A 56,879-nucleotide genomic window follows, 5' to 3' on the forward strand; every position below is an offset into this window, starting at 1 on the left:
TAACTAAAGAGCATATGGTCCCTGTTGACTTCCATAGTGGAAAAAGAAAATACAATGGAAAAGAAGGGCTGCTGTAAACTGTTATTCATTCATTCATTCAGTGTACTGTTAATATGAAGGAATTTCCAGCTGCACTTTATTTTACAGTGCATGTACTTTAGGTGAACTTAAAGTGTACGTATTTAAGAAAGTACTGGGTAATATAACTAAATAAGTTAAGGTTAGGTTTAGGGGTATGTTCGGGGTTTCTATCACCCAGTTATTGTAATTACTTTAATAAGTATCTAGTATGTACATGTGGAACACGGCTGTACATTTTCCGTATTGATTTTTGACAGGTGTTTTACCCATATTTTGAACTATGCATTGCATTAGTGTTTAGTGCTAAAGGAAATATCCGTAAATTTACTGGAAGATGTACTGGTCATTTTCTGCTTTAAATGTCAAACCAACTAATTGATTCACTTCTTCATATAATTCTCTGGCTTGACAGAATTTTTTTTTATCCTGAACCACAAAACCTTAAGTTGCTGGGGTATATTGTAGTGATAGCCAAAAATACATTGTATGGGTCAAAATGATTGATTTTTCTTTTATGGCAAAAAAATCATTAGGATATTAAATAAAGATCATGTTCTATTAACATATTTTGTAAATTTCCTATTGTAAAGTATATCAAAACTTAATTTTTGATTAGTAATATGCATTACTAAGAACTTAATTTGGACATCTTTAAAGGGGATTTTCTCCGTATTTAGATTCTTTTGATTATTAAATAGTTGCAAATCTAAAAAAACAAACAAAAAATACCCTTATGACTGGTTTTGTGGTCCAGGGTCACAAATAGATTTGGCATGCTGCTCATAACAGATGAGCACAGAGCGCTATACTAAACTTGACTACTTGACTAAAGAAAGAAAAATAAATAAATAATAAGAATATATGATACATGTGTTTAAAAATAAAGGCGGACTTGCTGGAGTGAGGTGAGCAGCTGCTTATGGTATAAATATGATTCAGTGGATCAAACAAACAAGCTCCTTCCAAACTTCATTACACAAATCTAATGTTCTTTAAGACACATACATACTGTAGATAGTATAGTGTCAAAATGTGCTTTGAAATCGCTTCCAAGTCACTGTTGGCCTTTGCTTGTAACCCTAGTAATTTATTACATACAAACACCGAAAGCACTGCAACCTTCTCTTTTGAACATTCAGAGGTCTCCTGGCATCTGTTGCAGCTGGTGTGGTATTGATTGGGCTGGTGTTTGTTTAGGCCGGGCTCTAGAGAAACCGTCCCGGTGGGGTGTCGTCACACTGGTGATTTGACAGCAGTTCTGAGCCCAGCAGCTCCCTTCACTTTGCAGCAAGTTTAGAGCGTTACACTAACCGGGATCATGTTACCGTAGTCCCTATGAGCTGCTCCAATCAAAGGCCTCATTACTAAATCCTCTAAGGCAGCCAAAAGCCCATCATGGGGTAAAGGGTTTAACAGCTTTCACTGAAGCTCGACTCCTCAGCAATGACTCATAATCTGTTTCGGTTGTTACTTTAAGCCAGATTCTTTTAACAAAGTGTACAAAACAATAATAGTCATTTTACTGGTCACTTTGTGGAAACAGGACACTTTATGGTTGCCAGTTAATGTAAAGAACTACACTTGTGTGAACTTAAGGTGAACTGACTTCATATGTTCACTTAAAATATCGACAACATTGGTCAAAACCGATGAAAAGTAAGTGAATAGAGCACTTGGTTTCATATTCTTAAATTCTGCATATGCATCCAGACATTTTAAGTGTCTGAATACCTTTTTTTTGTGGCCATTAGAGCAACAACACTAGTAAACATGTTGGTACAGTGTCAGTTCCTGGAACTCTGACACCTGCTAGAATGGAAATGAAGTCATCACTCTGTGCTGCATGAATATGAGGCTCTAATTGCCTGATATATTCAATAAATGCCACTCAGATCATTTCATTTCTCAGATCAGATCTGATTTTAGTGCTTTAAACTAAACGTCATGCAACATATGTTGAAAATGCTCATTGAGCTTTGGGACTTTGTTGACAGACTCGACAACTTGACTTTTATGTATTTTACGATGACACTAAAATACACCACAGTGGCCGTAGTAAAACCAGTCACAACTCTGTTATACGTCTATATTTTTTCCCATAAATGCATCAGAAAGTAAATCATATACTCTAGCTAAATTTTTAAGTTTTAAAATTGTTTTTATGCAAATGTATCAAAAAGTACCTCACTCAGATTTCGTTTTAGATTAGATTTAATCTTCTATCTATCTTTTTGGAAATATGTTTCTGGATTGTGCATTGAATTGAAATATTGTGCATGTGTGTATGTGTTTGGGGTCAGTACTTTTTTTTCTATTTTGGTGTCAGCATGTTTCTTTCTTTTAAAAAAAACTGTTATGTAGCAAGGATAAAGTGACAGTGAAGACTTTTGTAATATATTTAATTTTAAATTAAAGTTCTTTTAAAGTTTCTATTCCTCACAGTCCTGAAAAAAATCACTGTTTCTACAAACATATGAAGCAGCACAACTGTTTTTAACATTGATAATAATAATAAATGTTTCTTGATCAGCATATTAGAAGTATTTCTGAAGGATGACGTGACACTGACGACTGCAGTAATGATGCTGAAAATTCATTTTTGCATTTTCAAATATATTTAAATAGAAAACAAAATAGAAATTTGTTTAAAACTACAGAAACAATTTCTCCTGTATTTATGAATGTTTACATTAGTTAAATTTGTTATGTTTTTATTTTATTTTTAGTTTTATATTTTATACAAATTTTATACAGTATATGACATCTTATTAAATATTTGTTGTCACATTTAAGAGCTCCAGCAAATAACAATTTGTCATATAATGTGTAAAAATCTAAATCGATTATGACTTGTAACCATATACCATTAATTCACTCTGTCCAGTATCCCACAATGCTTTGAGGAGCAGATGCCATGAATTGAGGGCTGAGGAACCGATGGGCTCTGTGTTCCTGCCAGCGGCTCATGCAGCAGTACTGCTAATAAATCTTTGCTGTTATGGAAAATCACAATCTCACTGCCAACAACTTCTTATATCAGAAATCCACAGGCATGTTTGCGAAGGTTATTCCAGCTCTCACTTTAGCAAACCAACTGCTAGAATAAGTTATACAAGGTCAAAACAACAATATAAACAAAAGACAAAAATGTCCACCCATGATTTAAATGGGGAAACAGTTCAGTTCAGCATCACATTCATTAGTTAAAATCAGCACAATCAGCCACATTTAATCTTTTTAAACAGACGGTGATTAAAAAGCTCTTCATGGAACTGTAGTGAATGTTAAATTGGATAATCCTCATTTGAATTTTGGAATGTATGTTCTATTCAAAGATTCTGGCCCCTAAAGACACACGGTTAGTTCTCTTAAAAAATAAAAAAATAAAAAACATGTTCTGTTTACACAAACTACTTACAAACGAGTCCCCCAGAGTAAACCAGATGACATGTGAACTTCCCCGGCCACAGAAAGACGTCACCAAAATACAGTAACACTAGTACTACTAGTTATAGTACACGGCAGCTGTTACTGTGTTTAAAGCTGGCCATGTTTGAGTAAATGCAAAATGTAATCAGACATGCATGCAATTAGAAGGAGAATTCCTGATGAAGCAAGGAGAGCTAACTCTTGAGCTGTGAATCAAACTATAGGTGTTATAGAACAATACAGTTTAACACACAGCACCAGAGCATGACTCCACTGACACGGTTTCACCTCCAGCTCTTCTGAGATTTACTGAGATACATGAAACGGGCACCTTTAACTGTCATAATAGTGTACAAAAGAGTCAAAGCCATCAATTACTTTAATATGAAATCATTCAAACCAAGCCAAAAAAAGGCAGATCAAACAAAATTTCTGCACAATTTCTAAACAATCTATCATTTGTTTTTATCTTAATACTTTATACTGTATATACAAAAATAGAAAATAAGATTCTTATTGTAAAATTGTGTAAAACTATAATTCCTTTTAAAATAAGTAACATCTCTTTAAAAAAATGAATACACTTGCTCATGAGTAGGCCACGGTTAGTAAAATATACGTTTTTTTTTTTTTTTTTTTTTTGTGCCAAAATAGCACCTAGAGTAGGTTTTCACTTTTGGTGAGCATTATCTTAACATTTTTTCAGTTATTTTATGCAACATTTAAGAAACTAGTGGTTACAGAAGAATTGATTTTTTTGCATAACTATTTTTTTTTTCATGCTAACATTTGTCTAATTATTGATCCAGAAGATGAATGGAAACTAAATGGACAGCTGAACATTTATCTGTCCATATATACATTGTGTATTAAAGGAATAGTTCACCCCAAAATTAAAATTTGCTAAAAATGTACTCACTCTCAGGCCATCGAAGAAGTAGATGAGTTTGTTTCTTCATGGGAACAGATCTGGAGAAATTTAGTATAATTTGCTCACCAATAATTCCTCTGCAGTGAATGGGTGACGTCAGAATGAGAGTCCAAACAGCTGATAAAAACATCACAATGACCCACAATTAATCCAGTCAGGAAACATATCCATCAAGATGTTTTTAACTTCAAACTGCTGCTTCCAGCTAAAATACAAATCCTCTATCCATAATATTTATTATTTCCACTGTGAAAGTCATCTTGTTTGAATCAGATCAAGCAAAGATAAAAAAAAAAAAAATTAAGTTAAAAAGGTCTTGATGGATTTGTTTCTTATAAACACAAATCTTGTCACTTCAGAAGACATTAAATGATGGAGTCGTTGGATTACTTGTGGATTCTGATGGCATTCATTCACAGCAGAGGATCCATTGGTGAAGTGACATAATGCTTTTTTTTATTTATTTTTTTTAATCTGTAGTGTCCAAACTCGGGTTGGAAAAATTCAGCAAATTTTAGCTGCGGGGTGAACCAAGTGAACTCTGGCCTCCTGTTTGTGATAGCAAAGTGTTACTGTACCTGGCTTTGGAAATTTTATAAGCATTGATCTTGTACATTTTTAAAATATATTACCATATCAAATGAACAAGATAACGATAACCTACTGTATTATTACGTTTGAATTTCAAGGTTTTCTGCTGAGTTCATGTGGGCCTGCTCATGAGCTTTAACAGACTGAAAAACAAATCAAGCAAAGCAGAAGCAAACAGATCAAAACTACACATCAAAACCTTAAGAATTACAAAAAAGTTTGACTGGTTTGTCAGCACAAAAATTTGCTCTTTTCTGCAGTTCATACACTTTTGTGACAATAATTAAATATTTTTCCAAATCAGTTTTGTGTATGTCTCCCTTCTTTTATACATCTTGAGAGAAATCTTGAGAGTTGGCATCATTAAACAGCATTGGTTTATCCATATTTTCTTCTTAAAGGGATAGTTAACCAAAAAATCTAAATTATGTCATTAATAACTCATGTCGTTCCAAACCAATGAGACCTCAGTTTATCTTCGGAACAGAGTTTAAGATATTTTAGATTTAGTCCGAGAGCTCTCAGTCCCTCCATTGAAACTGTGTGTACGGTATACTGTCCATGTCCAGAAAGGTAAGAAAAACATCATCAAAGTAGTCCATGTGACATCAGAGGGTCAGTTAGAATTTTTTGAAGCATCGAAAATACATTTTGGTCCAAAAATAGCAAAAACTATGACTTTATTCAGCATTGTCTTCTCTTCGTGTCTGTTGTGAGAGTTCAAAACACAACAGTGTAGTGATATCCGGTAGGGCTGGGAATCGATTCCAACAATAATCGATTCCTCGATTCCGAGGCATTGGGAGTCGAGAGTCGATTTCAAAGGTTGGAATTATCCATGGGAGTCTCTACATCCGACAAAGGCTACACACATTTAAATTCACAAAAATAAACAGAAATAAAAAGAGTCAGTACTGATCAATTGAATTTTAGGATTAGCCTTCCGTTTCAGAAGCACAGTTCAGCAAATCTGATTGACAGATAAACCATAAGCTCTATCAGTCATAAATGTTCTGGTTATTTTGTTTCAGTGTACAGTTTGTTAATATTGTGCAAAGTATACAAAGTAAACTTCATCATTCAGCTGAACTGTACACATTTATTTTAGACACTTCATGTCTTATTTAATTCATGCGACAAACGCATGTCCCTGCTGAGCTGGCTAATTTCATGGGCAAAGCTGAAAAAACTAACATTTTCGTATCGTCATTTTTTTTTTAAATAAATAAAAAAAAAAAAAATAAATAAAAAATTGGAAAAGAATCGAAAACAACAGTGAGGAATCGATTCTTGGAATTCAAAAATTGTGGAATCGAATAGCCTTAATATCCGGTTCGCAAACGAATCATTCAATGTAACCGGATCTTTTTGAACCAGTTCACCAAATCGAACTGAATTGTTTGAAACGGCTTGCGTCTCCAATACGCATTAATCCATAAATGACTTAAGCTGTTTTAATGTGGCTGACACTCCCTCGGAGTTCAAAAAACCAATATCCCGGAGTATTTCATTTACTCAAACAGTACTCTGACTGAACTGCTGTGAAGAGAGAACTGAAGATGAACACCGAGCCGAGCCGAGCCAGATAACGAACAAAAGAATGAGTCGTTCTCGAGTCAAGAACCGGTTGCATTGGTTTTCGGATCACCAGTACTTCTTTCGGACAGTTCGATTCAATAAAAAGGTTGAAGAAAACGGTTCACCGGTTCTTTTGCGCTCATCCTAATGGCGTCATTGGCAATGATTGCCCTTGATTCAAGCCTTCGGTTTACCCGCGCTCATAAAATTAGCACAGAATCAGTTCAGAATCAATCACCAAAAGAACCAGTTCAGTTCAGACGCTCTGTGTGTCAGTCTGCTTCACACTGAATCACACATGCGCAGTATCATCAGCTCCTCGGTTCACGAATCGGATGCGTCTGACAGAAACGGTTCTTGACTCGAGAACGACTCAGTCTTTTGTTCGTTATATGGCTCAGCTCTGTGTTCATCTTCAGTTCTCTCTTCACAGCAGTTCAGTCAGTGTACTGTTTGAGTAAATGAATTACTCCGGGATATTGGTTTGTTTGAACTCAGAGGGAGTGTCAGCCACATTAAAAAAGTTAACAGCTTAAGTCATTTGTGGATTAATGCTTATTGGAGACGTGAACCGTTTAAAACGATTCAGTTCGATTTGGTGAACTGGTTCAAAAAGATCCGGTTACATCGAATGATTCGTTCGTGAACCGGATATCACAAACTGCTTTGTTATGAACTCTCTCACAACAGACTCGGAAGAGAAGACAATGCTGAATAAAGTCATAGTTTTTGCTATTTTTGGACCAAAATGTATTTTCGATGCTTCAAAAAATTCTAACTGACCCTCTGATGTCACATGGACTACTTTGATGATGTTTTTCTTACCTTTCTGGACATGGACAGTATACCGTACACACAGTTTCAATGGAGGGACAGAAAGCTCTCGGACTAAATCTAAAATACCTTAAACAGTGTTCCAAAGATAAACGGAGGTCTCACGGGTTTGGAACGACATGAGGGTGAGTTATTAATGACATAATTTAGATTTTTGGGTGAACTATCCCTTTAATATTCTACTGTTATGAGAACATACAATCTTATCTCTTATTAATATTAACTTAAAAGAACAATTTGGTCTCGTGGCTGCTTTATTACTCTGCTTGAGCGTGAACTTCTACTTCTGTGGTCAACAAATCTGCATCAGCATTTGCAAATAGACCAGCTTCTAAATCTGAATCTGCACCTTCATCCACGTCTACATCTACATGTGCTCGTGTGCCTGTCATGCCTGCATTTTCATTGGCTGTAGCCTCGACAGATATGACATCGTCATAGTCCTCCTGTTTCTCTGTCTCCACTTCATAGGTGTCCTGATCTGATGATACCACAAAGGAAAAGGTCAGCACCATTTCCATAAAGGCACACACACACACACACACATACAGTGAGGTGTAAATTTGAGTGATGTACCAAGAATGTTCTCGGGTCTCTTGGGAAGGAGAGGTATGTCGAGGTCTTCATCATGGTGGGTTTGAGAAGGAGAGATTTCTTTGGCTTGTCCCTCAATGTCATCATATTCTGTCCCAGAAGAATCCCTCTTTCTGTCATCTTCATCCTCCTCTCCTGCACCAAACATGATTTATTCTTTCATGAATATATATATATATATATATATATATATATATATATATATATATATATATATATATATATATATATATATGATTTTATTTATCTTTATTTATATATGAATCTTTGGTTGTAAAAATCACATACTTATTTTACATGATATTTTAGTTTATCAAACATAAAATAAAAAAACAATAAATAAATAAATAAATAAATAAATAAATAAATAAAAATCATCCGTTTTTGTTGATTAAAATTTGTCGAGATTAACAGAATTATTTTATGGTTTACTTTTACTTTGTATAGTATTAGTTTATTTATTTGGATGGATAAATGTGCAGGCAGTCAGTCAACAAAACTAAACTCAACAGATTAAGTAATAGATGGATTGACTGACATACATTGTGTTGAAATGAAAGAAACTGACAATTAAAAATTACCTGCTGTTATAAGACTAATATTTGAATATCTCACCTGACTTGTCCATGAGAGAATCCACATCCTGGTAGTCATCATTATCTAAAAACAATGCCTTTTCTTCAGAAAAACCTAAAAAAAAAAAAAAAAAATACAAAAATTATATGTGTATATATATATATATATATATATATATATATATATATATATATATATATATATATATATACGCCTGCCTGACACATAAATAATAATAATAACATTTTGAAATTAAGGAAAGCATTTGCTTATGTCTTGATATTTACAATGTTCAAAGTAATAATAATTAAATTGTACAGTATACCTTTGTCCTCTGTATCCATCTTATCCATTTCATTCACATCCGGGTTGACGTCTTTGCCATTTTTACTTCTGTAATATCTTACTGCAAAAACAGAAACAGTAGAAAATTACGCTTCTATTAATTCTACCGGTTATTATTTGATGTGTAGTGTGTGTAGTGAGACAAGGAGTGGGAAACACTGCCACCAACAGGTTAAAAACACGAAGACCCTTCAAATATCGCTGTGTAACTTCATTATGAAAAAATAATGTTTATTTGTAAATCAGAACAATGTCTTTCTGCATGGTCCAAGTGATACTCACAGGCTAAAAGTAGTCGTTTCCGATTTCTCCACATTAAAAACAAAATCAGCAACCCCAGCACAGCTCCTAACAGACCCAATATCAGACCCACTGAAGAATTACCTCCTTTTGGAGTATAACCTGCAGTTTGGGGAGTATAACCTGCAGTTTTTGTAGTATAACCTTCAGTATTTGGAGTAATTCCTGCAGTTTTAATGAAACAGTTTCACAGGTTAGAATGTTCATGGATCTTTATTAAAGTAAACTCACAGCTACTTAACTTCATGCAAGAAGGCAAGCAGCAGCAAAACAATTCCCAGAACAATAAAAAATGATTTTCTTATATTAAAGTGTATGGCATCTGTGTTTTTTTTATACCTTACCACAATTGATTTCAGCAGGTCCATGAGTGCATTTATCGTTTTTAAGATGGTGCATGCACTGAAAAATGTTGTAATGGGTTTCTGGGCAATCAATTTTCACCTTTATTTCTTTTTCTATTATCTGTTCTTCCAGCAATTCTCGACTATCGTTGCACTTAAGCACATCACAAAACTTCTTGTTATCATTCGTGGTCAGTTTTCCACAGACATATTCCCATCGCCCTTGATACTTGATCACAAGCTTCCCACCACACTTCTCAGTAGAGCTGAATTCAACACTATCTGCAATACAAATATAACTTCGGTCACTGAAAGTAAAGCACAGCTTATGACTAATGTGATATATGACTAATATGACTAATCTTTTTAATATTTCACAAAGTGCATCTATCTGCGAACATGAACTAGGAGGACACATGCATATGAGCAAACATGAAATGGACTAACATCCACAAAAACTTATGAAATGTTTAAAATTTCAACATCTATTCATTATTTAACTACAGTAACAGTCTTAATTACAGTCCAGAAATACATGTATGACTCACCTTTGCAGGCCACAGAGAGGATGTTCTTACAGCTGTCTTTTCTAGAGCCACACTGCCACACCGATGTCTCTATGCCTGTGCAGCTGAAATGCCAGGTATTTTTTTCTCTGGACTCTGTGGTCCAGCTGTAGAGTGCCTTACCACAATTGAGGCTGTCACATAACTTGTTGGACATCCCAGCATCCCACCGGGAAGCACAAACATGCTCTTTATCTATGAGCACCTCGCCTGTGCAGTTGTCTGAGAGCATCATTTTTGGAGGTTTACCTGGAGAGGAGTGAAATCAGACAATCAGATATTTCTGTAATGTGAGTCAAGTATTACTCTTTGTGCAGGGTTGAGAAAAATTCATCATTTAAGAACTGACTCCTGTTTGTTTCACTTCAGGATATTATAAGAGAATGACTGAACTGCAACCAAGGATATTAAAATAAATGATTAAAATGCTGCCATGTTGTTAGGGTCAATTTTAACATTCTGGGAAAAGACGTGTTTTTCTATTAATGTTTCTGTAAAAATAATAAGTTAATTTAGAGTTAATTTATTAAATAAAAATATTTATTTATATGATTTTTTATTTAATTATTTATTGTTTTATTATATTAGTTCCAAAAACTAGTAAAGCTTCTTGATATGTCTCCATATAAATGTATAATTAATTTGCAACAAATAAATAAGTGTTTCTCCACTATTTACTCCACTACTCAACTTGTTATTAAACTATATGTGTATGTGGGATTTTAGTTGCCCTGAGGTGCATTTTTACAAAAATTTATGGTTTAATAGAGTACAAGTTAAACAATGAGAATAATAAATATTGTCTTGGCAACTGACTGAAATAATAAAAAAAAGTGTTAGGGATGCTAACAAAAGGAAGAAAGAGATCATTCCTACGGTCACACTGGATGTTTAACTGCTGTTGATTCTGAGCGGGCTGATCATTGCTCTCGCATTCCCAAATATTCTTCTTCCCTGAGCATTTATAGGTCTTGTTCCACCACTCGTTTGTGTTTGTGTCTTTAGGGATGCTTGATATGAAATTTCCACACTGTAGATACTCGCACAGCTTTTGTCCTTCCTCTCTGCCCCATCCACTTGTGCTGACTGGAGTGGGTGTTTTCCTATCACGCAGAGCATATACTGGACCACTGCATTCGCCTTCCTTATTATAGAGGAGCAATCGTTTCCATTCTGTTACATAAAGAGCAGAAATATCAAAAACCTTGTATCACATGTGCAGGAGCAGAGGTCAAAGGTAAGAGGACTTGCAGAAACTACACACTTCATCTAGAGAATGTGGTAAAAATTCCCCTACGCATCTGACAACTACTTTAAAAAAAAGTTTAATTATATATAGGTGACTTGTCTGACTGCAATGGAGAACCTAACCAACCTTCTTGGCAAAGATGACATTATTACATAATTTATCTCTAAAATAATTGGTTCTTCATGTGCTAATCATGAAAACCCAAAGGCAAAGCACATTTGACTTATGATTACTTCAGGTTGTTACTCAAGTCATGGGCTGTTATGATTATTATCACATTCAGATAGACATCTAGTCACCTTGTTCATATGCATCTGTTATGACAACATGCTAACTAACTTTGGCTAAAGTGTTCGTACCTTTTGTTTTCAAAGGGATACAAAAAAAACAGTGAGTACCTGTGCATTTCAGATAGCCAACGATACATTCTTTCTCTGAAACCTCTTTGAGGTCACATTTGGAAACAGAGTTGGCATTATCCAGACATTTAATTCTTGATAGTCCTGTAGATTTAGATTCTTCTTGTGAAATCCAATCATGTTGGTCATTTATGCTCTTGCCACAAAATAGTTCCTTGCAGATTAAATTTTTAAGATTTGTATCAAGACTGTCTTTACAGATGGGTGTCCACTTCCCAGTGTAAAACAGTGACGCTTTTCCAGCGCATTTGTCTCTTGGATCATCCAGTCTAGCTTTGATGCTGTCTGTGAAGAGTGTGTCAAATAAATGTTTAATTTAATTTCTTTTTTTTCTAAAGCAATATTCAAACAACAAGGAGTTGCACCAAAGTGCTATACAGACATTAATAAAACATTTTGGTAAGGGAAAAATCACATTATAAAACAACAACACAAAACCACAAAAGCAATAAGACTCAACCTTCTACACTCGCAAAGGCTATAGAGAGGAAGTGGATTTTTAAGCGACTTTTAAATATGCCTAATGTAGGAGCAGATCTGAGATTAAGTGGTAGGTTGTTCCATAATTTAGGGGTAGCTACAGCAAAGGCCCTTTCACCCCAATTTCTTAAATTTCGTCCTCGGAACAAGCAAAGCCCCTTTGTCTGCAGACCTTAAACATCTAAGTGGCTTATAGACCTGAAGGAGCTCAGATAAATATTATGGAGCTAATCCATTTAGCAAAAATTAAAAGTTTAAAATCAACTCTGGCTTGAATGGGTAACCAACTCAAAGAGGCCAAAATGGGAGAGATGTGATCGTACCCTGGTGATAAAAAAATCTTTTTAATACAGTATTTGGCATACTTTTGCAATTTGCAAACTGAAGTAAAAAGACATTTTGAAGAAATGTTGTATTACATCACCAATGGATCCTCTGCATGAATGGGTGAATGGGTGCTATGGATTATTGTGATGTTTTTATCAGTTGTTTTTATCAGTTCTCATTCTGACGGCACCCATTCTCTGCAGAGGATCCAATGGTGAGCAAGTGATTTTTATGAAGAAACAAACTCATCTACATCTTTGAGGGCCTGAGGGTGAGTACATTTTCAGCAAATTTTAATTTTTGTTGGAACTATTCCCATTTTAGTCTTGGGTTTGACAATATGTCACACTTATAATTCTGTAGAAAGGGTAAAGAGCATCTTTTGACAAGCAGTCTTAAACTAAACAACAGTTGACATATGAAATATTAATGTGCTCTGTACTGTCGAAAAACTTTCACACACAGTTTAGTTTCATAGAGAGTACGTGTTATTTCTTAAAAATATAATTATATTTTCAGAATTACATCATTTAAAAACAAATCATAGTCTGTGGAGTAAAAGGCCCCCAGTTGGCAATGAGCAATTACTGTATTTATTCTGTTCTGAACATCAAATCCTTTATTTTTCCATCAGATGTATTCTAACTAGCTGGTTGATTTAAAATATTTGCATTTTATATTAAAAAATGACCTCAAGTTTTGCCTCTGGTAGCTAGTTATCTAGCCAGTTAGCATCAGCTAACAAAATAGTTTCAAATAGTTTCTTTAATTTTGTAATTCATTATTATTGATTATTTAAGCAAAAACTGTCTGATTTTGCTGTAATTGTTTATAGCAAATTGCTTTGTCAGATATGGGGGGCCTTTTGCCCCATAGATGTGGTAAAACAGCCTCTTGGTACAAAATTAATTTTTTGTTAAAAATCTATAATAACATATGAAAACTCTCTATATTTTTCATACTTTGTTTATAATTGATAGCATGGTCACTAAAATGATGAACACTTTTCTGAACACATTAAATTTTTTGTTCCACAGAAAGGAATTGCACAGTCCTTGGTTTCCCCCACTCTTCTCTACATGTTCACAATGTGCTGTAATTTGTTAAATCAATAATGTAAAATTTTAAATATGCAAATAATAACACTATCCTAAGGATATAAGCATTCAAAGTTTGCAGTTCGTCATTTCCGCCAAAACGGCTCAACGACTTTTTTGACGTCACATTGTACTTCTGATCAATCAAATGCTCTCTAGAATCCGAAGCGCCCGCCCCTGCACTACAGATAGACTGTGAAGCACCGGCTGAAATCGGTCACTTGTTCACAGTGTAGTATTTCCAGTACAGTGAATGGCTCCTAGTGCACAATGTAGGTAATAGAGAACGATTTAAACAGTGTAAATATTCTTTCGATTGGGGCAAATGAGGTCTGGTTTCACATTATTTCATGCAAACCGCGGTAGCACACACAGTCTGATCTGGACTTTGGCTCCGATCCAGAGACGTGATCGCTCGGAGCGGATCATATCCGCAAGTCTGCATATATAACAAACCTTTACAACTATACAGCCTCAGCATTATTATGAACACTATTTTGTTTTACTAAGAGTTTCATATTGAATCTAGGGGGTAATCTATTAGTCGTCATATATAAAGCAGAGTCAAGATTTTTGCAGATATAAACCAAAGCTATTGGCTATTTTAAAAAGGGGCGGGGCTGCTCTATATGTCCTGCCCTCTCTTCCTGTTTCAGTTGAAATTATGTCACCACATACAGTTATGCTGTGTGTTTCAAGGCACTTCAGGGGACCTTTAATTCAAACCCAAACTAAAGTATGTGTAAAACATGGAACAGAACACATTCTAAGCCTGAACAATTTTGACTGTGACAAGCCCAAAGTTCTGATAAATAAAGCAGGAGTTAACGTGAAGTTTTGGTCTTGAATGAAGCGACTGTTTACATTACCTCTGCATATCACGTGGGCTAGGGATTTGCAGGTGGGGTTTTTGTTTGGAATAAAATTGCACATGGTCATATTTTGTACATTTTCTGAGCAGTACACACTACTGTAAGTGGCAGGTAGATTATTTATCTGAAGTGGTAACTGGGCTTGAATTGGATTTCCACAGCCCAGGTTCCCACAGATCATTTTGGAGTCTTCATCTGTTCTCCAAGTGTTGCTGCAAACCCCTCCACACTTGCCATCTCCACAGACCTTCACCATTCCCCAGCATTTTTCTCCAAACGAGTTTTGAAGTGCCACTCGAGGCTCCTCTGTCTTTGACCCTACATGTGACATCAGTAAGAATACAAGCATTTTACACACAGAACTGTTAAAGCTACACTATGTAACTTTTGGCCTTCTAGAAAAATAAAACTACATGCATCTTAGCAGAAGATAATACGTTTTCAGGAAATTGGGGTTATATACTACTCAAAAAATTAAAAAACAAACAAAAAATAATTCACTACCCTCAATGCCATTGAAGAACGTTTATACACACAATTTAATTCAATTCATTTAAAATTAATCTATTTAGTTTTTAGAACACAATTTAAGTGGTTTAGGTTTGTAAAACTAAATTTTTATATGGGACCAAATTTTTTATATACTGGTATATTAATTTAATGAGGTTTATTTAATTTTCTTATGTTTAAACAATCTATTGCATTTATCATGATGCACAATGCATATATACAAATTAGAAAAGTACTGACTTTGCAATTGCAATTACTCAATGAGTGCCCACAGCCTAAGCACAGACAACACTCTTTCACACAATGATAACAACAAAATTCAAAATCATTACAGAAACTCCTCTAAATGTCCAACATTACTGAATATTAAACATTTACTCTTCTAATGCAGTCCCTTGCTAAGCATTCTGGGAACTAAAGATCCACTACCCAGTTAGTTATGTCAACAAAATTGATTTATGTGGTTTTAATACAAATTAATTATGCAAAATTCAAGTATAAATATATTAGGTAGAGTAATTAAATTAAGTTGGCACAAAATTTCCAAAAATCATGTTATTTAGTTTATATCATTTAAAATAATTAAACCTAAAAAAAAATTATACTTTTATAAGAGTAAGTTAAAAACAATAAGGCAATTCTGGTGACACATGTACTGTACCTGAACATGTGACTTTGGCATCTTTGGTGTTTTGCTCCGGTTCAAAGGAGAGCAGAGTTCCACACTGCATTGCTTTGCATGTGTCATTGGCTTTTTTCTTATTCTCTTCCTCTGGTTTTGCAGACAGCCAGACAGTCTTACCATCAAATTGCTTGATGAGCACTTTTCCCTTGCATGGAGAATCGCCTTCAAAGAACTTCAGTTCTTCCTCTGAGAACAAATAAAATGGATTTGTGGTTACTGCATGTTGCACAGGCAATATAATCAGAGTAACACCTTAGACTTTTTACTAAATAAGCAAAACTAAAAACTACTGGAATCATGGAAAGCATGTTAAAAATTATGTAAAAAAAAAAAAAGCTTAACATCAAACATAACTAAACATCCAAACATGATTGGTATTATATTACATTACAGGTTAAACTTTTGGAACAATTAAGATGTTTTAGAAATAAGTTTATTATGCTCAAAGATGTGTTTATTATAAAATACAGTACAACAATAATATTGTGAAATATTTGTTATTGCAATTTAAAATAGCTTTCCTACTTGAATATATTTTAAAATGTAATTTATTCCTTTAATTTTTTATTTTTTTATTATTTAAAAAAAACAGCACAAATGTTTTTAAGATTAATATCAAGAAGAAGAAGAAGAAGAAGAAGAAGAAGAAGAAATGTTTCTTGAGGAGAAAATCATCTTATTAGAATGATCTCTGAAGGATCACGTGACACTGAAGACCGGAGTAATGATGTTGAAATTTCAGCTATGCCACTATAGAAATAAATTACATATTCAAATAGAAAACACTTATTTACTTTATCAAATAAATGTAACCTCAATAAGAGACTTCTTTAAAAAAAAAACATAATGAAATTTTTAGTATTCCAAACTTTTGAGCAGTATGACTGGTGTGTATTATATTGTCTTACTTTGGCAAATGATTTCTATATTTTTCTCGGATTGAAGTGGTGTCCTCAAGCCAGTATTCTCGAAACACTCATGGAGCTTTGCTGAAGAGATTCCACACCGGACATCCCACAGCCATTGCAGTGTCTTTTCCCCTTCAGTGAAAAGTTGTCTATTTATTTTTGAGGATGCACCACAGTTTAGATGTTGACACACCATGTCTGAATTCATAGTGTTCCTTTCAGAGATAATGGGCCTCCATGAGCCTTCCCATTTCACCTCTACACGTCCAGAACAGCGACCCAGACCGTCACTCAAACGCACATCCAAGCTGCCTGCCGTTTATAGTAAAAAAAAAAAAAAAAGATTGATATGACATAGAGTTTATCAGTTATGGGTGATTCTGGTTGTCCTAGATTCTGAGTTCACTATAATTACCTGCAAAGCCGTCTTAGTTACCTGAACATATAACTTTGGTTCCCGTGCATGTTTTTTTCTCATGAATTGCCAGACAATGCCACAGTGACCGTTCATCGCCCTGACAAACAACATTACTCAGAAAACCATTAGAAGTTTTGGAGCCCTGTTCCACGAGCACTATCTCACCACAGCCAAGCTCTCGACAGACCACCGCCCCCATCTTTTTACGGGACTGAATTAAATCCTGATCACTGTAGCACACTTCATAGTTACTACCATTCACATCAATGGAAACATCTCCAAAACACTCTGCTGTGAAATTGTGGAGTTTCACGCGGTCTGTGAACACAGCAAATGTAATTGTTACAATGCCTTATAAAAAAGGAAAAAAAAAATCTAATACATTGTATTAAAAAATGTGTAGTTATAATTAAAGTTTTATAAGATAAGAATAAATATGTTAAACTAGACGTAAAAAACAAAAAACAAAAAAAGAATTCTGCAAATATTCTGTGACAGAAGGATGTCTTTTTTATTAAATAAATAAATTGTAAAAATAAATGTCATTATTATTACTATTAAACATCATTTTCAAATGAAGTTGTCTGTATTGTATATCTACGCATAAAAAGCACTTGATTTTGGTCATGTGATGCATTATTAAAAAAAATTATATTTTTAAATAAGGTTTGTTTAATAATCAATTTATGTTCTATACCACAATACATGTACATAAATATAATAAATATATAAAATAAATATAGATACTCCAGGAATTATTTTCACATTAGTTTAACTTTGAACTTGTGATTTCAACACACAATGTAATAATAATACTGTAATAATAATAATAATAATAATAATAATGCTAAATTTCAACACACATTAAAACATATTCATTTAACTTGAGATAGAGATAACCTAGTTATTATTAACATATGAAATCTTTTAATAATAATTACTTATATTTACTGATGTAATATTATTTAAAGCAAGAAACTCAGCATCACCTGAGCAGGTCAGTATGTCAGTTCCTTTTGTAAAGTTTCCAGTAGAACCACAGTTCAGTTGCGGACAGATGACTTCAGGCTTCACATTTGCTGACTGAACAGGATTCCATGATTTTTGTTTCACAGTTTTCTCTTGCACCAACCCAGAGCAAGCATTGCTGCCATCTCGTAGACTGAACCTCGTGTGATCTGTGTAATACAAGTATTTCTGTGTAAATGTGCATTTTACCTCTCACACCAAACATGGAAATACTGAGAAGTATTGTATCACCCAGGAGCGGTTTCAGCACCATTTCATTTACCCCAATCAGAACAACATACTCCATAGAGCTGTTTAATAATAGTATACACTCACTGCTGCAGATCACACTGGCTCGCTCCGGGCAGGCTGACCACTCCATACACTGCCAAGAGAACTTCTCATTGCCAACACAATTAAGCAATACATTTCGTTCGCTCTGTTGTTCTTTGAACATTCCAGGCTTGGGAATGTAATGAACATCTCCACAACCAAGCTCCTGACATATCTTGTTTGCTAAATAAATATACACAACAACAAAGAAAATTAATGCATAAAGTTTCAGCATCACTGTGAATACTAAAGCTTTTCTCAAATAATCTACTGTCAAAAAATAATTTACAAATGTAAAAATGACATCAAAAGTGTAGAAGAAACCATTATTAAATGACATGAAATCAAAATTAGTGTTCTGTGGATAGTAGTCTGTCTTACTCTGTGTATGTGTGTGTGTATGTGTGTGTGTGTGCGTGTGTGTGTGACACTACAAGTCAAGATTCACTTTTAAATACTTAAATAATTATAATTCATTTACTTCAATTGCATCAATCCACTAAACGACCAGTTGATTAAAAGTCATTGCAAAGATGGCTCTGAAAAGTGCTGTTATTTGCTTTGACATTACTTAGTTTTTTGTTGTTGTTGTTTTGTAATATAATTACATTTAGACATTCTCTCTCATAATTTGGTCAATAAAGAAAAAACAGCAAATAAAATAAACGTCTTGTTTTTGTCCACTTACCCCAGTTATCCTTACAGACCCCAATGATGCCGCTGGGTGTTGAGAACTCCACCACACCAGCACATACATCACGCTGTCCATTCAGATTCAAACTCAGTTTAACTTCTCCTGTGGTAAAAAGCTTGGCATCAACAATGTGTAGATTCATATCTGAACTTAGATGACAGGAATACAAACATAAAACATTTATATTTTTTATATATATATACTTAAAGGGATACTACCTACCCGAGCATTCAACAGCAACAAAACTACTACTATCACACTTTTCATTGTTACTGATGCCAACATAAGGGCATTTCCAAAGGCTCTCTTCTTTAGATGTGCATTTCACTTGATCCATCCAGTATTGTTGGGGCAGAGGTGGATCTTTGAGGGTCATGTCTACATCAGAGCGTGTATGATTCCCACACCCTATTGATTTACACACAACCTCTCCATTTTCCTTACTCCACCCGTAATGACACACCAAGCCCCACTGCTTCTTATCGCCATGATACACCTCCAGCCGGCCTTTACAAGGGCTGTCAGATCCGCGCAAAGCCACATTGAGACCTGCAAGAAATGTAAATTAATTAAATTGAATAAAATGAAATGAAATTTTAAATATATATATATATATATATATATATATATATTTATCTTATTTTGAAAGAGCAACACTTCTTTAGAATGTACTTTAAGGGGTACAGTACATCTTGAATTTAGGTTTTCATAAACAAAAACATACAACGACATATAAAGAGTACAGAAGTTATATTTGTAAATTAAAATATATAATATAATATTATGAGGGTCAAGGTGCCTCTTTTAACCTTATATGGTCATTGGAAAAATGTGGCTCTGAGTTCTGAGAACAGATGAGCCACATACTCTGCAGAAAGTATGTGTCTCTTATCTGCCCGTGGTTTTCAGCTCTGAAACTCTGGCAGGTTGCATGTTTATGCAGATTCTGAGATAACCCCGCTTCACATAAGCTTGAGTACGTTAACCACAGGTATAACTGTGCCTTTCCACACAGGGTTATGAAGAACATACGCTTGACACACAAACCACAGCGTGATCTTGGTTTTGGTCTCTTCGTGTCTAGAACATTAATTGAAAATTAATACACTGATCATCTAAATCTGAAGATGGAATCTTTACTCATGTAATGTGTTTTAAAATGCATGAATATTTATTTAATCTTACCTTTTTCGTTCCACCAGGTAGATTAAATAAATAAATAAATATTATATCACAAAGATGCGTTATCATGTACTAACATATATATTAATCATTGTAGCTGTTTTCATTTAGAATTAATGCAATTGGCTTTGATATTTCAGTATTGAATTTGTTAATTTATACTTAGAAAAGACAAGGAAAAAAAAGAAAAAAGAAAGATGTATTTATATGTTTTAGTATGTATGCGTATGTATAACCAAAACTAGATTTATTTATTTAGTTTTATTTATTTATAATATTTATAAAATATTACAGAATTATTATTTGCATTACAACACACATTACAACAATAAACATACATAAAATTAATAACAATTTTAATTTTTTAATTTTTATTTCTCTGTGCAACATACAGCATAATGTCCAAAACAAAGGTTATTTAAATAACTTAAGAAGTTTTAAGGCAGTCTAGTTGTAAAAACAGTCCCATCAGTAAGCACATTTAAATGATGACTTTTGGAAAGTTTTACTACCTATATATTATTATTTTTATTATTATAGTAAAAGTATAGTGTATATGTATTTGATTTCCTCTAAATAAAGTTACAATGTAAAAAAGTAACAATGTTAAACAATGGATAGTTTTATTATTTGTGAGAAATTTGCCATTTTATCGCAATGATTATGCCATAGATGGCCATATTTATTTATTTTTGATACACTAGATGCTCTGTTGAATATCTTAAACCAAGCTGGAGAACATCATCATCATCATCATCATCATCATCATCATCAGGTTTTAAATAATATCAGCTTCATATGTCTACACAGCTGTTTCTCCTCTTTTTATTCTTTTTTTTTTTGACAAAATATAAATTAAATAATGATACATAATGAAAAATGTTGCACTGAATTACAAAATATAAGCATTTTCATTAGCTGTCTCGTATTACTTTTGGTCACACATGTATGCCAAATAAATTATTTCCATCTAATGCCCAATTAACAGCAAAAGTTTACCATGAGCATGAAAACAGGGTCAGAATATGGAATTTGTTTTATTTATTAAATACAATTTCACTTGCCTTGAATAGTTGATATTTGGAAATACAGGAGCAGGAACCACATGATCGCAGAAAGAAGGACAGAGGAGAGGGACAGGGCAAATGCTGTACCTGCTTTTAAGGGCTCTGGGATATTACATCATTTTTTAATACAACTTCCTGTTCACTTTCTTCACCTGAGACCATTCATCCGCATTTCACTTGATTAAAAAATGCTTTGCATTTAATTTAAGCAATTATTTATTGATAATCTTGTCACGTCCAGATTTAAGGTGAGACACTACAGGCAAAAAAAAATTAAAAAAAAATAAAATAAAAAGGAATAAATTAGATTCTGGGGTTTTGGCTTTCAACTGCATTTTCTTATTATATATGTATATATATATATTTGCATCTGTATTCAGTTATAATACATACATACACCAAACATTACAGTTTTATTTCTATCTGTATCTTGGAGATTTTTGCAGAGGGTTTGTTCATATATTTGCCCGATTGTATTACAAAGAAATTGTTATACACACACACACACACACACACACACACACATATATATATATATATATATATATATATATATATTCTTGTTTGTTGACAGTATCTTCTGATTTATGGAGTGATATCCAAAATACCCTTTGTAGGAATTTTTGACTTTTGAATTTTTGAATTTTTGAAAGCCCTATCCTGGCGGTAATAGTTTCTCGTGGGAACGTCAGTGATATTCACAATTTACAGGGGGTAGTAAGTGATTTAATTGCCTTACGAGTCCAGGATGTCGGGTTTTTTCTCTCACCACCCCCGTAAAAAAATTACCTACATCTTTTTTGACAAACACCGAGATCGTAAGGTAATTTAATTGCCGTCCGAATCCACATCTCTGAGTTTACAAGAAGAAATCGATTCTAAATTCCGTGCTTAAACCCTTTTTAGCACTCCCGAGTACCGAAAGGTATACGTTAACTGATGAACTTCGGTGTAGCTATTTGCATACATATTTATTTATGAAATGCTGAAAAGTATTTAAAAGAACAATTGCTACTTCATAACTGCTCTGCGACTGGGAGCAAAAAAAGAAGAAAAGCACGCAAACATTCGAAATGGGTCTTTATTATGGCAACAGCAGGTATGGCATACAGTTTTAAAATGTGTATTATAGACGGATATATAGGCTACATAACTATCGCGTCATTTAAACAGGAGATTTAAATAATCAAATAATTAATAGGATTAGCCTATATGTTATAGGCTAATATATGCTTGGAATAAGAATACATTTTACATAAGTATTTTTAAAATGTATTTTACACAATAATAATAATACATTTTGTAAATAATATTTATTAATGTCATTAATTTATTTGAGCAGCGCGTTCCCAGGTTCATTACAAGACCTCACTCCTCCTCTGTGTAAAGATCGCCATCTGAATCCACGAGTTATCACTGAGGTGATATGTAAATTTATTTTTACTGACGTCCACTTGAAGTTAGCAAAATTAAATATGAATTTTGAGCCTGAACATATTTAATTATATAATACCTAATTTGCATAGCCTATTTATACATGACATTTCAGAAAACTTAGAGTACAATTTTTTTTATGTAATCAATCAACTGGGGAATTATATTTATTAGTAACTTTTTTATCCTATTCAGCTGGGGTGTCTTGCCTTTAAAAAAAAATTGGCACTGGTCACGTGTGTTTACATACTTGTGGATAATTGATGACAAATTTTTAACTTCTGGGTGAACTTTTAGGTTAAAGGGTTAGTTCACCCCCAAATTTTAATTTGTCGATGTTTTACTCACCCTCGAAGCATCCTTATTCTTTCAGACAAATCCAATCAGAGTTGTATTAAAAATGGTCCTTGCTCTTCTAAGCCTTGGAATGGGGAAGCTGTTGTTTGTTGTCGATGGTTCAGAAAACGTATAATAAAGTGTGTGCATCTTTAATAAAGTGTCCCTCACATGACTCCAGGGGGTGAATTAAGGCCCACTGTAGCGAATTCATGTGTTTTTGTAAGATAAATATCCAGATTTCAAACGATTTTCAAGGATTTATCAATCTGGACTTTTTAAAAGATAAAAGACGGGATTGTTTAAACCGACATATTTAGTTTCAGTTTGATTAATCAATACAAATGTGCTCTGATTTCGCAGTTGCAGAGATAGAGCCTTCATGTAATCTCACTCCACAATAATTCATGTTTCAAGACATGAGTCCCTCTTCCTCTCTTTAACTTAGCCTATATTAAGGCATTATGATAACTTGAATACAGCCATACTACATTCAAAATCAGATATGTTATAACTTATCACACTAAAAACTTGTCACTCATGAATCATAACATCTGTCTGCTGAGCCCTCATGAGTCGTGATAAGTGCGGTCTGTGCAGCTGTCGAGTTTACACCAGCACCTGCACAGTGTGTGTGTGAAGTTATGTTGTGATGACTGATATGATGCAGTAATGGCATAGTTGGGCATGTTTGCTAAACAATTAGCCTATGCAATTTATATTTTTGAAAACCGCGAAACCTTACGGTAGCCCAGTAGTGCACAACACAACAACATTAAAAAAGCAAACATAAGCTCACAACACAACGGCATTAAGCCACCACACAAAGACATTAAGGCACAACACAGTGACATTCTCACAACACAACGACATCAAGCCACAAAACAACGAAATTAAGCCACAACACAATGACATTAAGCCACAACACAAAAAAATTCTCACGACACAACGGAAATGCTCCCGACCACTGAGGCAGTGTTGTAAACTAAACACAGCTATTTCCACTAGAAATTGTCAGTATAATTAATTAATATATGTAACTTAAAACTTAATCGATTTTTAAATGAAAAACATGTTTTTATTGAATGTTTTGATGTCCTGATAAACTTAAAGGGTGAGTTCATCGAAAACTGAAAATTATGTCATTAATAACTCACCCTCATGTCGTTCCAAACCAGTAAGACCTTAGTTCATCTTCGGAACAGAGTTTAAGATATTTTAGATTTAGTCCGAGAGCTCTCAGTCCCTCCATTGAAACTGTGTGAACGGTATACTGTCCATGTCCAGAAAGGTAAGAAAAACATCATCAAAGTAGTCCATGTGACATTAGAGGGTCGGGTCAGTTAGGATTTTTTGAAGCATCGAAAATACATTTTGGTCCTAAAATAGCAAAAACTACGACTTTATTCAGCATTGTCTTCTCTTCCGTGTCTGTTGTGAGCGAGTTCAAAACAAAGCAGTTTGTGATATCTGGTTCGCGAACGAATCATTCGATGTAACCGGATCTTTCTGAACCAGTTCACCAAATCTAACTGAATTGTTTTAAACGGTTCGCGTCTCCAATACGCATTAATCCACAAATGACTTAAGCTGTTAACTTTTTTAATGTGGCTGACACTCCACTGACATATCCTGGAGTAATTCATTTACTCAAACAGTACACTGACTGAACTGCTGTGAAGAGAGAACTGAAGATGAACACCGAGCCGAGCCAGATAATGAACGAAAGATTGACTCTTTCACGAGTCAAAAACAAGTTGCATCACTGTTCGGATCACCAGTAGTACTTCTTTCGGACAATTCGATTCAATAAACCGGTTGAAGAAAACTGTTCACTGGTTCTTTTGCGCTCATCCTAATGGCGTCATTTGCGATGACTGCCCTTGATTCAAGCCTTTGGTTTACTCGCGCTCATAACGCACAGAATCGGTTCAGAATCAATCACCAAAAGAATCAGTTCGGTTCAGACGCTCTGTGTGTCATTCTGCTTCACGCTGAATCACACATGCGCAGTATCAGCTCCTCGGTTCTCGAATCGGACACGTCTGACAGAAACTGTTCTTGACTCGAGAACGAGTCAGTCTTTTGTTTGTTGGCTCGGCTCAGTGTTCATCTTCAGTTCTCTCTTCACAGCAGTTCAGTCAGTGTACTGTTTGAGTAAATGAATTACTCCAGGATATTGGTTTGTTTGAACTCAGTGTTGTGGATATTCTACTAATATTACAAACATGTGGGTCATTTTTGAATGGCTTATTCTGCAGTGGGTATAAACAATCTGGTCCCATTGATTTGGAAGCATGTTTCTTCTCCCCATTAAGACTGATTTCATTGAGTTTTCATGGTGTTTAAATCTCTGTTTGCCATGTGTTGTTCATATAGGAATTTACTTTAATAATGTATTTAATAATTTACTTACATTTATTAAACTACAAAACATTTAAATTTGTATAAGTTTGTAGAAAATAAGCAAAACATTTTTAAAGTACTTCAAGGTTGTGGATTTCAAAACTTGACCAATACACATTTGAGTCAAAATGATTTTCAAGTGCACCACAATGCAGTATACGATTATATACAAAAATAAAGTTTATAAAGACATTTTTACATTTTTTTACTATATTATGCATTTTATCTGATGGCGCTGCCCTGCTGGCGACATGGAGGAGGGCTCCTGCTGCAAATTGTTTGTCTACTCGTACTACTCGTTATGTCTCCGTTTATGTTCCCGTTTTACGTCGGTGTCCAGTGGGCACACTGTGCAAGATATACGGTGACAGTGACTCGTGCTCTAAACTGTTTACGTTATATATGCGACATGAGACAGAGGGGAATGGAGCGGATAGCATTGGCGTGGCTAATCCTGTCTGGCCAGTTCATCCAGTGTTTTGCGGATGGGATTATCAACCAGCTAACGTACAGCAGAACCGAGCTGCTGGCACTGCAAGACGGCGGAGTTCTACCATCGGCAGGACTACTCAACGACGTGCCCAGGGAGCTATATCGGCATCACGGCGCAGGCCATCGTCGCGATGGGAAGGCGAGGAAGAGGGGCAAGAGAGGCGGCGTGAGACAGCGCACTCGGAGGGCTAGTAAGTTACCGCTGCCTCAGATACTGCTTTGTAACTCCCGCTCCCTGAGAAATAAGCTGGATGAACTGCGTTTACTGGCCAGGGGTTGCTATGAATACCGTGAGTCAGGCCTAATGATTTTCACTGAGACTTGGTTTAGTAAAGATGTACCAGACAATTTCGTACAGGTAGACGGGTTTTCTCATGTACGCCTGGACAGAGACGCAAACTCGGGCAAAGTAGGGGGAGGAGGAGTATGTATTTATATCAAAGACAGTTGGTGCTCAAACATTGCAATAAGAGACACTATATGCAACCCGGACTTGGAGCTACTGTGTGTTACTTTACGTCCACACTACCTGCCAAGAGAATTTAGCAACATTTTTGTGTGCGCTGTCTATGTCCCACCAAGTGGGAATGCCAACAGAGCAGCAAATCAAATTGCTGACTGTGTCCATCGTCACCTACAAAACAAACCTGACGCCCCAATACTGATACTAGGGGATTTTAACCACAGCAGCCTGAACAAGAGTCTACCTGGTTTCTATCAATATGTGAAATGCAACACCAGGAAAAATAACATTCTTGACAAGTGCTATGGTAATGTCAGGGATGCTTATACAGCCAGAGCCAAACCTCCCCTTGCCAACTCTGACCACAATGCAATTCATCTGCTACCTTCATATCGGTCAGTCTTTAAGTCCAGCAAACCAGAAATCCGAACTGTAAAGGTGTGGTCGGACGATAAGATTGAGGAACTGAAAGGATGTTTTCTCTTGACAGACTGGGACGTCTTTTTCAAGGAGGCGGACATTGACAGGGCAACAGAATCCACAACTGCCTACATCTCCTTTTGTGTTGACTCTATCATTCCACAGAAAACTGTTAAGATATATCCGAACAATAAACCTTACATAACAAAAGATATTAAGGAGTGTATTAAGTGGAAAAAGTCTGCCTTTAAACTTAGTGATATAGATGGAGTCAAAACAGCTCAAAAAGAGCTAAATAAACATATGAGAGCAGCTAGGCTGCAGCACAAGGAGCGGGCAGAACAGGACTTGTCCATGTTCAACTCCAAGAAACTGTGGGACTCAATTAGAGGAATGACAAACATGGAGGCTAAAAGGAAGCCCCTGTTTGCTCAGGATGAGAGTTTAAAAGCAAATGCACTGAACCAATTTTATATGCGTTTTGAATCTGATAACAATAGGGACTGCTGTGATGTTTTAGATAATGTAAATTGTACTGTGAAGGACAGGATTTTTATAGATCCACATGCGGTAACCAAGGTTTTTAAATCAATGCACCTGAAAAAAGCAACGGGGCCAGATAATATGTCCACTTTTCTTTTAAAGACATTTGCAGAGGAATTGTCTCCGGTATGGCACCAGCTGTTCCAACTTTCTATTGATAAACATGTTGTACCTGAGATCTGGAAAAAGTCCACTATAATTCCAGTCCCAAAAAAGGCATGTCCTCAGGAGGACAACGATTATAGACCTGTTGCATTAACTTCGAATGTCTTCAAGGGCCTGGAACGACTTATGTTAAATGTACTTCGCTCAGAGGTGGAGCCAGTATTAGACAAATATCAGTTTGCATATACAAAGAAACGAAGTACAAGTGATGCCATATCAACTATAATGCACCTTACATTGAAGCACCTTGAATTCCCAGGTGCATATGCTAGACTGCTCCTTATTGATTTTAGCTCTGCTTTTAACACAATTCAGCCACATATTCTCCTAAGAAAATTAGCCCTTCTGAATGTAAATCCATTTTTAATCAGGTGGTACCACTCATTCCTTACTAAGAGGCCACAGCAGGTGAAGTTTAATTCCTCCTTATCAAATACAGAAATATGTAGTACTGGTGCCCCTCAGGGATGTGTCAGTTCACCATTTTTGTTTATTCTGTATACAAATGACTGTGTTAGTTCTGAGCCTAATCAATATGTGGTGAAGTTTTCGGATGATACAGCTGTTCTTAGTCTGCTCACTAAGAACTCTGACTCATCCATTCACAGAGATGCGGTGGACAGGTTTGTGGACTGGTGCGACAATCATAAATTACAGATTAACACCTGTAAGACTGTAGAAATGCTCTTTGATCCCAAATCAATTGGTGACCGAAGCCCTGTGACGATACATGGCAATAACATTACTCAACAAAATTCATGCAAGTACCTAGGCATTCACATTGATAGTGACCTGAGCTGGCAGACACAAGTAGCCACGGTCTGCGCCAGAATCCACCAGCGCCTCCATTTTTTACGCAGACTGCGGTTGTTTGGTGTCAGTAAAAACATAATGTTAATTTTCTATAGGGCAGCAATAGAGTCTATCTTACGGTATGGTATCACCAGTTGGTTTGGTAATCTGAGTGTCAAACTTAAATCACAGATTCTCTACCTGGTCAGAGTAGCGGGCAGGATTATGGGTCACCCCCCCCTTAACCCTCAGGAACTGTTCAACGAGGCTGTCCTTACTCAGGCAAAAAACATTCTAAATGACAGTTCCCATGTTTTGTGCAGCGAATACTCGCAGATGCCCTCAGGGAGAAGATACAGGGTCTCCTTATGTAAATACAACCGGTTCAAACATTCTTTTGTCCCAGTGTCAGTTAAGCTCATTAATGAGCAAATGTAGGGAGGTTTTTACCAGAACTGTAACATGTACCAGCATCTTTTTAAATTCGTACCAGTATTTTTAATATGTATAGCATTTGTAGTGTGTTCGAATGTGTATCAGTACTGTATTGTGCACCGCACTTTAACATGCACCAGCACTTTATTGTGCATTGCACTTTAAATGTGTAATTGTAATTGCAATGTACTTCAAGTATTGAAGCTCTGATCCTCTTGCACTTTGGTCCCCATCTGGTTGCCAGTTATGTACCCTCCCCTTTGTTGGATGTTTTATGTTTTATGTAGTCTATATGTTTTATGTCTGCCTATGCAGCAGTACCCTGTCTCTAAACCAAATTTCTCCCAAGGGAGACGAATAAATGAACTTGAACTTGAACTTGAATCTACTAAATGTATAATTTTTGGGGCAAATAAATAAATAAATACAGAGATTAAGAATGTTTATATTTCAGTTCAAGTGAGCATAAAAAAAACATTCAGCTTTCGTTTTGTTATTAAAAACATTTTTTGAATGATTGAGTAAACGATTAAGAATGACACAGAATAATCATCATACATTTTATTATTGCACAACAGATACATTTTGGCAAAGTTATTAAACGACACATTTTAAGGACTCTTATGTCAAATAAGAATATTATAAGACTGCTTAATTGTTGTAGGCTCATTTGGAGCATAGCCTACCTCAGGTAAATCATTACGACAATCACTAACCATGACACAATCAGAGCCGGATTATCCATAAGGGCACTTGGGCCATTGCCCAGGGGCACCAACCATTTACAACAACTATGGGGGCACCACATGATACAAGCTTTAAAAATATATTAAAAGACCATACTTAACTCGTTTATGAACAGTAACTTAACAACAATAATAATAATAATAAATTATAAATAAATAAAGATTACATGACCACTATCAGTCCCCCCCTTTCCGTCCCTAATCTGTCACATGTTGTGGAGTTGGTCCACAACATGTACGCGCAAATGTGTAATTTTTTTTTAACGGCTACAGAAAGTGAATCAAAATGGACAGACGTCAATTAAGTGGTTTTGCAAAAAGGAAGTTAAAGAAAGACAAGGACGCTAGACGTTAAGCTACAATTCAAAATGTTCCAGGGATCGAAAGTTTTTTTTTTAAACGAGTGAAGAATGAGTTCAGGACGACAATGACACAGAAGCGATTGACTGCACTCTCCCTGTTTACCATTGAAGTTAAAGTTAAAACATTACCGTCTACAGCCGCGAGAGGGTGCTCTATGCTGCTCTGTGCTCCTGTAGTCTACCACTGAAAACATAGAGCGCCCTCTCGCAGCTTTAGACGGTAATGTTTTCTCTTGGTTCATGGTTCTAAATAAATGCGACTTATAGTCCAGTGCGACTTATATATGTTTTTTTTTTTTCTTTGTCATGGCGTATTTTTGGACTGATGTGACTTATACTTAGGTGCGACTTATAGTCTGAAAAAAACCGGTAGTTGGACAAGTTAATAAATTACATTTGAGAAATCACCTTAATTATGACTGAAAGGGGGATGGGGGGTTGAGGTATAGTGCCCAGGGGCACCCCACTGTCTTAATACGGCCCTGGACACAATCTATAAATTATTTTACATAGTAATAAAAACAACAATAAACTAAGCCTAATGTTATTCTACACTAAAACATTTTGAAAATCGTTTATGTTTCAGTTTCAACGCACTAATATTTTCAGAGTCGCTTTAACGCAAAACAGGAAACTCATGAATATTCATGTATGCTCCGCCCAGCGTCACCGAAAATCTCAGAAACCGAATATTTCAGAACACCGTACATCCCCGCGCTAAATGATTCTGTGAAACGTCTATAAAACCCCTAGTGCAAACTAACAAATAATTAATCATAAATTTATTATTCAACAATTGTAACTAACCGCCGAAGACCACCACAGTGGGATCGATGGCACAGGAGAGCAAGTCTGGTTAGGTAAGTCTGAAATAGACAACATAAACAGGTTAAGGGTGGCCTCCGTGGCCCCGAGGAGATGGTAGATGGTCTCCATAGCCATGACAGGGCAGGCAGTGAGTTCCTGGATGGCCTCCGTGGCCACGACAGGATAAGTCGAGCGCTCAGAGAGTTTGGCTGAGATGTGACGAGGCTCTGGAAGTTCCTTAGAGACGTGGAGAGTTGACTTAGAGACGTGGAGAGGCTCTGGTAGTTCAGCAGAGACGTGGAGAGGCTCTGGTAGTTCAGCAGAGACGTGGAGAGGCTCTGGTAGATCCGTGGTGTTTTGACTGGAATCAGGAAGATCAACGGTGATTTGACTCTGCTCATGGAGATCATTGGTGACCTGACTTTGCTCATGAAGATCATTGGTGACTTGCCTTTGCCCATGAAGATAGTCGGTGACTTGACTTTGCCCATGAAGAACACTGGTGACTTGACTTGACTCCTGAGGTCTAACTGTGGTAGTGCTTAACTCATGAGTGTTAACGGTGACCTGACCCGACTCTGGAGGGTCAACGGGAACCTGACCCGACTCTGGAGGGTCAACGGGAACCTGACCCGACTCTGGAGGGTCACCTGTGGCTGTCATCTTGTGCAGAGTCACTGGACCGGTGGCCATCTTGTGCCTTGGCCCTGGGCCGGCGGCCATCTTGTGCAGTGGTGCTGGGCTGGTGACCACCTTGTGCTGTGGCACTGGGCTAGCGGCCATATTGTGCAGTGGTGCTGGGCTAGCGGCCATATTGTGCAGTGGCGCTGGGCTAGCGGCCATATTGTGCAGTGGTGCTGGGCTGGTGACCACATTGTGCAGTGGTGCTGGGCTGGCGACCACATTATGCAGTGGCACTGGGCTGGCGGCCATCTTGCACAGTGGCGCTGGGCTGGCGACCACCTTGTGCTGTGGCGCTGGGCTGGCGGCCATCTTGTGCAGTGGTGCTGGGCTGGCGACCACATTGTGCAGTGGCGCTGGGCTGGCGGTCCTCCTGTCTGTAGACCCCGGTCTAGAGTCGGCCATCCCACCTGGAGAGACAGGTGTGGCTGGGGTATCCCACTGAGACCGATGTTACAGGTACAGTATGAACCCCCAAAAATCAAAGACCTCCAGCTCATTCATTTCACTCTCCGGCACGGGGTTGTCCAAACAGATGTTAAAAAAGTCTTTCAATGCCGCATCATTATATCCCAAACCCACTGCCAAGTTCCAGAACTCTTGTGCCACACCACCCACCTCATTCCCTGTTTGACGGAGGGTGGTTAATTTAAGGAATTTCTCCTCCGCTCCTCCATGCTGGCTGCGGAACGGACACAAATTCCCACACCGCTGGATCTGATCTAGATGGAGTCCTTCTGTTACGATCGGACACTGGAGACGAGAGATCCAAGAGCAGTGTTTATTGGGTAATCCAAAAATCAAAATCCAAAACAAGCAGGGGGTCAACACCATGAAATCAGTCAGGAACAAAACAAACAGGAAACAAGGAACGCGAGGAAACTGGGTGACAGAAAATAAGGACTCCATGACACAGGCAGAAAACAGACCGGTTAATATAGACAGGATAATGACGATGAAAGTGAAGACAGCTGAGTGCAATTAACAGGTGTGCAATTACCGTGATGAAGGGAAAAGGCTTTGTGGGAAATGTATAGTGACTGTGGTGAGGTGCCTATGCAGAAGTGAGACCACTAGTGGACACCCAGGGAAACACAGACCAGACACCGTGACATAATCTTTTTAAACAGACTGTGATAAAAAAAGATCTTCATGGAACTGTAGTGAATGTTAAATAAATCCTGGATAATCCTCATTTGAATTTTGGAATGTTCTATTCAAAGATTCTGGCCCCTAAAGACACACGGTTAGTTTTCTTAAAAAAATAAAATAAAACATGTTCTGTTTACACAAACCACAAACGAGTCCCCCAGAGTAAAGCAGATGACATGTGAACTTCCCCGGCCACAGAAAGACGTCACCAAAATACAGTAACACTAGTACTACTAGTTATAGTACACGGCAGCTGTTACTGTGTTTAAAGCTGGGCATGTGTGACTAAATGCCAAATGTAATCAGACATGTTTGCAATTAGAAGGAGAATTCCTGATGAAGCAAGGAAAGCAAACTCTTGTGCTGTGAATCAAACTATAGGTGTTATAGAACAATACAGTTTAACACACAGCACCAGAGCATGACTCCACTGACACGGTTTCACCTCCAGCTCTTCTGAGATTTACTGAGATACATGAAACTGACACATTTAAATTACATAATCATGTACAAAAGAGTCAAAGCCATCAATTACTTTAATATGAAATCATTCAAAACAAGCCAAAAAAAGGCAGATCAAACAAAATCTCTGCACAATTTCTAAACAATCTATTATTTGAGTTTATCTTTCAAAATACTGTATAAACAAAAATAGAAAATACGATTCTATTGTAAAATTGTGTACAACTATAATTACTTTTAAAATAAGTAACATCTCCTTAAAAAATGTATACACATGCTCATGAGTAGGCCACGGTTAGTAAAATATGTTTTTTTTTTTTTTTGCCAAAACAGCACCTACAGTAGGTCTTCACTTTTGGTGAGAATTATCTTTACATTTTTCAGGTAACTGTAACAGTGGTTAAAGATGTATTAATCCAGAAGAGGAATGGAACTAAATGGACAGTTGAACATTTATCTGTCCATATATACATTGTGTATTAAAGGAATAGTTCACCCCAAAATAAAAATTTGCTGAAAATGTACTCAAATACCATGCCATCCAAGATGTAGATGGGTTTGTTTCTTAATGGGAATAGATCTGGAGAAATTTAGCATCACTTGCTCACCAATAATTCCTCAGTGAATGGGTGCTGTCAGAATGAGAGTCCAAACAGCTGATTAAAACATCACAATGACCCACAATTAATCCACATGACTCATATCCAGAAACATATCCATCAAGATGTTTTGAACTTCAAACTGCTGCTTTTAGCTTAAATAAACGTTCTCTATCCATAATATTTATTATTTCCAGTATGTCATCTAGTTTGAATCAGAAGAAAAATATGCACAGATCAAGCACAGATGAAAAAAAAGAAAAAGGTTCAAATATGTTAGTGGATTATGCACTTGTATTTTTGTCTGAAGCAATGTTTGAAGTTAAAAATGTCTTCACGGATTTGTTTTTTATAAACACAAATCGACATTCATTGAATATAAACACAAATCGACATTAATTGATGGAGTTGAGTGGATTACTTGTGGATTCTGATGGCATTCGTTCACAGCAGAGGATCCATTGGTGAAGTGACATAATGCTATTTGTTTATTTTTTATTTTTTTAATCTGTAGTAACCAAACTCTATTTGGAAAAATTCAGCAAATTTTAGTTGTTGGGTGAACCAAGTGATCTCTGGCCTCGTGTTTGTGATAACATTGTGTTACCTGGTCTTGAAAATTTTAAAAGCATCAATCTTGTAAATTTTTAAAAGATATTACCTTATCAAATAAACAAGATAAAAAACAAAAACAAAAAATACAAGCAAAGCAGGAACAAACAGATCAAAACTACACATCAAAACCTTAAGAACTACAAAAAGTTTGACTGGTTTATCAGTACAAAAATTAGCTTTTCTTCAGTTTATACACTCTTGTGACGATAATTAAATATTTTGTTGTTCCAAATCAGGTTTGTGTTTGCGTCGCTTCTTTTATACATCTTGAGAGAAATCTTGAGAGATAGCATCATTATTAAACAGCATTTGTTTATCCATATTTTCTTCCAAATATTCCACTGTCATAAGAACATACAATCTTATCTCTTATTAATATTAACTTAAAATAACAATTTGGTCTCATGGCTGCTTTATTACTCTGCTTGAGCGTGAACTTCTACCTCTGTGGTCAACATATCCGTATCAGCTTTTGCAAATAGACCAGCATCTAAATCTGAATCTGCACCTTCATCCATGTCTACATCTACATGTGCTCGTGTGCCTGTCATGCCTGCATTTTCATTGGCTGCAGCATTGACAGGTATGACATCATCATAGTCCTCCTGTTTCTCTGTCTCCACTTCATAGGTGTCCTGATCTGATGATACCACAAAGGAAAAGGTCAGCACCATTTCCGTAAAGGCACACACACACACACACACATACAGTGAAGTGTAAATTTGAGTGATGTACCAAAAATGTTCTCGGGTCTCTTGGGAAGGAGAGGGATGTCGAGGTCTTCATCATGGTGGGTCTGAGAAGGAGAGATTCCATTGGCTTGTCCCTCAATGTCATCATATTCTGTCCCAGAAGAATCCCTTTTTCTGTCATCTTCATCCTCCTCTCCTGTTGGAAAAACATGATGTTGGAATCTTCCATTTATGTCAAAAATGTTAGAAAAAGTTGTGTCTGCTCAATTGAGCTCCATCCTGCATAAAAATTATCTGTATGAAGAATCTCAATCAGGTTTCAGGCCCCACCATAGCACAGAAACTGCACTTGTTAAAATTACAAATGACCAAGGCTCAGATCAAGGCTGCATCTAATTGCTTGTTTTGCTTGATCTTAGTGCTGCGTTCGACACCATAGATCATGACATACTCATAGATAGATTACAAATCTATACAGTTATTCAAGGGCAGGCTCTAAGATGGTTTAGATCGCTACCATTTTGTTCATTTAAATGGGGAACCATCTGATTTATCACCAGTAAAATATGGAGTGCCACAAGGATCTGTCCTAGGTCCTGTTCTATTTTCAATATACATGTTGCCCCTTGGTAATATTATTAGAAAATTCTGGATTAGTTTCCACTGTTATGCTGGTGATACTCAACTATATATCTCAACAAGACCAGATAAAACTTCTACATTATCTAAGCTAACAGAGTGTGTTAAAAATGTAAAAGATTGGATGACCAATAATTTTCTCCTATTAATTTCGGATAAGAGAGAGATATTACTTATTGAACCAAATTAAATAAATAAATACAGTACACAGAATCTAGTAGACTACAGTTTGCAAATAGATTGATGTACTTGATGTTCTTTTGAAAACCATTTTTCCCATGTTACAAAAACAGCATTTTTCCATCTTAGAAACATTGCCAAGCTACGAAATATGTTACCTGTTTCTGATGCAGAAAAGCTAGTTCATGCATTTATGGCCTCTAGACTGGACTATTGTAATGCACTTCTTGGTGGTTGGCCTGCTTCTTCAATAAACAAGCTACAGGTAGTCAAAATGCAGCGGCTAGAGTCCTTAACAGGTCAAGAAAATATGATCATATTACCCCAATTTTACAGTCTCTGCACTGGCTACCTATTAAATTCTGTATCAGTTACAAATTATCATTACTTACCTATAAGGCTCTTAATGGTTTAGCTCCTGCATACCTAACTAGCCTTATACCATGCTACAATTCATCACGCTCCCTAAGGTCACAAAACGCTGGACTTTTGGTAGTTTCTAGGATAGCAAAGTCCACTAAAGGAGGTAGAGCTTTTTTCGCAATTGGCTCCCAAACTCTGGAAAAGCCTTCCTGATAATGTTCGGGGTTCAGATACACTCTCTCTTTTTAAATCTAGATTAAAAATGCATCTTTTTCGCCAAGCATTTGAATAATGCATCTCATAAATTGTGACTGCAGTTCTTATTCGCATTCTTATTCTTTAGCTTGGGTTAAACGAATTAATTTTACTTTGTTGGAACAGCAGCTACGCTAATGATGTCTTTATTTGTTTCTCTGTTTTGCCACAGGATTTACGTGGTTACTAGGATTTACACAAGCTCCAGTCTGGATCCAGAAAACCTGAGAAGAGATGATACCAACCCCTCAGAGGACCCCAGATGATGCTAACCCTGAAACAGCTTACAGAACTAAAAAAAATTGCTTCTTACTATGCAATCACATCATAATTGCTGTTACTAGTGTTCACTGTCTGGTTGACTATGTCTTGTATTAATATTTCTAAACATTCCTGTCATTTGCACATAAACTTTCAGTCAGCACTTATAAGATACTACTAAATATTGTAGAAACTTAATTTTCTGTAAAGTTGCTTTGCGATGATTTGTATCATAAAAAGTGCTATACAAATAAACTTGAATTGAATTTATTCTTACATGAATAGATATACATTTATTTTAATTTATTCATACATTATATATTCACTTCCACCGTAGAGTCTGAATGTGCCCTTTTAATTGTTTCCATCAATTTTATGCGATATTCCAGTTTTGCGCAGAATTTAATTTGAATCTTTGCATGGAAACATCACTTATACATATTTTACATGACATTTTAGTTTGTCAAACATAAAAAAGAATCAGCAGTTTTGTTGATTAAAATTTGTTGAGATGAACATACTTATTTTATAGTTTACTTTGTAGAGGATTAGTATAGTTTATTTATTTGGATCGACAAATGTGCAGTTAGTCAGGCAACAGACTAAAATGAACAGACTAAGTAAAAGATGGATTGACTGACATACATTGTGTTGAAAGGAATGAAACTGACAATTAAAAATTACCTGCTGTTATAAGACTAATATTTGAATATCTCACCTGACTTGTCCATGAGAGAATCCACATCCTGGTAGTCATCATTATCTGAAAACGATGCCTTTTCTTCAGAAAAACCTGAAAAAATGAAAAATTTAATATATATATATATATATATATATATATATATAATTCTATCTATCTATGTGAATGATTTTGTCTATCGACTTATTAGATACAAAAGTAAAATAAATAAATAATAATAAAAACAATAACATTTTGCAATTAAGGAAAGCATTAGCTTATGTCTTGATATAGTATACCTTTGTCCTCTGTATCCATCTTATCCATTTCATTCACATCTGGGTTGACGTCTTTGCCCTTTTTATTTCTGTAATATCTTACTGCAAAAACAGAAACAGGTAGAAAAGTATGCTTCTACGACTTGGGTGTCCTTGAGCAAGGCATCGAACCCCCAACTGCTCCCCGGGTGCCGCAGCATAAATGGCTGCCCACTGCTCCGGGTGTGTGTTCACAGTGTGTGTGTGTGTGTGTGTGTGTGTGTGTGTGTGTTCACTGCTCTGTGCACTTTGGATGGGTTAAATACAGAGCACGAATTCTGAGTATGGGTCACCATACTTGGATGAATGTCACTTCACTTCTATTAATTCTACCGGTTATTATTTGATGTGAAGTGTGTGTAGTGTGACAAGGAGTGGGAAACACTGCCACCAACAGGTTAAAAAGATGAAGGTCCTTCAAATATTGTTGTAAATTCATTATGTAAAAATAATGTTTATCTTTATGTTTTAATATTTATGATTTATCTGTTAAATTATGTCTTTCCGGTGCAAGTGATACTCACAGGCTAAAAGTAGACGTTTCCGATTCCTCCACATTAAAAACAAAATCAGCAACCCCAGCACAGCTCCTAACAGACCCAATATCAGACCTACTGAAGAATTACTTCCTTTTGGAGTATAACCTGCAGTTTTAATGAAACAGGTTTCACAGGTTAGAATGTTAATGAAACTTTGTTAAAGTAAACTCACAGCTACTTAACTTAAAACAAATCACAGAACAATAAAAAATATTTTCCTATATTAAAGTGTCAATGGCATCTCTTTTTTTTTACCTTCACATTTGATTTCAGCAGGTCCATGACTGCATTTATCATTTTTGAGATGGTACATGCACTGAAAAATGTTGTAATGGGTTTCTGGGCAATCAATTTTGACCTTTATTTCTTTTGTTATGTGCTTTTCATCCAGCAGTTCTCGTCTATCATTGCACTTAAGCACATCACAAAACTTCTTGCTATCATTCGGAGTCAGTTTTCCACAGACATATTCCCATCGCCCTTGATACTTGATCACAAGCTTCCCACCACACTTCTCAGTAGAGCTGAATTCAACACTATCTGCAATACAAATACAACTTCTGTCATTGAAAGTAAAGCACAGCTTAGTATATGACTAATGTGATATATGACTAATATGACTAATCATATGACTATATGACTAATCTTTTAAATATTTCATAACGTGCATCTATCTGCAAACATGAACAAGGTGGACACATGAAATGGTCTAACAGCCACAAAACTTATAGGACATTTAAAAGGAAAACTGAACTACATTTCAACATCTATTCATTATTTAACTACAGTAACAGTCTTAATTACAGTCCAGAAATACATGTATGACTCACCTTTGCAGGCCACAGAGAGGATGTTCTTACAGCTGTCTTTTCTAGAGCCACACTGCCACACCGATGTCTCTATGCCTGTGCAGCTGAAATGCCAGGTATTTTTTTCTCTGGACTCTGTGGTCCAGCTGTAGAGTGCCTTACCACAATTGAGGCTGTCACATAACTTGTTGGACATCCCATCATCCCACCAGGATGCACAAACATGCTCTTTATCTATGAGCACCTCGCCTGTGCAATTGTTTGAGAGCATAATTTTTGGAGGTTTACCTGGAGAGGAGTGAAATCAGACAATCAGATATTTCTGTAATGTGAGTCAAGTATTACTCTTTGTGCAGGGTTGAGAAAAATTCATCATTTAAGAACGGACTCCTGTTTGTTTCTCTTCAGGATATTATAAGAGAATGACTGAACTGCAACCAAGGATATTAAAATAAATGGGTAAAATGCTGCCATGTTGTAAGGGTAAATTTTAAACACTTTGAGAACATTCTGGGAAAATATATGCTTTTCTATTAATGTTTCTATAAAAATTAGTTAATTTAGAGTTAATTTATTAGTTTTTTTTCTGTTTAATTATTTATTGTTTTATTATATTAGTTTAAAAAAATAGTAACGTTTCTTGATATGTCTCCATATAACTGTATAATTAATTTGCAACAAATATGTAAGTGTTTCTCCATTTACCCCTTTACTGTCACCCCGTCCCATATATGGGACGCCTATGTTTACTTCACTAAATCTTGATCTAATCATGACAAACTATATATTGTTGGAAAGGTCTAAGACTCCTACACTGTAAAAAGTGTTTTTTTTTACTTGTAAATAAAAATAGCATCAGTTAAGTAAATTTTACAAACAAATACTATTTTGTCTTTTTACTTCAAAATATCATGTTTAATTCAATAAGCTACTTGAGGTTTCATTTTTATTTATTTTACTTAAGTAAATTCAAATGGAACTGCCTAGGTAGAAATAAAAGTTAAAACTCATAAGTATATTTTACTTGGAAACGTTTGTTATGTTTACAAGTATTCTTTAAGTAAATATCAAAGTTAAGATCCCATATTTCCCATCAAGCAATGGGGCATGAATAATTACAAATGTACACTGTTTTATGGTTGTTTTTGTTGTTAGTTGTTTATTTTAGTTGTCAGTTGTTGTTTGTTTTGGTAACATACTGTTTTGTGACACCTGGAGTTTATTTTCTATTCAAAATGACCCATTGATACTCAAACACTATTCACTGATTGTTACCGTCATTGTGTGTGGTGTACCAAGTATTGAGGTCTCTGTGTTCATTTGGCCATTCGTTTTATTGAGTGGGCATATTATCTTAAAATGATAACAGCCTGTCTACATGCTCACTTGCATGTTTGCAAGTGAACCAAATGCTTTAATAGCATGGAGATTTACCAGTATTACCTTGTTAAAGTAAATTGCATGAACTTGCAGATTATATTAAATTCAATGGTTAAGTTTTACTTAAAATATATGAGTGCTAAATTTGCAAAAGAAAAATACATTTGTACACTTTTTTTCAGTATAAGCATTAGGCTACACAATGTAAAATTTACAAACAAAGAGTCAACAAAATTTACTGGGAATTTCCAAGTAAACTTAACTTAAAAATGTCTAATTCAAACTACTAATAATTATGTTTAGGCTTTTACTTAGCAAATGTTTGTAAATTTACTAGAATTTTCTGAGTGAAAAAACTTAGCAAGCTTTTTTCAAGTAAATCCTACTCCACATTTTTTACAGTGTATTTTATAGGAGATATTTTACCAATCTTTTTGGTAAAAATTATGTAGGAAAAGTAATAGATTAATTTATGGCAAGAGTGAACCCAAAAAACCTACATCATAACAGGAGTCCTGACCTTTGTCAAAAAAGTCTTCTTTGTTGCCTTTTTCTCTATCACACTTTAGAAATCATCAGAAATTATATGTCACTTGAAAACATAAAATTTCAAAATTCATCCTTTGAAACCCATTTTAAATTCAAACATTGCATTACCATGAAAAATCATGTATTTCAGTCATGAATAATAAAAATTTAGGTTTGTATCAGGCACATTCAAGTCTATCTCAAAAATGTGAGTGACAGTTAAGGGGTTAAACTATATGTGTATGTGGGATTTTAGGTTTTTAAAAAAAAATTTTTTAGCTTTTTTTGTTTGTTTTGTTTTGTGTGTGTGGTTTAATAGAGTACAAGTTAAACAATGAAAATGAGAAATATTGTCTTGGCAACTGACTGAAATAATTAAAAAATGTTTTATGAAATATAAAGAAAATATTAAAATAAAAACTAATTCAAAAGATGAATAAAAACTGTAATTGTATTAATGATTCAGAATTAAATTTGCAATGCCCTTTTTTAATCTATATATCTATTCTGTTAATCTACTTTAATTCGAGTTGACAGTGTTAGGGATGCTAACAAAAGGAAGAAAGAGATCATTCCTACGGTCACACTGGATGTTTAACTGATGCTGATTCTGGGCGGGCTGATCATTGCTCTCGCATTCCCAAATATTCTCCTTCCCTGAGCAATTATAGGTCTTGTTCCACCACTCGTTTGTGTTTGTGTTTGGGTTTTTAGGGATGCTTGATGTGAAATTTCCACACTGTAGATACTCGCACAGCTTTTGTCCTTCCTCGTTGCCCCATCCACTTATGCTGACTGGAGTGGGTGTTTTCCTATCACGCAGAGCATATACTGGACCACTGCATTCGCCTTCCTTATTATAGAGGAGCAATCGTTTCCATTCTGTTACATAAAGGGCAGATATATCAAAAACCTTGTATCACATGTGCAGGAGCAGAGGTCAAAGGTCAGAGGACTTGCAGAAACTACACTCAGAGAGTGTGGTAAAAATTCCCCTACGCATCTAAAACAAAAAAAAAGTTAAATTATCTACAGGTGACTTATTCTGACTGCAACGGAGAACCAAACCTTCTTGGCAAGGATGACATTATTATATCATTTATCTCTAATAATTGGTTCTTCATGTGCAAATCAGGAAAACTCATAGGCAATGAACATTTGATTTATGATTACTTCAGGTTGTTACTCAAGTCATGGGTTGTTATGGTTATTATTACATTCAGATAGACATCTAGTCACCTTGTTCATGTGCATCTGTAATGGAAATACGTTAACTAACTTTGGCTAAAGTGTTGGTACTTTTTGTTCTCAAAAGGATACAGACCAGACTGCAAGAAAGAGAAAACTTAGTTGGGATCACAAAAATTTCCATCGCAAGAAAAATGTGATCAAGTCTGCACAAAATTAAAAAAGGTGAGTACCTGTGCAATTTAGATAGCCAACAATACATTCTTTCTCTGAAACCTCTTTGAGGTCACATTTGGAAACAGAGTTGGCATTATCCAGACATTTAATTCTTGATAGTCCTGTAGATTTAGATTCTTGTGAAATCCAATCATGTTGGTCATTTATGCTCTTGCCACAAAATAGTTCCTTGCAGATCAAATTTTTAAGATTTGTATCAAGACTGTCTTTACAGATGAGTGTCCATTTCCCAGCGTAAAACAGTGATGCTTTTCCAGCGCATTTGTCTCTTGGATCTTCCAGTCTAGCTTTGATGCTGTCTGTGAAGAATATATCAAATAAATGTTCATTAAATGGAATTTTAAACTGTGTTTAAGGAATAGTTCACCTCAGAATGAAAATTTGCTTAGAATCTATTCACACTCATAACTATTACTTTACTAATATATGTTAATTAAAATCAATTTAATTTAAATGATAACTATGTAAAAGTGAACTACTTTTTAATTAATTCAAAGCAGGCTTTTTAGAAATACAGAAATAAAAGTCCTCTGAATATTTTTGCAGTAGTATACTTTATTTCAATAGACTAAAAATCTTTTTAAATATAAGTAGTATTTGGCATACCTTTTGCAATTTGCAAACTGAAGTAAAAATAAACTTTAAATTAGTGTATTTTAAGTATATAACTTTCACAATTTTATTTAGCACAAAGAAATAAGAATGTACTATAAATGTACTTGCTGGTATTTAAGTATTTACATTTTTTTAAATATAAAAGTACAGCATTCAAGTATACTCTTTTTTCACCTGAGTAGTGTAATAAAGGAATAGTTTCTTCATGGGAACAGATCTGGAGAAATTTTGTATTACATCACCAATGGATCCTCTGCAATGAATGGGTGCTGTGGATTATTGTGATGTTTTTATCAGCTGTTTGAATTCTCATTCTGATGGCACCCATTCACTACAGAGGATCCAATGGTGAGCAAGTGATGTTTCAATCAGGACCACTTCCGTCAAGTATATTTACGACAATTATATTGCATACAATTAGTGTTGGCGGTATGGTTATGTTCTGGGCAACACTCCACACGCCTGTCCATGCAGCCATGCTTGGACAGAGTGGGGAGAGCAGCAAGACAAACCCCAAAACAACCATATGCCAAACTCCCCAATGCAACTGATGCAATTTGAATGGCCAGTAATGAGAAATGTTGCTTGATACTATATTTATGGGGGAAGCATCACCCCAACTCAGAAAGGAAGCATACAACAAGCATGTTGCTTAAGCTGCTTATGCAAATATTTGAATATACGGGGGGGGGGGGGGGTGGGGGGTCTAATATGACGGCAGTTTGTATATCATTCAATTTAGGTCACTAACATGCTGTAAAAATCACATTAAGGGGAAAGCATACACCGCTAGCAATAGCAGTCTCATATGACGGCAGTTTGCATATTATCCAATTTTAGTGCCTAACATGCTGTAAAAAAAAATATCACATTAAGGGGGAAGCATCACCCGAAGTTAAGTAATCAAGGATGTGCAATAGCATGTTTCTTAAAATGCTTAAAGGGTAAATAACACACAGTTTCACCTAATCTCATGTTAATCTTGAGTACCTATAGAGTAGTACTGCATCATTATCTCCAAAAGTCTTTAGTTTTGTCATATATGTAAAAGAAAAATACAGCTTCCGATTCTCGCCAGAAAAAAATGAGCTCCTTGGAGGCATGCTGTGGGCGGAGCTATAATACTGATGTTTCATGTTGTTTCCATTATATATATTCACTTATGTGCTGATTTCCAACAAAAGACCTGAATAGGGTCTTTTACCATGTTTTAATAGCAAATGATGTTCAAATCCAACATCAACCTGGTCTTGTTTATAAAACATTCGTCACTGAAATGACGAGAACACACAAACGCACTTGCTACACTCCATTGCTGCCCCGGAAAAGCAAACTGCATCCACGGTTCGTGTAACACTCGGATTCTTTGAGAAGCTGAACACGGTAAACTTTCCCTCACATCCAAAACACACTTATTTGGAGACATTCTCCAACAAATCCTGTGCAGCACTGCCAACAATTTCCAGATGAGGCGCGTTTATATGGGCGAGGTCTCGCTATCCTCTGGTCGACGTGTGTGCGGGCATGCTTTCCCGAAAGAAATGCTCATAAGAAGTTCCACCATCGTCTACGTCAGGGGTGGGGAACGTTGATCCTGGACCGATATACACAACACAGACCGGAAACTTAGGGCCAGGCGCATGTGCCCGATGAAACCGTCTATAAGATGACATTTTAGCACTTGACAAACGGAGAGCGACTCCTACGTAGCACTTGAAGCACAGCTGGGCGATTGCTTTATGTGCAATGTTAGGAAACACAAGTCAAACAATAACGAACGGTCGTAAAATTACTCGTAGAAAAAACTCTTAAGCGCTAAGATCAATCGTTATCGCGAAACCCAGCCCAGAACTTTACACACAGGCAAACACGGCATGTGTAACGCAGTAAAAACGTGTACCTATAGTCTAGTAAAGTAGTGTAGTTACCAATATTATTAGTGTAATACGTTACTTTACTTTGTTACCCAAAAAAGTAATATAATTAATGTAATCCGTTACTTAGTAACTCGTTACCCCCAATACTGATAATGCACCAATTACAACAAAGAATCACGAGTTTCACACAACTGTATAGTACACCATTAAAGGGGAAACGATTCATGATAGTAGTGTAATGATTATGATTCTACTGATGGTGTGTGACGCCACTGCTACGGACAAACACTGAAGGAACGATGTCTTCGAGCATACCTGTGGACAATAAACAATTTTGGGATGCTTTTAAATGTGGGGGAGGGGAAAGATGAGGATGCTCTGTTGCTTGATAATTAACTGTGAAAGAGACTGAGACGCTGTGTTTGTTAAGCCTGCCGGTTTCACAAAAGCAGGGGATCCATGGTGTTCGTTGGCTAGCACTACCGGCGTGAAGAAAACCATGGTCCCACTTATTTTCCCCGGAGGTAGACAGTGGGGGGAAATTTAAATAGATAGGGAAGAGTGTGTAGGTGGACTTGGCAGGCTGTTTGAAAGAAACCTTCTCAGCATTGCCGCGGAGGGGAAGGTTGAGTCCTCACAGTGAAGGCAGGGTGTCGTCGGACGTTGAAAGGGAAGTCCGAAATTATTTTATTATTACAGAGTTGTGGTTGTTGTTGTGCTTAGCCATTGGTGATTACTGTCCTCCTGAATTATATGCTGATTGCCTGTGCTGGTTATTATACATAGAGCATGTGATTTAGGCTTGGAGTTTCTAATTAAGTGTGCTTTGCATGAGATTTCACACCATTTATTGTTTGCTGTGAATTTGGAATGAGTACTTGGGTTCTCTTTTTAGTGTATGTCATGGTTAAATGAAATAATTTGACCAGTGTATTTAATCAGGATATTTAAGTGAGACAACGCCAAATGGCTGATATTGTTGTTATTGTTGCTAGTGGTGGTTGAATTTATTACAGTAGATTACAGACTTGCGAAGCAACAAAACAAGTGGGTACAAGAGGGTATATGCAGATACTGAACCTTTAGAAGTCGTAATATGCAATGGCCCTGGAAAAAAAGTAATTATATGGCGTATACTTGCATATGGCCCTAACTACACCACTGGTGTGGTACGACAGAAGACGGCCGTAGTGTGTATGTGATCATGTTCTGCCCACATGACTAGCGCACAAATGAACACGAGTGGTTCAAATATTAGTCTGTTTATTCCAAGTAAGTGCGAGCAGTTATTAAAAACAGTTGAAACGCCTACACGAGAATGCTGGTCTTTATGGCCTTATCTGCGTGTCCTCAGAGCGATTACATGCTCTAACTGCATATAGCTCCTGGTGTATGAACACAGATGTATAAAGGCTGCTGCTAATATTTTGCTCCTGCAACCGATGCAAAACAATGTTAACCACTAGGCAATATAGACAGCGATATGGATTCAAAGAGCATTCACTTATCTTAGATGCGGATTTCAGATGTTCTGAAACAATCTGTAAAAGTTTGATTTGCAAGCAGTGATGTGATCAGTTAATTGCAAGCAGCGATGCGATGGAAGAGACGCTGAAGAATGGGAATTTAAATAGACCGCATGTGATATGTGTCAAGACTGGATTGGTACACGTCAGGAACAGCTGACTGTCGGCTGATGCAAGTGTGACTAACGTGGCCTGACTGAACTAATGCGATGCTCAACAAAAATGGTACATTTTTACAAAATTGTTTCCATGAAGAAACAAACTCATCTACATCTTTGATGGCCTGAGTGTGAGTACATTTTCAGCAAATTTGTAGCATCTTTTGACAACCAATCTTAAACTAAATAACAGTTGACATGAAATATACTGTGCTCTATACAGTAGAAAAAACTTTCACACTAGGGTGACCATATGTGCCATTCATACCGGACACGTCCCAGCCAGGATTTTTGCATGGCTATTTGCATTGTGCAGGTTGATCGTGGTGTAACATTCATGAGAGCTATAAAGAGCAGAGCAGACAGCTCCTTATGCTTTCGAATCACTTTAACGTGTTTGCTCGTTTGTTTGACTTGAAGCATTGTGGCGCACTTTGTTTTTTTTTTGTTCGTTTTTTTTGGGATTTGTGCGCAGCGACGCTTCAAGTCAATCAAATGAACAAACACATGCGCATATTTGCATCGCTTAGATCGTTCCCTCTAGATCTCATTTTCTCACACACAGCCCCACGATTGGTCGATTATGTACAATACCTGCATGTTATTGGTCAAACTGCTCTGGATATTTTAGGCATTATTAAAATTCTGGCTGGGACATGTCCCATATGAACGGCGCATATGGTCACCCTATTTCACACACAGTTTAGTTTCAGCGTCTCAGAGAAACTGTTGAATAGTGACAAAAAAAAGTGTTTTAAAGCTTGTTGTTTTGTAGAAAATCATAGTTATTTATGACATGTGAGAACAGTTGGACCTATCCCTGTAGATCGGGAGTACGTGTTATTTATTAAAAATATAATTATATTTTCAGAATTACAATTAAAAAAAAAAAAATGAGCAGTTACTGTATTTATTCTGTTTTGAACATCAAATCCTTTTTTCTTTCCATCAGATGTATTCTAACCAGCTGGTTGATTCGAAATATTTGCATTTTATATTTAAAAATGACCTCAAGTTGGCCTCAGGTAGCTAGTTAGCTAGCATAAGCTAACAAAATGTTTGAAATACTTTCTTTAATTTCTTAATTCATGATTATTGATTATATTCTTTTTAATTTTAAGCAAAAACCATCTGTACTCTGATTTTGCTGTAAATGTTTAAAGCAAATTGCTTTGTCAGATTTGGGGGGCCTTTTGCCTCATAGATGTGGTAAAACAGTCTCTTAGTACAAAATTATTTTTTTGTTAAAAATCTATAATAACATAAAAAGTCTAGACGTTTTTCATACTTTGTTTATAATTGATAGCATGGTCAGAAAAAAATATGAATACACTTTTCTGAACACATTAAACTTTTGTTTCACAAAAGAATTGCACAGTCCTTGGTTTCCCCCACTCTTCTCTACATGTTCACAATGTGCTGTAATTTGTTGAATCAACAATGTAACTTTTTAAATATGCAAATAATAACATTATCCTAAGAATATAAGCATTCAAAGCTTGCAGTTCGTCACTTCCGCCAAAACGGCTCAAAGATTTTTTTGACGTCACATTGTACTTCATCTTCTCATCAAATCTTCTGACCAGTCAAATGCTCTCTAGAATCCGAAGCGCCCGCCCCTGCACTACAGATAGACTGTGAAGCACCGGCTGAGATCGGTCACTTGTTCACAGTGTAGTATTTCCAGTACAGTGAATGGCTCCTAGTGCACAATGTAGGTAATAGAGAACGATTTAAACAGTGTAAATATTCTTTCGATTATGGCAAATGAGCCAGTAGCACACACAGTCTGATCTGGACATTGGCTCCGGTCCAGAGATGCGGTCACACAGACTGGATCATATGCGCAAGTCTGCATATATAAAAAATCCTTTACAACTATACAGCCTCAGCATTATTATGAACACTATTTTGTTTTACTAAGAGTTTCATATTGAATCTAGGGGGTAATCTATTAGTCGGCATATATAAAGCAGAGTCAAAAGTTTAGCAGATATAAACCAAAGCTATTGGCTATTTTAAAAAGGGGCGGGGCTGCTCTATATGTCCTGCCCTCTCTTCCTGTTTCAGTTGAAATTATGTCACCACATACAGTTATGCTGTGTGTTTCAAGGCACTTCAGGGGACCTTTAATTCAAACCCAAACTAAAGTATGTGTAAAACATGGAACAGAACACATTCTAAGCCTGAACAATTTTGACTGTGACAAGCCCAAAGTTCTGATAAATAAAGCAAGAGTTAACGTGAGGTTTTGGTCTTGAATGAAGCGACTGTTTACATTACCTCTGCATATCACGTGGGCTAGGGATTTGCAGGTGGGGTTTTTGTTGGGAATAAAATTGCACATGGTCATATTTTGTACATTTTCTGAGCAGTACACACTACTGTAAGTGGCAGGTAGATTATTTATCTGACGTGGTAACTGGGCTTGAATTGGATTTCCACAGCCCAGGTTCCCACAGATCATTTTGGAGTCTTCATCTGTTCTCCAAGTGTTGCTGCAAACCCCTCCACACTTGCCATCTCCACAGACCTTCACCATTCCCCAGCATTTTTCTCCAAGCGAGTTTTGAAGTGCCACTCGAGGCTCCTCTGTCTTTGACCCTACATGTGACATCAGTAAGAATACAAGCATTTTACACACAGAACTGTTAAAGCTACACTATGTAACTTTTGGCCCTATAGAAAAATAATCCATCTTTGCAGAAGATAATACGTTTTCAGGAAATTGCTTTATATACTATACTATAAAAAAAAAAATTCACTACCTTCAATGCCATTGAATAATGTTTATACACACAATTGAATTCAATTCATTTAAAATAAATCTATTTAGTCTTAAAAACACAATTTAAGTGGTTTAGGTTTGTCAAACTAAATTTTTATATGGGACCAAAAATGTTATATATATATAAATTTAATGAGGTTTATTTAATTTTCTTATGTTTAAACAATCTATTACATTTATCATGATGCACAATGCATATAATGAACAAATTAGAAAAGTGCTGACTTTACAATTGCAATTACTCACTGAGTGCCTATAGCCCTAAGCACAGAAAACACTCTTTCACACAATGGTAACAACAAAATTCAAAAACATTATAGAAACTCCTCTAAATGTCCAACATAACTGAATATTAAACATTTACTCTTCCAATGCAGTCCCTTGCTAAGCATGCTGGGAACTAAAGATCTACTACCCAGTTAGTTATGTCAACAAAACTGATTTATGTGGTTTTAACACAAATTAATTATGCAAACTTCAATTATACATATATTAGGTAGCGTGAACACAATTAAATTAATTTGGCACTAAATGTTAAAAAAAATCATGTTATTTAGTTTATATCATTTAAAATTATTAAACTTTGAAGTTTTTTTTTTACTTTTATAAGAGGATAAAAACAATAAGGCAATTCTGGTGCCACATGTACTGTACCTGAACATGTGACTTTGGCATCATCTGTGGTGTTTTGCTCTGGTTCAAAGGAGAGCAGAGTTCCACACTGCATTGCTTTGCATGTGTCATTGGCTTTTTTCTTATTCTCTTCCTCTGGTATTGCAGACAGCCAGACAGTCTTACCATCAAATTGCTTGATGCGCACTTTTCCCTTGCATGGAGATTTGCCTTCAAAGAACTTCAGTTCTTCCTCTGAGAACAAATAAAATGGATTTATGGTTACTGTATGTACAGAGTAACACTTTAGACGTATTTACTAAATAAACAAAACCAAAAACTACTGGAATCATGGAAAGCATGTTAAAAATTATGTAAACCAAAAAGCTTAACATTAAACATAACAAAACATCCAAACATTATTGGTATTATATTACATTACAGGTTAAACATTTGGAATAATTAAGATGTTTTAGAAATAAGTTTTATGCTCAAAGATCTGTTTATTATAAAATACAGTACAACAATAATATTATGAAATATTTGTTATTTTAATATAAAATAGCTTTCCTACTTGAATATATTTTAAAATGTAATTTATTCCTGTGATAAATTTGTACTTTTGTTTTTCTTTTTTAAATGGAAGTGTATCACAGTTTCCAGAAGAAAAAGCAGCACAAATGTTTTTAAGATTAAAAAGAAGAAGAAATGTTTCTTGAGCAGAACATCATCTTATTAGAATGATCTCTGAAGGATCACGTGACACTGAAGACCGGAGTAATGATGTTGAAAATTCAGCTATGCCATTATAGAAATAAATCACATATTCAAATAGAAAACACATTTTAAATTTTGATTATATTTCACAATATTACTCATTTTACTTTATCAAATAAATGTAACCTCAATAAGAGACTCCTTTTAAAAACATTATAAAATTGCATATATTTCAAACTTTTGACCAGTATGACTGGTGCGTATTTTATATTGTCTTACGTTGGCAAATGATTTCTATATTTTTCTCGTTTTGACGTGGTGTCCTCAAGCCAGTATTCTCGAAACACTCATGGAGCTTTGCTGAAGAGTTACAGCTGACATCCCTCAGCCATTCCAGTGTCTTTTCTCCTTCAGTGAAAAGTTGTCTATTTATTTTTGAGGATGCACCACAGTTTAGATGTTGACACACCACGTCTGAATTAATAGTGTTCCTTTCAGAGATAATGGGCCTCCATGAGCCTTCCCATTTCACCTCTACACGTCCAGAACAGCGACCCAGACCGTCACTCAAACGCACATCCAAGCTGCCTGCCGTTTATAGTAAAAAAAAAAAGATTGGTATGACAGAGTTTATCAGTTATGGGTGATTCTGGTTGTCCTAGATTCTGAGTTCACTATAATTACCTGCAAAGCCGTCTTAGTTACCTGAACATATAACTTTGGTTCCCGTGCATGTTTTTTTCTCATGAATTGCCAGACAATGCCACAGTGACCGTTCATCGCCCTGACAAACAACATTACTCAGAAAACCATTAGAAGTTTTGGAGCCCTGTTCCACGAGCACTATCTCACCACAGCCAAGCTCTCGACAGACCACCGCCCCCATCTTTTTACGGGACTGAATCGAATCCTGATCACTGTAGCACACTTCATAGTTACTACCATTCACATCAATGGAAACATCTCCAAAACACTCTGCTGTGAAATTGTGGAGTTTCACGCGGTCTGTGAACACAGCAAAATTAATTGTTACAATGCCTAATAAAAAAGGGGAAAAAATCTAATACATTGTAATAAAATATTTGTAGTTATAATTAAAAGTTTTATAAGATAAGAATACATATGTTAAACTAGATGTTAAAAAGCAATCAGCAAAAAACCTCTGACAGAAAAATGTATTTTTTCATTTATTATTTATTTTTATTTTTTTAATTATTACTATTAAACATCATTTTCAAATAAAGTTGTCTTTATTAGCTATCTACACAAAAAAATTATTTTGGTCATGTGATGCATTATTAAAATGTTTTATATTTTTAAATAAGCTTTGTTTAATAGTCTATTAATGTTCTTTACCACAATACATGTACATAAATATAATAAATATATAGAAATATATATAGATATATCACAAGAATTATATTCACATTAGTTTAACTTTGAACTTGTGATGTCAACACACAATGTCAACCCTATTACTGTAATAATAATAATAATAATAATAATAATAAATAATAATAATAATAATAAATCTTATTACTAAATTTCAATACACATTAAAACGTATTCATTTAACTTGAGATAGAAAAACTACATTTATTAACACTAAACCATTGTAGAAAAAAACTTGTGTAATTCTTAACTAGTATTAATGCAAATTTATTTATTTATAATTACCTAGTTATTATTAATACATTAAATCTATTAATAATAATTACTTATATTTACTGATGTAATATTATTTAAAGCAAGAAACTCAGCATCACCTGAGCAGGTCAGTATGTTAGTTCCTTTTGTAAAGTTTCCAGTAGAACCACAGTTCAGTTGTGGACAGATGACTTCAGGCTTCACATTTGCTGACTGAACAGGATTCCATGGATTTTGTTTCACAATTTTCTCTTGCACCAACCCAGAGCAAGCATTGCTGCCATCTCGTAGACTGAACCTCGTGTGATCTGTGTAATACAAGTATTTCTGTGTAAATGTGCATTTTACCTCTCACACCAAACATGGAAATACTGAGAAGTATTGTATCACCCAGGAGCGGTTTCAGCACCATTTCATTTACCCCAATCAGAACAACATACTCCATAGAGCTGTTTAATAATAGTATACACTCACTGCTGCAGATCACACTGGCTCGCTCCCGGCAGTCTGACCACTCCATACACTGCCAAGAGAACGTCTCATTGCCAACACAATTAAGCAATACATTTCGTTTGCTCTGTTGTTCTTTGAACATTCCAGGCTTGGGAATGTAATGAAGATCTCCACAACCAAGCTCCTGACATATCTTGTTTGCTAAATTATTGTATACAACAACAAAGAAAATTAATATAATATTAATATAATATAATTAATAATATGGATAATAGTCTGTCTTAACTTTGTTTGAGGTTGCATAAAAATTTTTTTTTAAGTTGCTTGAAAAATGTTCTAACTAGGTGATTAAAAGTGATACAAAAATGGATCTGAGTTCCAGGGCATCATTTGGTTTAATTTGTTAAACTGTGAAGAACAATCAAACACATTATTTCTGATAAAATACTGTATGTATCACCGTATAAAACATCAAACTCAAACTTCATTGTTTGCATTAGAACATTGTTCAAGAATTACCTTTTCAAAACTGCATATTACTCCATTTGTATTAATGTTCCATTATTTATTTACAATTACATATTAAAATGAATATAATCAACATATAAATAATTAATATTTTCATTTCACAAAAAAGGGCATTGGGATTTAAATAATAATTTTACATATTCAACATTCTTAAACAACAGTTGAAGATTACCGTAGTTGTTACTTTTAAATACTTAAATAATTACAAATCATTTACTTCAATTGTATCAATCCACTAAATGACCAGTTGATTAAAGGTCATTGCAAAAAAATGGCTCTGAAAAGTGCTGTTATTTGCTTTGACATTACTTGTTTGTTTTTTTGTTTTTTAATGCAATGACATTTAGACATTCTCTCTTATACTTTGGTCAATAAAGCAAAAACACCAAATAAAATAAACTTCTTATTTTTGTCCACTTACCCCAGCTATCATTACAGACCCCAATGATGCCGTTGGCTGTTGAGAACTCCACCACACCAGCACATACATCACGCTGTCCATTCAGATTCAAACTCAGTTTAACTTCTCCTGTGGTAAAAAGCTTGGCATCAACAATGTGTAGATTCACATCTGAACTTAGATGACAGGAATACATATATATATATATATATATATATATATATATATATATATATATACACTTAAATGGATACTACCTACCCGAGCATTCAACAGCAACAAAACTATTTTCATCACACTTTTCATTGTTACTGATGCCAACATAAGGGCATTCCCAAAGGCTCTCTTCTTTAGATGTGCATTTCACTTGATCCATCCAGTATTGTTGGGGCAGAGGTGGATCTGTGTAGAGGGTCATGTCTACATCAGAGCGTGTATGATTCCCACACCCTATTGATTTACACACAACCTCTCCATTTTCCTTACTCCACCCGTAATGACACACCAAGCCCCACTGCTTCTTATCGCCATGATACACCTCCAGCCGGCCTTTACAAGGGCTGTCAGATCCGCGCAAAGCCACATTGAGACCTGCAAGAAATGTAAATTAATTAAATTGTATTAAAAAATAAATTAAATGAAATTATTGTTCATTATTTTTCCAGCAAAAGTAATTTATTTTGAAATATTTATGCAATATAAGGAGAATAGAACATCATTGCTTTTATCAGACATCTTGAATTTAGGTTTTCATAAACAAAAACATACAATGACATATAAAGAGTACAGAAGTTATATTTATAAATTAAAATATGCAATATAATATTATGAGGGTCAAGGTTCCTCTTTTAACCTTATATGGTCATTGGAAAAATGCGGCTCTGAGTTCTGAGAACAGATGAGCCACATACACTGCAGAAACTGCTGCGGTCTCTTATCTGCCTGTGGTTTTCAGATCTTAAACTCTGTCAGGTTCCATGTTTATGCAGATTCTGAGATAAACCCACTTCACATAAGCTTGAGAACATTAACCACGGGTATAACTGTGCCTTTCCACACAGGGTTATGAAGAACATATGCTTGACACACAAACCACAGCGTGATCTTGGTGATCTTCGTGATTAAAAATTAATACACTGATCGTCTACATCTGAAGATGGAATCATTACTCATGTAATGTGCTTTAAAATGCATGAATATATATTTATTTTTACCGTTTTAATTCCACTTAAATAAATAAATAAATACTATAAATATTATATCACAAAGATGCATTATCATGTACTACCATATATATTAATCATTGTAGCTGTTTTCATTTAGAATTAATGCAATTTGAAAAATTGCTTGAAAAAGGCTTTGATTTTGCAGTATTAAATTTGTTAAATTTGTTGTAAAAAAATTTAAAAAGAAAGATGTTATGTTATAGTGTATATAAGATATATATGTTATAGTATATAACCAAAACTAGTTTTATTTATTTAGTTTTATTTATTTATTAATTCATAAGCAAATTAATTATAAATTAAGATGGAGACATATTTCAAGATACTATAGAAAATTTAAAGTTTTATTTATTAATTTTCTTTTTTTTTTTCAAATTTAACACATTCAAATTGTTCTCAAGTATTTGATAGTAACATTAAAACGACATTTAACTACATAATAAAATTATTTAAAAAAAATATTATATGCATTACAAAAGTAGTTAATTCATTAATTTGACAATACTTAAAATTAATAACATACAATAAACATACATAAGATGAATAACAAAAATGCACAAACACATTAATGAGACTGTACATCTACTGTAATTTTTTTGTTAATTTATCTGTGTTCAACATGCAGCATCATGTCCAAAACAAAGGTTATTTAAATAACTAAAGAAGTTTTAAGGCAGACTAGTTGTAAAAACAGTCCCACCAGTAAGCACATTTAACTGATGACTTTTGGAAAGTTTTACTAGCTATAGATTATTATTATTATTATTATTATTATTATTATTGTATATAGTAAGAACAGTGTATACGTATTTGATTTCCCCTAAATTAAGTTACAATGTAAAAAAGTTACAAATGTTAAAACAATGGATAGTTATATTATTTGTAGGTGACAAATTTTCCATTTTATCACAGTGATTATGCCATAGATGGCCATATTTATTTATTTTTTGATACACAAGATGCTCTGTTGAACATCTTAAATCAAGCTAGAGAACAACATCATCATCACGTTTTAAATAATATCAGCTTCCTATGTCTACACATACTAAGCTGCATCTCTTTTCATTCATTTTTTTTGACAAAATATCAATTAATTAATGATACATAATGACATTAAACACATGTATGCCAAATAAATTATTTTCATCTAATGCCGAATTAACAGCAAAATTTAACCAAATGCATGTAAACAGGGTCAGAATATGGAAATTGTTTTCTTTATCAAATACAATTTCACTTGCCTTGAATAGTTGATATTTGGTAATACAGGAGCAGGAACCACATGATCGCAGAAAGGAGAACAGAGGAGAGGGACAGGGCAAATGTTGCACCTGCTTTTAAGGGCTCTGTGATATTACATCATTTTTTTTTATACAACATCCTGTTCACTTTCTTCACCTGAGACCATTCATCCGCATTTCACTTAATAAAAAAAATATTTATTGATATGTCCAGATTTCAAGTGAGACACTACAGGCAAAAAATAAAATAAAAAATACATATTCAAACACTGGTCAAGTTTGAGATTTTGGGGGGTTTGGCCTTCAATTTTATTTTATCTTGTTATATATATACACAATTTTTTTTTTTCAGACTAGCAGAAAGAAAACATCCTAGCTACACTTTTAAGTGTTTCTTTCATAGCACTTTATCTATTTGCATCTGTAGAATTCAGTTATAATACAAACATACACCAAACATTACAGTTTTATTCCTATCTGTATCCTGGAGATTTTTGCAGAGGGTTTGTGTAATGTAACCAATGAACGCTTCTATGCGCTGGCATCCTCCACAAGTTAAGAGATTTTAAACAAACAAACTGTTAATACACATGCAGTTAACCAAATGAAACAATACACATTTTAATGCTATTAAAGTGTGCACATCGAGAGAAATAAACCGCAGATGTTCATGGTAACAACTTCTTTAACTTGAGC

General features: G+C 35.3%; 2 protein-coding genes across 2 annotated transcripts; both read right to left on the reverse strand.

The window, feature by feature from the left end:
• Positions 1 to 7,285: 7,285 nt before the first annotated feature.
• LOC132097301 (scavenger receptor cysteine-rich type 1 protein M130-like) lies at positions 7,286 to 17,841 on the reverse strand. Its single transcript, XM_059502930.1, has 14 exons — positions 17,832 to 17,841; positions 17,153 to 17,452; positions 16,717 to 17,028; positions 15,780 to 15,994; positions 14,611 to 14,914; positions 11,817 to 12,122; positions 11,046 to 11,342; positions 10,152 to 10,418; positions 9,604 to 9,885; positions 9,344 to 9,424; positions 8,940 to 9,020; positions 8,654 to 8,743; positions 8,021 to 8,173; positions 7,286 to 7,925 (listed from the first exon to the last, which is right to left on the reverse strand). Exons 1-14 carry the CDS (start codon positions 17,839 to 17,841, stop codon positions 7,702 to 7,704), a joined length of 2,922 nt encoding a protein of 973 aa, XP_059358913.1. The 3' UTR covers positions 7,286 to 7,701.
• A 16,558-nt stretch (positions 17,842 to 34,399) lies between these two features.
• LOC132097302 (scavenger receptor cysteine-rich type 1 protein M130-like) lies at positions 34,400 to 54,294 on the reverse strand. Its single transcript, XM_059502931.1, has 14 exons — positions 53,978 to 54,294; positions 53,738 to 53,845; positions 52,810 to 52,989; positions 52,455 to 52,643; positions 51,394 to 51,693; positions 50,968 to 51,276; positions 50,014 to 50,226; positions 48,987 to 49,175; positions 39,084 to 39,350; positions 38,239 to 38,358; positions 37,697 to 37,777; positions 37,437 to 37,511; positions 35,064 to 35,216; positions 34,400 to 34,968 (listed from the first exon to the last, which is right to left on the reverse strand). Exons 1-14 carry the CDS (start codon positions 54,132 to 54,134, stop codon positions 34,745 to 34,747), a joined length of 2,565 nt encoding a protein of 854 aa, XP_059358914.1. The 5' UTR covers positions 54,135 to 54,294; the 3' UTR covers positions 34,400 to 34,744.
• Positions 54,295 to 56,879: the final 2,585 nt, after the last annotated feature.

Source organism: Carassius carassius, chromosome 21 (genome assembly GCF_963082965.1).
Source record: "Carassius carassius chromosome 21, fCarCar2.1, whole genome shotgun sequence".
Lineage (NCBI taxonomy): Eukaryota > Metazoa > Chordata > Actinopteri > Cypriniformes > Cyprinidae > Carassius > Carassius carassius.

Excerpts from the sequence above, each read along its gene's own strand:
- LOC132097302 (XM_059502931.1), bottom strand. The coding sequence starts at position 54,134 with ATGACCCTCTACACAGATCCACCTCTGCCCCAACAATACTGGATGGAT. Across the intron at positions 50,227-50,967 it reads TATAGAAATCATTTGCCAAC|AGGAAGAACTGAAGTTCTTT; the intron begins GTAAGACAATAT and ends ATTTGTTCTCAG. Across the intron at positions 38,359-39,083 it reads CCTCTCTGTGGCCTGCAAAG|GTTATACTCCAAAAGGAAGT; the intron begins GTGAGTCATACA and ends TTAAAACTGCAG.
- LOC132097301 (XM_059502930.1), bottom strand. Across the intron at positions 9,886-10,151 it reads CCTCTCTGTGGCCTGCAAAG|ATAGTGTTGAATTCAGCTCT; the intron begins GTGAGTCATACA and ends TTTGTATTGCAG. Across the intron at positions 8,174-8,653 it reads TTCTCTCATGGACAAGTCAG|GAGAGGAGGATGAAGATGAC; the intron begins GTGAGATATTCA and ends TGTTTGGTGCAG.